Genomic DNA, 72089 nt, shown 5'->3' with positions numbered 1-72089 from the left:
TCCAAAACTACTCCTCTTTCCTCCACTACTGAAGCAGGTAAAGAAAACTCTAATGATCTTTTTATTAATGAAATACTCATAATACTCTATTTATTAATGAAATATTCATAATAATAATAACAAAAAAATCAATTTAACATTTCTTTCTTGTTACAGATAATGATCCACCCCTCTTGCGGTAGCCTTGATGACATCATGAGTACACGACCAGGTCATCAATGGGAGCTACAGAGGCCATAGGAACTGAAGGGGAAGAAGCAACTGATGAAGTCATTTCTAAATTATTTTCAAAAATTAAGAAAAAGAAAAGAAATTATTGTACTATTTATATCATTAGAAGTATCACGTACCATATTATGAAAACATATATTTGATGATAAAATTTATTGAGATGAAATATTTTGTGTCTATGATTGATGAATGAATGAATTTTATATATTAATGAATGATTGCTATATGTTTCTTTATGTAAAAAACCACATATATTTCTTTATGAATTTCTTGCTTTTCTAGTGTATATGCATGCAACCTAATGAGTTGATTTCAACTATTTTCTAGCAGATATATTGGGTACTAGGGAATGGAGAGTGATGTGGGCGGGGGGGGGGGCTGGGGTGGGGGAGGGGGAGGAGCTAAGAGCTTCCATATTCACGTGGTTGGCCTTGTTCAGTAGAGAATAATTTAGGATTTGGATATTCTTTGAGCAAACCTCCCTCGTTCCAATTGATGAACAACTAAGTCAATGTTGACTTTGTTGTTGCTCCATCAAATCAAGGAGTGCTTGCTCCAAGTTACTCCAATAAATTAGCCTTGAAACTAAGAGGATTTATTTTAGGTATTCATTCGCCACAAACTTTATAATTTTTATTTAGTCCTAAAAAAGTTTCTTAATTTATTTTATTATTTTTCTTATTCTTTATTATCTTTAAGACAAATTATGTGCATTGCATGCATTCTTATTCTAGAAAGTTTCCATCCACAAATGTAACATGGCTTGAAAGCAAGTGGAAATCCATTCCTTTCCAGGTGTGCACCTTACCTTTTCCATTTCATAAAATATATCCAAATCCTATCCTATGTAGTTAGCATGACCATAATAATGAATAAGGAAATTGTATGTTATAATAGTGGGTTCATACACATACCTTGGCATCTCATTCAAAAGCATATTGATGACCTCAACTTTCCTGGCATGTACTAGTATATCTATTATAGTTGTGTAGGAGTTCCCATCATGCATAAATCCTTCTTGTCATTTGGTCCATTTGAATAAGCTCAATGCTAAGCCTTTTGATAAATCCAATACATTATGATCTAAGTATACCTGTAAAGCTTTTTCTCAACATATCTTGTTCATACTTTCCACTATCATGTTTAGTTTTTGAAGCTCACATGTATATGAATCCTACCTAAATGTCCCAACTGTATCTGAAATTTTAGCCAATTGTAAACTAATTTAGTTAAGGAAATAGGATTGCAATTTAATCCTAGTTAATGGATTAGGGTTTTGGATGTTGCAAAATACTTAAATATTGTATTGTGAACAGTGAAGTTAATATAATGATATAGAAAGAGGTGTGGCTCTCAATTAGGTTGGTTTTCCCACGTAAGTGTTTCCAGGGTAAATATAGTGTATAATGTTGTTGACAAGGTTAGTCCTCTCTGCGGACAGAGACAATCCCTCTAGCCCAATGAGTGGGTCTAGAAAATGAAGTGACAATCAACTAGACATATTCCTAGATTACAACTGAAAAGAAGAACGAAGGATATGGCCTACCTCGTTCTGATGTTATTCTAATTTCATTTGTTGAGGACTCTGAACCGCTTGTGTCATGGGATTGTTCTTGCTTCTCTCAGTGTTTATGCACCTGCACAAGTGATCAAGACACAACAAGTCATGCAAAAACAAATAACAAATCCAATAGTAGCCTACTTAACTGATGAAGGAATTTCAAGCTAAATGATACATGAACATATACATTTTGGGAAGATGAACCAGCAGTTGTGTATTATTAGAAAATAAATGGAAGCTTACAACCAAATCCTTGATTTCGATAGGATATCCTTGAGCAGTAATCCAAGTCCAAGCCAAGAACTCTCCAAGCACTCCTTCTCCAAGTCAAATGAATAGCCTCCAGGCACAATCTTGGCATAAGGGTGAAAATAGACACAGCCCAACCATTTGGGAATGGGAGAGGATGAATTTATAGGCTAGGAAAGGGAGTTAGGACCTTTCCAAGTCCTCATCTCAAGGAGGTAGGTCATAGGGATAAGACAGAGAGGCCAAGTTGGGAGAATTCGACCTCATCTATGCCAAACAACCTCCAACTCACCGCTCTAGAAGCTTCTCATCCTCTTTGGGAAAATTACCTCTTTGGGGATCATCACGGGTATACAAGGGAATAGATTGATGCCATCGTGGGTCAAACATGATGCAACAAGTGACCATTGTGGTTTTTAACCTCATAAGGGCGATGAGTCTCAAAATAGGGTTTTAGAGCTATTTTTTTAGGGGAAAACTCAAGGCATTTTCCAATCAATGTTCTAGGGAGGATATCAGCTGCATATCTGAAAAAGTACACTGCATGATGGTCATGTTTTTCACACTTCAGGGTATGTCATGGGGAAGTGCAGGAGGTGTGACAAAATATTGTGTAATAGATGCTCCTTAAAGCATGAAGGCAGAACGGGGAGTGATGACTGAGATGCTTTATGAGCTTTTGCAAGGACAGGGACACACACTATCCGGAGACCTACAAATCAAGGACGCATATACATATACATATCTGAGATCAAGACATGAATCCATGGCATGGGCGCAACCATCCAGATGATGAATACTATATGAAAAGATCCATGGTATGGGCACATCCATCCAGATAACGAGGATAATCATAAATATAAAGTCCCACGGTATGGTCACAGTCATTTGTATGGTAGAAACATGTATACAATCATGAACAACATATAACTCCACCAACCTGAATCATATTAGACAAGACTCAGGGTCTTGCTCTCCATCCTCACCCAATCAAAGTACGAATTCTAACATGCGAACGACTGTGTTGAAGTCGAACATGCTAGAAAACCACCTGATTATTGACCAATGATGTGGACCATTAACAGGTATGAGAGAAACCACCAATAATGACAATGGCTCTGAAGGTACAACAACACAATCCGTGAATGTGATAATCAAGATGAAGTCAAACACTCATGGAATCATCCAATCGAAGGGCAGTGATGAATACCTACCATCAAATGCGAAGAACTTTCCATTGAGGCATGCAAGCTCTAAGGTACTAAAAGGGAGTTTCTAAGTCATCTTCCTAGATAATGAGTTGAAGTCGATAGGAAGTGACCCGTCAAAGGAGGGTCATAATGATTCCCCCATCATCGACATGAAATGAGTAACAAAGTGGAATAAGTTTCAAGACTGTAAAAATGACTCAAACGGTTTATAGGTAAATAAATATAGATTGGACTTCTCTTGAACGCTAGCGACACGACTCCGAATTGTGGAAGCATCTGACTCGACATAAGACTAAAGGTCATGATGAAAAATTGGAAAAGTCAAATGAGAGGAAAAAATGGATCACCCAAACATGGGAGGACAAGTGACTAAGTGAGGATATCCCAAACCTGACATGAGAGCAGAAGAGTGTCATGTTCAAGAGTGACATGTTGCCTATACAAAGAATGTTTCAACTTCATTTTTCCCCGTTATTTCTAGCGAGTACCTATTTATTTTTACACAAGCTTGAAGAGGATACCATATGCTTGTCATATAAATTCACTTTTCGGATGAATCCGTCCTAGTAAGTTTTATGAGTCCTAGGAAGGAGAAACTTGGGCTCATCATGGTGACAAGTCTTTCGTCGTTTAATTTTTAACAACTCTGACAGAAGAGTAACTCAGTGTCTTTTTCATATTTATAGAGTTTGAAAAAGAGACGGAAAAAGAAAACTCCATTAGGGCCCTTTTCGTAATTTGTCTGTCGAACCCGAAAAGGTAGAAAACAATATGTGAGAGAACCTCTTGATCATGTCGACCAAGGTGTACCTTTTTTGTAAATAGTCAATCTCAGCCCGAAAAAGGGGTAAATGTATACTGAGACGACGTCGATTCATTTACTTTAACGAGTTCAAAATGACAAGTACTCAGCAATCTTTTCAAATTTTTGGAGTCTGAAAAGAGCTGAAAGATAACTCCTCCCGGATGAACGAGTGGTAAAAAAGGATAGCAACTGGTTCCCGTAATGATGGAACTGCTCAAAACATGTAATGTTCAAGAGACTGGCTAATAAGACCACTCATCACAGATGTTCCTAAGGCAAGGGTAAAACAACCAAGCAAAAGTGAATGACCGACCAAAGAGATGGTGGTGATGGAATGGAAAAAACCAAGGCTCATCTAGCAAACAGGCTGATAGAAATGACAATCATGAGATGTAAAGCGGGAATGGTTTCATTTTTACACAAGCTTGAAACATCAGAAACTATGCTTGAGTATACTTGAAGATGGTTTCATTTTTCACAATCTTGAAACATGAGAAAAACTATGCTTGGATTTGGTTTCATTTTTACACAATCTTGAAACAAAGATAAACTATGCTTGGGTTTGGTTTCATTTTTACACAAGCTTGAAACAAAGATAAACTATGCTTGGGATAATTTTGCATGCCCCCAGCATAATGACTCAATTCGAGGTACATTCCCCCAAAGTTTCATTTCATTTAGCTAAGTGGATGGAATGATAGTTTGCTTATGAGATCAACTGAAAGACTCGAATGGAATTTTACGAGATATAATCAAAGACTCGAATTGGAAGGGGATTTGTTTCATTTTTTAATGAGATTGACACAAGAAAAGAACCATGCTCATGACACCTTGTTTCATTTTTTACCGAGCTTGACTCAAGTAAAAGAACTCTGGTCATGGAGACCTAATTCATTTTTTAACGAGGTTGACATAGTAAAAGAACTATCCTCATGGGGACCTATTTCATTTTTTAACGAGGTTTATATAGTAAAAGAACTATCCTCATAATCCTTTGTTTCATTTTTTAAGGAGTTTGACACAAGACAAGGAACTCTGCTCCATGATCCTTGTTTCATTTTTGAATGAGCTTGACACAAGACAAGGAACTATGCTCCATCCCTTGTTGCATTTTTTAACGAGCTTGACACAAGACAAGGAACCATTCTCCATCCCTTGTTTAATTTTTTAACAAGCTTGACACAAGACAAGGAACCACACTCTATCCCTTGTTTCATTTTTTAACGAGCTTGACACAAGACAAGGAACTAAGCTCCATGATCCTTGATCCTTGAGCAACAGAGGCCATGGCTTCCAAGAGTTTCTCATCAGACGGGAGAACAAGACTCTGGAAGGGATACATGTTCAGGGATCCAATTGAAAAATCAGCCTCCAATGTCCCCAGTACATGGTGTACTACATCACCTACTAGATCATCAGTAGGTGTGGGCATGGAACAGGTGGCCACGTAATGAACCTGTGGCGGGGGTGATACTACTTGCATATGAGAACCATTTAGGGATGATGGTTAATTGGGAGTTGATTCAGGACCAATGAATGTAAGTTGATCAATGATCACAATGCTTCCTTCATGTGGGAAACACATCACTTGAAAGAGGGAAGAGACAAGAGCTCCCATGACATAAACATAGTCACGACCAAGGAGTAGATTAAAATCTAAATGGCCTTGGACAACCATCATGTCTATATAGACAATCTTTCCTCCCAAAGTAATAGGTAACTTAGGAAGGATCCCTAACGGTTGACTGGTTCCTCTGTTAAAAGCTAACAGATTCTAGGTGACGGGGACAAGATGAGGAGAACCCAAAGCTTGCCAAGCAGTTGAGGACAGGATACTAACAGATGTGCCCTCGTCTATGACTATGCTAGGTATGGCAATATGGTAAGCCTATACTGTAATCTGGAAAGGCACATAAGACGGAAGGCAATATCCTGCCAATCAACTCTGATCAAAAGAAGTGACTAAACAACTCAGAGGGGGTGTCGTAGGAACGTGAGAGCTACCCTCTTGCTTGAAGGGAACGGGAGAAATTCTCTCATGCACCTAGGGAATAGGAGGATTTACCTCATGTTCATTTGAAATTGAAGAAACTAGAAGAACTTGAGTAGTATGAGGTTCACTCTCTACCGGAAAGGTACAGTTAACTGAAGGTGGAGTCAAGTCTACCATTTTCTCAACCAATGGTTGGTTGAGAATGGACTCACGAGACTCATTTTTAGAGAGAGTGGGGTTGACCAAAGATGACTTTTGATCAATCACTGGATCAACTAGTGAAGGATCAGGGGAAAGCTTTCGATACCCAATCGGAAGACAAGGTTGAGAAACTGTAAGTTTTTCCAACTCTTTGGAAGCTTCAACCATAAGAGGACAAAGGTGAATGGGATGGTTACCTTCACACAACTTACTGGGAAATTTGACTTTTCCATTTTTCCTGTGAGCTTTACTAGTTGAAGGATTATCACCAGCATGATCGCTAGAGGCTGATGACAAAGGTCGATGTGAACCTATGGACCACACTTCTAAGACCTTGAGAATATCAAGACAATTCCGAAGAAGGTGGTCACCCTTACATAACATGCATGGGAATTTTACTTTCCGGGGCTCATGGGAAATTTTTCTTCATTAGTTGCATCGGTAACAATAGTTGTTTGGTTGCCTCCTTGCTTATCTGTCTTCTTCTTCTTCGTCCTCTTCTTCTTATTAGCTTCCTGATTACTATAATCTAGACTTTCACCAGGAAAAGAGGAAGAACGGGGTGAAGAAATAGGCGAAGAAGACAAGGGATCAACTTTAGGATTAACATGAGGTTGATATTGTTTGGGTGGAGGAGAACTTGGTTGAAAAGCAGTTTGGACACTCAGAACCACCAAGGTCGAAAACAACCAAACTGGCAGACCAATGGTCAATCCAGGAAGGGACAATGTTGCCATATAAGGAGCACCAACATTTCCAAAAGAATGAAAAGGACTAGGATTCCCATCATAGGGGTTTCCTTGACTGGTAAACTCAGGAAATGTTTCCATTGGTATCAAACTAAGATCTACTAAGGAGTATTTCCATAGGAAGGATGTTGTCGAGGGGTCAATTAATTTATTTTAGAATTTGAAAAAAAACTTGGCCTTTTCATGTTTTAAGAGTCGATAAAAGGATGAAAAGGTGACTCTAGTCACTTTCGTTGGTTTAGCAAGCCTGAAATGACAAGTGCTTGATGGTATTTTCAAATTTAAGGAGTCAGAAAGATCGAAATGACTACTCAGGATACTCTAGGCAAAAAGGATTACCAAGTAACCATGAACTGCAATATACACCTCAGCAAATAAATTTACCAAGGACTTGACATACATTCAAGCAATATCCCTGAATGATGTGTTTAGTGTATCACGTTTACAGGGTGGTAGACTAGGTTTCCTGTGGATAAAGGTTTGAAACCTATGAGGGTCTCCCTTTATATGCTCGACAGTACGAGGAGCACAAGTCCATGCTAGCGTTGTCTAATACAAGAGTGAACGACAGTTGCTAAGTTTTAAAGATGCTGGAACACGTCTCTAGCCTAGATCACTAAGTATGAAGTGTTAATGTTTCAAATTCTCCTTAGATTAATTGATAGATTTTAGAGTTTATATTGAAATCATGTTTTGGTTTTGAAGCTTAAAACGATGTCACCTGAACATCTAAGATGCAACTATATGAGAAAAATAAAACTTTCATTTCTTTGAAAGCTAGAATAACCAAGGGAAGAAAATTCAATCAATAATGCATCAAACAAAATGCATCATGCAAAATGCCTTCCACTAACTTTCACTTTGTCTTCCAAACGCAATGCCAAAAGTAAAAAATATTTTCACTTTTCACTATCCTAAATGCAACTTTTCGAAAGCAAAATGATTTTGACTTTACAAATATGCAATTATATTAATTATGCTTTTCTTATCGTTTTGAACAATTTGATGCACCTAAAACAGTTTTTTGCTTTCAATCATCGAAAAATGTGATTTTCAATGATGAATCTCAAAAAATAACTTCTCAATGCAACTAATCTAATGCATTTTCATGAAAAGTAAATTTCAAAATACAAGCTAAAACCGATGCAAAATGATGTTTTCAATGATTTCTATAGAAAACAACACTTAATCAATCAACAAAACAAACATCTCAATGACACCAACAAGCAGAAAACGATGACCAATTGACCAGAAACCCTAGAACTCAGTTAGATTTCACTTCGAAGCCAATGAGACAAATTTTGCAAATTAATTAAGGCAATCAATCAAAAAACTGACAAATCCAAGCATACAGGATGGGAAAAGACCTTAGGGGCCAAGACACACTAGATTCTTAGGAAGAAACCTAAAAAATTCTCACATTCAAGGATCATTGCTCCTTTATATACCCAAACCCGCGATTGTCGCTACTTTGCATAGGTAAACCCGTGATGGCATCACTACTTTGCATAGCAAAAGTAATGATGATTTCAGCGCACCCAAATAATGAAGAAAAAAAATTTCATCGCGACTGTAACAGTAAAACCGTGATGCTATCACGACTATTAAGGCTAAACCCATGATGGGCGAGGAATATGGGAAAAAAAATAAAAATATTCCAAGAAAAAATCCAGACTTAGCACTCTAAGGCAGTAATCAGTGATGGTATAAACCCAGACTGATGCAGACAAGCCGAAAAATTGACGGTTGGTCAAACTAGTCAAAAGATCAGGGTGAAGTATTGGATAGAAAGGATCATAGGCTCCCTAGGGGAGTTTCCATTTTGTTGACAAGGTTAATCCTCTCTGTGGACAGATACGATCCCTCTAGCCCAATGAGTGGGTCTAGCAACTAAAGTAACAATCAACTAGACATCTTCCTAGGTTACAATTGAAAAGAAGAACGAAGGAGATGGCCTACCTCGTTCTGATGCTATTCTGATTTCCTTTGTTGAGGACTCTAAACTGCTTGTGTCATGGCCTTGTTCTTGCTTCTCTCATTGTTTATGCACCTACACAAGTAATCAAGACACAACAAGGCATGCCAAAATAAATAACAAATCCAATAGCAACCTACTTAACTAATCAAGAAATGTCATGTTAAATGATACATGAACATATACATTTTGGGAAGATGAACCAGCAGTTGTGTATTATTATAAAATAAAGGGAAGCTTACAACCAAAGCCTTGATGTTGATAGGCTCTCCTTGAGTGGTAATCCAAGTCCAAGCCAAGAACTCTCCAAGCACTCCTTCTCCAAGTCAAATGAATAGCCTCTAGGGACAATCTTGGCATAAGGGTGCAAATAGACATAGACCAACCATTTGGGAATGGGAGAGGATGAATTTTTAGGTTGGGAAATGGAGTTAGGACCTCTCTAGGTCTTCGTCTCAAGGAGGTAGGTCATAGGGATAAGATCAAGAGGCCAAGTTGGGAGAATTCGACCTCATCTATGCCAAACAACCTCCAGCTCGCCGCTCTGGAAGCTTCTAGATCACGAAGCTTCTCATCCTCTTTGGGAAAATTTCCTCTTTGGGGATCATCACGGGTATACAAGGGAACAGAGTGATGTCATCGTCGGTTGAGCATGATACAACAAGAGACCATCACGGTTTTTAACCTCATAAGAGCAATGAGGCTCAAAATCAAGGTTTTAGAGATTTCTTCAGCGAAAAGCTCAAGGCATTTTCCAATCAATGTTCTAAGGAGGATATGAGATGCATATATGATAAGTACACTACATGATGGTCATGTTTCAGGCACTTCAGGGTATGTCACAGGGAAGTGCAAGAAGTGTGATAAAATATTGTGTAACAAATGTGTGATAGTGATATTGTTATTTTTATGTTTTAGATTTTGTTAATATTTCTTTTCTTGCACAAGTTTATAAAACTCTTTAAAGATTCAAGCACTAGATCTTGCATCATTTGTTTTGTGTGCTAATGATTTTTAGGAACTAGATCTTGGAACATGTGATTGTACTACTAAAAATTAGTTAGATTAATCACCATCCACATATCACCATAACACCATTCTAATTGTTGTGATAGGAGGTGCTCTCACTCTCCATCTAGGTACTAACCTTCTTATTATCATTTCCACACTTATTGGTATGATGGCAAGTCTTCTTCAGATAAGTCTTCATCAAACATTGCATATACATTAGAAAACATTGCATGTGCACACACACAGATATCCATGTACATCAATTTAAATTGAAACATCTAAACACTAAATATGCAATGTTTTCTCATGTATATGTAATTTTTGTTGATGACTTATCTAAAGAAGATTTTCTATCATACCAATAAGTGTGGAAATAAGAATGTTAATATCTAGATGGAGAGCGAGAGTGTGTGTGTGTGTGTGTACATATTTTTATGTATTTTTTAGTAGTTTAGTTCTTCAGACTGTTTTAATTATCTGTGTTCCTGTCTAGTTTGAGGTTTTAGCCTTTCCAATTTTGGCTTGAATAACTTTGATATTCGATTATATTCTGTGTTATCTTGTGTACCAGATTTATGTATTTGGTTTTTTCACAATAATATTCTTACACTATACTTCAACCACGTTATCCAGTTAATCAAATGCATTTATAGTTATTCAAATGTTTTTAAAATATTAGTATTTTTGGGAGAACTTGTGCATCGTTTATTAACCATGGTCCCTCTGCTCGAAAATGATCAACGAATCACAAATTGCATCTGACGGTTCTCATCATTTTAGGTGAAAACTATCCCATAGTTTAGATGGAACCTTCACGCCTGAAACGATAAGATGATTATCATACCTTTGATCCAATGACCCTTAAATTTTTCAGGTGCAAACTTATGACAATGATAGCAAAGCCTCCGCACTCGAAATTCAATCCAACAGTGATTGGAAGGATGATTGTTTCGAGGTTGATCTCGCACGTGTGATCATATATTGTCTTAATTAAATTACCAAACAATGTATTATCACTGCCACTCCATCCAATCACGTGTTTACCTAATGGTTCCACATTGAAAGCTAATTAAATGGCATACTCTACAGATTAAATATTATCTCATGTGTAGCTTAAAGCCTTATGATAACTAAATTGTCCTACATTTTCCCTTGGAAGCATTATGAACCTTGGTCTCAACTCGTGATCGAAGCCTCTTGTCCAAGTAGCTGAGTGATTAAGCTTTCAAGTAACTACCTACGTTTTAGCTATAGGAGTCTATCATAGCCGGAGTTAGTAAACTAGAACATTTGACATCAAATGGTTGAAAATTCAATTGAATATAGTTTCATCGACCCATGGGCTCATGTCATAGATACACTGGTGATTACCATTTGATATTTATACGCTAAGAAGGGAATTAGAGAAAGAAAGTGGACAAGAATATACCAATGTTTGATCCGAACTAGAGTCTTGCAAGTTGCCTTACCTGCAATGCATTATGACCATAAATATATCATGTTACTCATAAGAAATTTACAACCAAATACTTGAAGAATTATATACCCTAAGAGTTGTCAAGTCTTTCTTGAGGTATCCCAAAATTCTTTAGCTAGAATGCTCAATCTACCTGCTATATCAAAATTTGTTTCTAACATACCTAAATAATCAATTTGAAAGTTGGAATGACAAGGGAAATCTTAGTTTCTTACAGAGTTTAGTAAAAACCCCTCACAAATATACAACCTTATATTTTCCTATTCCAACCCATTTATCAAAACCCCTCTATCAGACCTTGGCCTCACTCTTAGCTGTCATTCAAGGGTGTGTTGACAACCTCAAGTTAGATGAGTCAATGTTTATTTGGCTAGAAATTTTTTTTTAGACCTAAATGGAACATCTTAGTTCTTCCTCTTTAGGCACTGCACTTACTTGGTAAACTTGGTTTTGTTCAATTATCTGAATTTTTTTCTCTTTCACCAAATTGGTTAAGGATTATAAGGATAGTTCATGAAAAGAGAAGCGGGTAGACTCTTGGTATATAGTCTTATACATAAGAAAGGTCCCTAAAGGTTATGCAAAGTTTATAGATCATTACGCTTTCTATTTGCAAATTAAACTACTACAGAGGGATATCTAGAGAATCTAGAAGGAATATTTATCTAACCCAAGAAACTAGTGTTGGGAAGTAGTTTTTAATTCCTAATTTTACCATCATTCGTGCTTATGGCTTCGAGGGTGAACCTTATAGGCTACCCAAATTCATCCTTGATCAAATTTTTTCACTGGAATTGGATAGACAAAGAATACAGCTAAATGATTTTTGTTTTGTGCCTAAGAATAAAAAGTCATTAATTGTAACAGTATTTGCTATCAGTCACATGATAATTAAACACAAAAATGCATTCGGTGTCATTCAAAAGGAGTTGTTAGCATTGAAATTGGAAAAATATATACTGTGGAATTTTGATCCTTTTCATATTATTTTAGATGCCATAAAATTGGCTTTCTTACCTACATATGGTCATATTTCAAAGCTTGATATTGAAAAGATAGTTAATGTTGAATGTGTTGTTGTAAATGATGAAAATATAGTTGTCATGCAAGTACTAGAAGTAATCTTGGTTCAACCCAACTCTACTGATGAAGGGAAAAGTAAGCAAGACATACCTCCATCATCTCAGACAAGCACAAATAATGCAGTTGTTAGCCTTTAAGATAATCCTCTTAAGAGGAAAGTCACAGAAATTAGTGCAAAAGAAGTGCCTCTAACTCTGAAAGCTATAAAAAGTAGTGAGGAAAATGACAAGGAGGGGATTTTGTTTCAAAAAGAAAACGATGAGATGTTGAAGCATATTAAATAGAATCTAGAGGAGGCTAAGGAAAATTACTATGCAGCAAATGTTATATCGGTATACAATTCTGTTACAACAAAAAAACAGATAGAAGTTAAAGGGCGGGAGTTAATGCTAGTGACTAGAAAATATGTTCATCAATTGGGCCCCATATTTTTTTTCAATAATTGACTTTGAAAATAATATGCTTAACCTGACAGTGTTGCAACTAAGGTCAGATGGGAGCGCACAACTACTTGGGTCCAAATATGACACAATAGGAGAAGGAAGGAGGCATTAGAGCCTATCCCCCCTTAGTGACAACTTCCTGAAATCCAACCATAAATCGAAGTTTAGTAAACTTCACCTCTATGAGATCCTTTGTTAATATGGTTGTAACTTGATCATCGGTTGAACAATATTGCATTTCAATAACATGGTCATTAATGAGCTTTCCAATGACGTGCATGTGTAGTTCAATGTGTTTGTTGCGCTGATGTTGGACTGGATATTTGCATAGTTGAATGGAACTTTTATTATCACACCAAAGTGTAGTTGGATGCTACAGTTGAAAGGAAAACTCTGATAGGATCTGACGATGCCACAGGGCTTCCTTACTAGCTTCTACAGTGCCACGATACTCTGCTTCTGCTGAAGAAAGAGAAATGACACTTTTTTTCTTACAAGCCCATGTAATAGGTCTAGAACCAAGAGTGAACACATAACCTGCAATAGACTTTCGATCATCAGGGTCACCAACCCAATCGGAATCAGTAAAACCAACCAATAGAGGAGATGCTTCTGCACTATAATTAATCCCAAACTAAATTGTACCTTGAACATAACGAAGTATTCTTTTAGCAGCTTTCCAATGACTTTCATGTGGGTTTTTCATAAACCGAGCAATAATTATAACAGCAAAGGAAAGTTCAGGGCGGGTATGGATCAGATACAAAATTTTTCCCACAAGTTGACGGTATAAGGTAGCATCAGCTTCAGAGGAAGTACAAGTGACTGAAAGTTTGACTCTAGACTAAAAGGGAGAAGGGGCTGGCTTACAGTCTTCCATGTGAAAGTGGCGTAGAAGATCACAGGCTTACTTGGACTAGGAAAGGGAAATACCTTCCTTGGATTGCAAGACTTGAAGACCAAGAAAATAATGCAAGTGTCCTAAGTCTGTCATTTCAAACTTATTTTTAAGGTTGGACTTCATATGGTTTATAAGGTTGCGATCACTACTAGTAAGGATAAGATCATCAACATAAAGAACAAGAATGATAAGAGACTTACCCACTTTCTTGGTGTAGACAGTATTATTAGAATGACACCTAGAAAAGTCAGTATCTAAAAGAAAGCTATCCGTTTTGGCATACCAAGCCCGAGGGGCTTTCTTGAGACCATAAAGGGATTTCTTAAGCTGACATATAAGGCTGGAGTCTGTTTGTATAAATCCAGGAGGTTGTTCCATATAGATTTCTTCATGCAAGTCCCCATGCAAGAAGGTAGATTTAACATCCATCTGATGGACTTCCCATTTGAAAGAAGAAGCAAGGGAAAGAACAAGGCAAATAGAGTTCATTTTTGCAACAGGGGAGAAGGTTTCAGTAGAGTCAATACCTTCAACTTTTGAAAAACCCTTAGCAACAAGACAAGCTTTATGATTATCAACTTTTCCATCTAGTCCAAACTTGGTTCTGTAAACCCATTTGCATCTAACAAGTTTTCATCCCTTTGGAAGAGGAACAAGATCCCATGTATCATTTGCCAATAATGAACGATATTCTTCATTCATAGTTGTGTCCCAATCTGGATGGCCTAAAGCTTCTTCAAAGGTGTTAGGATCATAATGCACTAAAGCTTGAGCCAGTAAAGAGGAGGCTCTATCGAACTGAGAATGTGTACGTCGCTAATCTGTAGGATCACCTGCAAGAGCACTTGCTGCATCCCGAGTAGCACGGACCCATTTTGGAAGCTGAGGAGCTGAAGGAGGATCCTGAGAAGGTGGGGGAGGATTTTAATCCTCACTGTCATCACCTGAAGAAGAAATATTTTCAGAAGTATAAGGGATAGAGAGAGGTGTCACATCCATCGAACTAGGTTGGTAGGCTGATATATTTTCAGCAAACTTTACATCTTTTCTAATGATAACATTTTTGGACTTAAGTGGAATAAGTCTATATCCTTTGACATCTTCAGAATATCCAACAAAAATACATTTTTCACTCTTAGGTTCTAAAGCTTTATGTTTCTCATCAAGAATATGGGCCCATGCTTCACTTCCAAAAACACGAAAGTGACTTACATCTGGTTTAATTGAGCTCCACGCTTCTTCTAGAGTGATATTCTTTAAAACCTTAGTAGGAGTGTGATTTACTATTTAATTTGCACAGTTAATTGCTTCTGCCCAAAAATTAAGACTAAGTCCTTTAGATTGAAGCATACAATTAGCCATTTCCTTTAAGGTGTGATTCTTCCTTTCAGCTACACCATTTTGTTGTGGAGTATATGGAACAGTATGTTGCATTTGAATTCCATGAAAAGTGAAAAATTTGATGAATTTGTTTTTAACATATTCTTCGCCATTATCAGATCTTAGCTTAAGAATTTGATGTCCATATTGTTTCTCAACAAAGGCCTTAAAGGCAGAGAACATGTTAAATACTTCACTCTTGATTTTTAAGAAGTATACTCAACTGCCTCTGGAGAAATCATCAATGAAAGTTAAGGAAAACTTGTAGCCAGAGAATGAAACAGCTGGAAGTGGACCACATAAATCACCATGCACAAGTTGTAAAGGGTTTGAGGCATGCGAAGAGGCATGTTTTTCAAAACTATCCCGATGATGTTTTCCGAGTACACATCAGGAACAAACACCATCTCTGCAAGATACCATAGGAAGACCTGTCACCATAATTTTTTACATAGGTTTTGAAGGGAGCGATAGTTAAAGTGACCAAATCACTCATGCCAAAGTTTGCTCACTTCATCATTATGAGCAACAAATACCAAGGGAAGAGTTGATGACCAAATTTTCTAAAACTATACAACCTTGTAGAATCATTAGCAATGCCAGTAGCTAAAATCTGTTTGGGATCTCTTAGGTCCTTAATTACAACACCGTGAGGTGAAAATTCAACAGTTTTACCTTCACCTGAATGAGTTATCTGATATACAGATAGAAAGTTGCAGGATAAGGTTGGAACACATAATACATCATTAAATTGACCATTGTCTGGATGAACAGTTCCATTCCCTACAACACTAAGAGATCTATCTTCACCAACATATATATTTTTGGTGTTACAATCATTTAAAGAAGAAATCATGGTTTTGCTTTTGGCCATGTGATAAGAAGCTCTAGAATCAATGAGCCACCCAAGAGAATGAGAGGAAGAGGAAACATTTAGTGCATAACCAAACCGAGATTCTTGACAACCACATGCAGAAAATGTTATTCCTTAAGATGAAATTGAAGTTGAAGAGTGCTCCAAATGGATGTTATGCTTCTTCATTGCTACTTCCAAGGCTTCCATATTCTTAAAGGATTTGGATTCTAAGTGGCCATCTTGATTACAAAAGTTACAATGTCTACTAGTCTTATTCCCTTTGTTTTTATTTGCCTTATCATTTTGTTGAATTGATTTTTCATTTTGAGACTAAAATTGCTTAGGACCCTTGTTTGGTTTAGGACCATTCTTTTTAGGATACTACTTCTTATGATTCTTTGAATTTGGTTGTTTTTGGGTGGCTAAGGATTTCTTAGAAGAGTTTCCAATATTAAGAAGACCAAGATGTAAGAGATTTTTCTTGTTCTCTTATTAAAGAATCACAAAAGGAATCAAAAGAGGGAGACTTGTAGTCTTGTCCTTGAGAAATAAAGGCTTCTCTAGTAGAATGGAAGGTGGAAACAAACACAGAGTAGGTTTGTCCCAACTTAGTAAGAATGGAATAGATAAGGGTACCATCTTCTTTCTTAACCTTAACACCTTCTAAGAGAAGTCTAAGGGTCTTGAACTTGGAAAGAAAATCTTCAATGGAAGAAAAATTATTGTGGTCCAATGTAAGCAACTCATGTTCGAGTTGATGGGCTCTAATTTCATTTTTAATTCCAAAAACTTTAGTGAGTTGTTTCATTGCTTCATTAGGGGTATCAAGTTCTACGATATGAAATCTAAGGTCTGGAGAAATAGACATCTCTATCAGCCCACATGCTTAATCTTGCCTATTTTCCCATTTGGCTGCCTTATCTTCATCCTTAGTTTTAGTTTCTTGGCCTAAGGCTATTCTGTAAAGACCTTTACTTCAAAGTAAATCCACAACATAGGACCACCATTGGAAGTAGTTGGTGCTGTCAAGAATAACTTGGCATGAACTTTCCATTTTAACCAAAACTGAAGTTGTAGATGCTGAAACTAAGTGTTCCAATGGAAATATCTCAAAAAATTAGGTCGATTCAACAAAAAAAAAAATGACTCTGAAAACGGCTTCTGGATGAAGAAGTTATAGCTTTTTGAAGATAAGTTGTTGAAGATGCCGACGAAGTGCATAAATGTGTAGAAGTGAATGATAATGTTATATTTTAAAAAAAAATTCCCCCCTCCAAACTTAATCTAATTAGATCGCTTTAAAAAAATAAAAAATAAAAATAAAAAAATTATGTGACCCACTTTTATAAATAAGTGAAAGTCACTTTTACAATGGTACTTTATGATCTACCCACTAAATTGTAACTTAAATAAAAGATCAAGAGACTTTAGAATTATAAGTGACTCACTTTTTATAATGGGTGAGAACACTTTTACATAAAGTAACTTTAAAACATAAGTTACATGTGCTTTTGAAAAAGTAACTCAACAAAAAGAAAGACTTGAACTCAAGACCTCTATTCTCATAAAGTAACTTTGGACCAAGTAAGTTAATTTAAAAGGTTAGTAATTTTTGGAAAAGAGGAATGGTTTTTTTTTTTAAGTCATTGAAGCTTTGGGATGTGTTTTTACTTGAAAAAGTTATTTTTCCCTGCAAAACAAAAACCACACAACCCAACACGGACATACAAAAAAAACCAAACCTTCTGGTTTGAAGTTAGCTCTCGCCGGAAAGTAAATATTTTCCTCAAAGTTTCTGATTTTCCGAGATCACACTAAGGCGCAGTGGAAAAGAGCATACGCATGAGAAAAATCATTTATTTTTGTTTCTGATTTGCCCAGATAGCACAAGTCATGGGGCAAAGAGAATACGCAAAAATGAAAGGTATAGATCTGGTAATTAAAAAACAGAGAGATAAATAAACCGAAATATATAGAGAGATAAATAACTACAACTGCAAATAAATATTGTATATGTCCAAATCTTAAAAACGATGTAGCTAGGGCTACCGGAAACCTTTTCGCGTGAAACGAAAGGGGTTCCTCACTGGAACATATGCTCCTAACGCAATAGAGCAGTCCTCTCTGCTCTAAAGTGGTCAGAAAAAATAGATCTAGGAAACGACAGTCGGATGCAGTTGTATTGGCTTCCGATTTGGATCACCAACAGATGTAGCCCTCAAATAGCTCTGATACCATGTAGAAATTTAAGGGTAATTTCCTTAGAAAGAACACAAAAGGACAGCACTCACAAACAGATCACAGATCAATACAATGGTATTCTTGACGTGGTTAAAACCCTCAAAGAGGGAAATAATGCATGGCCTGAGCCAACGCGGCCACTTCAGGTAATTTATTAATAAAAGAAAGAAAATTTACATAAGCTTCTTTCATGAATGGTCACCCTACAAATGACCCTCCATGCTATTTAAATAGAGATCATGGACCAATCAAGTGTTAAGCCACAGATCAAGTGTCGGTAATACCGAGGAGAGAATGAATCATCGGATCACTTAATGTCTAAAACATATCATGATTGTTGGATTGTAAGTTACAAAAGTACATAGTAAAGAAACACATTTTACCTAACTCTACACTAGACCAATTTATACTTAACTATTTCCTATGTGTCGAAATATCCTAACACAGAGTTTGCCATGTGACATCTCTGTGGGCACCAATTTTTTGTGTACAGGTTAGGTTAGCCTCCATGGGATTTGAACCATGCACCTCACTCCAAATAAAATACGCACTTACCATTACACCACGGGGGGTCCTTGTTATATGGACCGCCTAAATTTATATTTCATTGCTAAGTGGGTAGAGTATGGGGCTAATGATTTTTGTTTTGTGTTATATTCTTTCCACGACTACTCCACGCGCAGAGGGCTCACAGGGAGGGTGGTTTCCCCCCCCTATCGTGGGGTATACAAGGGGTTGGTAGCCCCCTGCATGGTGTCCAGGGCAGCGCCCCAGGAATAATTTTTTTGGACCCTATATTAGGTGTGCAGACCTACCTATGGTTTTGTGCATGGATTTTGCACATGGTTTTTTGCATGATGGTTTTCTATCCATGGTATTTTGTAGATCGAGTCAAGGGAACTACGGTTATGTTCTAATCCAGGGTTAATGGATTGAGATTTATCAATGCTTCGGCATGTATATATATATATATATATATGTAACATTGAAATAAACATAATGAAAAATCAATCTGGTAGCCCCGATTTTGGGATCCAAGGGAAAATCTCTATGTATATCTGTTTTATGTTTTATGCTCCTACCATTGTTTATTTTTTGTTTTTGAGAATTCGTATGCAAGTAATTTCTGTACAAGGTTAAACCTATAATTTCCGAGGGTTAGCCCCAATTCTGGACACCGCACCCAAAAGGACCAAGGGTGTGACCAAGGGCCAGGGCTTAGTCCTACCCACCACCTCCCCCCTCCCTTGACCTTAAAACAAATGCCATGCGATTGTTGGGAATCACGATTGTCGTTAGACCAAAACCCACAAGTTTTAGTCAACGATCACATCGCCAGAGATAAGGATCCACGAGAGACGGTTAGTCCATGTCATGAAACACACAGGGATCATTGCTTTATCCAATGTCCAACAATCTCCCCCCCAATGCAAGACGAGTGCATATCAAACCTGTGACCTACGCTCTAATACCACTTGTTGGGAATCACGATTGTCGTTAGACCAAAACCCGTAGGTGTTAGTCAATGATTGCATCACCAGAGATAAGGATCCATGAGAGGCAATTAGTCCATGTCAAAAAACACATGGGGAGCTATGGTTTATCCAATGTCCAGCAGCAACCTTGAGCCCACGACCAAGGGTCGACTCGGAGGGAGCTAAACCATGGGGGTCAGCCCTAAGTCACGTGGAGTGGCCATGTGACCAGGAGGGCGCACACCAGAGTTAATGGAGAATTTAATCATCCCACAAATTGCACCAAAATTGCACCAAGTTATTTCTCTGTTAGCAAAAAATGGGGTGAAATTGTAGGACAGTTGGTCGAACTTGGCGAATTTGTGGGTGGACTAGTAGCAAAACTTTGGAAGCTCATATATTTTGGAGTTTTTATCGAAATTGAGCTCAGAAAGAGGCTGATTAGGGGTTTTTGGATGTTATGAATCCACTGGAAACCTCTATTTTCTAATTAGTGCACATCTATAGAGTATTTTTTCATTTTTGAGACTAAAGGTGTATGGATCAATCAGAGTTTGGAAGAAGTTATAGAGGCTTTTTGGACGTGGAGAAGACCTTGTAGGGGTATTCTCAATTATAGAAGGCTACTACAAAAGTTGTAACTAGAAGGGTTCAGCTAAGGTTCAACTTCTTTTATTATGAAGTTTTGTGTATGTATTTCAATGTGGAATTGAGGTATTCATATGCTTGTTTATGCTCATTTCAGCTGGAGTTTTGTCATATTTGTAGGAGATGCTTTGAGTTGTTGCTATTGTGAGAGTTATTTGTAGGAGAGAATTAACCTGTATGGGTAATAACCATATATGTATTTGCAGCAAGTTTTTATGTAATCCATTGATACTGAATATATGAGTGGTCTAGTCATGTTGACAGGCCCGAAGATGTAGGTGAACTCCGACAAAAAATCCTTTGTTTTGCTCTTCTTAGTGCCTGCATGGTTTATGTGTATTTATATTCATTATGTTAAGTTACATATCAAGACTGATCCATGATCTGAAGAGACACTTGAAAAACATGTTGTTTCAAGACCCATTTTTCATGCTTGCAAAGTGTTGACATGGTCCTAAGTCTTGTTTTATTTGGTTGTGGAAAGAGAAGAAGAAGTCACATATTCCACTTTCAGAGCAATTTGGTATCGGAGAACAGAGTTGACTAGATTGCAAGCATGGGCATGAGTTCAAAGCATGATAATCTCAAATATTCGGAGGACATTATTGCATTTCTCCAACAAGAGAACATGGAGCTCAAAAGACAACTTGAAGCTGCTGAGGAAGAGAAGCAAAAGATGTGCCTCATGTTGCAGAATGTTGTGGAGGAACAGACTAATGAATGTTCTACTACCAGAGTAGAAAAGAGTCCCTCCAATACTAAGAAATCTTTTGGACATGGCAAGAACACAGCCTATGGATTTTGTCAAATAGAGGATGCCTCCTATGTACCAGGGCCACAAGGAGGTTTCCTTGAAGAATCCTCCACCACTTCATCTAGGGCAAAAAAGAAGGAGGAATTGTTGGATGAGTACCCACAAGAGGCTAGTGCAGAAATCCCCTCAGAGAAGAAAGATGGCCAAGTCTGCTCCTTTTTTTTGCATGATGATGAGGATGAGGTTCTATTAGCACCAAAGTCGAAGGAGCTGAAAGAAGAAATACCAAGATTCTGAGAAGACACCTCAAAAATTAGGAAAGAGTTTGAGGGTATCTTTGTCCCTCAGTCGAAAGATGAAGAAAATGGTAAGCATTTACATGCTTGTTTCTTTACATGAAAATATTGATTTAAGCTCTTTTGCAGCCTTTGAGAAGCATAGAAAAGGCATAGGAACAAATCTCTTGTCCAAGATCGGTTACAAGGGAGGAGGCCTTGGAGTGAACAATTAGGAAATTATCCATCCAATTGAGGCAAAGAAGAAACCTTGATATGAAGGTTTGGGCTATGTTGAAAAGGGAGAATGGTCTTCCAGCGATATCTCTTGGGAATCATGTTCTTTTTTCCATAAGAGAGGACATGACGAGGAAAATTGTTGGAACTTGCATCTAGAATTTGTACCAACTTGGTTTCTAAAGTAAAAGGAGGACATGAAATGCAAGACCTCTCAAAAGAGAGATGAGCAAGTTGAAGAAGAGACTAAGAGAAGTTCTTCTCGCCATTCAAGTTCCTCGCATAAGAAGCATGGTTCAAAGGATAAAAAGGGAAACTATAAGCCTCACTCAAATAGTTTCTTTGATTTTGAGCCACATGATAAATTGAATAAAATTTTATGGAATATGGTTCCATGCACTTTCTGTCATTCAACTAATATAGTGCGAAGAAGTGCCAGCCTAGGAAAGAGTTGCTTGAATTTGGGAATGAAACAGGGAAGAAAGACTCTCTTCTAAGTTCGAAGGCAATGCCATCAAGCAGCAAGCACAAAAAATTCTGCACCCATTGTAATATCAGTGGGCATTGGGTCGATAAGTGTTGGAAATTGCATCCGCAACTTCATCCTAAGAAGGGCTCATCCATGAAGCATCTCAAGAAGAAGAACAAGTTCAAGTAGAGATTTCATTCACCTGTTTGGGTAAGAAATGGGTACTTGTCCAGTTGAATATTGTAAATATATTTGTAAAGCACATGTCATTTTTTTCCACAGTTGGCCATTTTGTAAAGTGATGCATGTATAAATCACTATTTTGCGACACAGTGTTTCTTTTGACTGTAGAAAATTCAAATAAAGTTTGGGGAATTTCTTTAATGAATCTGAATTATGTCTATAAGACTTTTGGAGACCAAAAGTCCTTTTTGTGGGGAGGCGTGATCCAGATGGATCCTAAAAGGCTCAAAATTTTACTGTCTCAAAATTCATTGTTGATAGCACCATTGTGTAGTTCTCATTGCCACGATTCCAATGGCATAAACGGCACGTCAAACGGATGGCGTATGAAAATTTTATTGTGTTCTGATCATTTTGGGAAACAAGCAAAATTTTGTGTAGGTCTGCCTAGTCAGCAGTTCATACTACTAACTTGACATGCTAACTGGGCCTACTAATTTGACACATGTCTGGGGTTCAAAAGGACCAACTAAAACTCGCCACTTGTCAAGTTTTTATTGGCGCTAAAGTGGAAAATTTTTGTTGGGTTGTTGAATGGTTGATGGTTGGTGACGTGGACCAATTGAAGTCCACCACATGGCCCAGCTAGAGGTTTCCACGTGGCACCTCCATGGGCACAAAAAATTTATGTGTAGGTCAGATTAGCCTCCATGGGATTCAAACCATGCACCTCACTCCAAATAACATCTGCACTTACCATTACACCACTAGTAGGAATCCTTGTTATATGGACCGCCAAAATTTATATTTAAATGCTAAGTGGGTGGAGTATGGGGCTAATGACCAAAGGCTAGCCCTAACCACAGGTCACATGGAGTGGCCATGTGACTAGGAGGCCATGCACAGGAGTTAATGGAGAATTTAATCATTCCACAAATTGTGTTGAAATTGCACCAATTTGTTGCTCCGTTAGCGAAAAATTGGGTGAAATTGTAGGACAATTGGCCGGACTTGGCGAATTTGTGGGTCGACTAGTAGCAAAACTTGGGAAGCTCATATCTTTTGGAGTTTTTATCCAAATTTAACTCAGAAAGAGGATACTTATGGGTTTTTGGATATTTTGATTCCATTGGTAATCTTTTTTTTCTGATTAGAGTACATCTATAAAGTCTTTTTGCAAGTCTGAGACTAAAGGTGTATGGATCAAATAGAGTTTGGAAGCAGTTCTAGAGGCTATTTGAACATGGAGAAGACCTTGTAGGGGTATTCTCAATTTCATAAGGCTACTATAGTAGTTGTAACTAGTAGGGTTCAACTCATGTTCAGCTTCTTTTATTATGAAGTTTTATGTATGTACTTCAATGTGGAATTGAGGTGTTCATATGCTTGTTTATGCTCATTTCAGTTGGAGTTTTGTCATCTTTGTAGGAGATGCTTTGAGTTGCTACTATTGTGAGAGTTCTTTGTAGGAGATAATCACCTTTTAGGGGTAATAACCACATATGTATTAGCATCAAATTTTTATGTAGTCCATTGATACTTAATATATGAGTGGTATAGTCATGTTGACAGGCCCAGAGATGTAGCCTGGGAGGAGTGAACTCCGTCAACAAATCCTTTTTTTTTTCTCTTCTTAATGCCTGCATGGTTTATATGTTTTTATATTCACTATGTTAAGTTACATATGAATACTTATCCATGATCTGAAGAGACATTTAAGAAACCTGTTGTTTCAAGACCCAATTTTCATGCTCGCAAAGTGTTGACATGGTCTGAAGTATTGTTTTATTTGGTTGTGGAAAGAGAGGCAAAAATCACCTATTCCACTTTCAGATCAATTTGGCATCGGAGCACAAATTTGACCAGATTACAAGCATGGCCATGAGTTCAAAGCATGGTATTCTCCAAGATTCAGAGGACGCTATTGTATTTCTCTAACAAGAGAACATGGAGCTCAAAATACTACATGAAGTTGTTGAGGAAGAGAAGAAAAAAATGTGCCTCATGTTGCAGAATGTTGTGGAGGAATAGACTAATGAATGTTCTACTACTAGAGTAGCAAAGAGTCCCTATAATACTAAGAAAGCTTGTGGAAATGGAAAGAATGAAACCTATGGCTCTTGTCAAATGGAGTACGCCTCCTCCGTACCAGGGACACAAGGAGGTTTCCTTGAAGCATCCTCCACCACTTCATTTAGGGCAGAGAAGAAGAAGGAATTGTTGGATGAGTACCCACAAGAGGTTAGTGCAGAAATCCCCTCAGAGAAAGAAGATGGCCAAGTCTGCACCTTTTGTCTGCATGATGATGAGGATGAGGTTCTATCAGTGCCAAAGTCCAAGGGGCTAAAAGAAGAAAGATCAAGAGTCCAAGAAGACAACTCAAGAATTAGGAAAGATTTTAAGAGCATCTTTGTCCCTCGGTCGAAATATGAAGAAAATGGTAAGCGTTTACGTGCAGTTTCTTTACATGAAAATGTCGATTTAAGCTCTTTTGCAGCCTTTGAGAAGCATAGAAAAAGCATAGGAACAAATCTCTTGTCCAAGACGGGTTACAAGAGAGCCTTGGAGTGAAGAATCAGGGCATTATCCATCTAATTGGGGCAAAGGAGAGACCTCGATATGAATGTTTGGGCTATGTTGAAAAGGGAGAATGGTCTTCCAACGATAGTTCTTGGATATCATGTTATTTTTGTCATAAGAGACGAAATGACGAGGAAAATTGTTGGGATTACATCTGGAATTGGTACCAGCTTGGTTTCTAAAGAAAAATGAGGACATTAAATGCAATACCTCTCAAAAGAGAGATGAGAAAGTTGAAGAAGAGACTAAGAGAAGTTCTTCTCACCATTCAAGTTCCTTGCGTAAGAAGCATGGTTCAAAGGATAACAAGGGAAGGTATAATCCTTACTCAAATAGTTTCTTTGATTTTGAGCCACATGATCGATTAAATAAAATTTTATGGAATATGGTTCTATGCACTTTCTTTCATTCACCTAACCATAGTGTGAAGAAGTGTCAACAAAGGAAATATTTGCTTGAATGTGGGAATGAAACAGGGCAAAAAGACTCTCTTCTAAGTTCGAAGACAATGTCATCAAGAAGAAAGTACAAAAAAAAATTCACCCATTGTAATATCAGTGGGAATTGGGTTGAGAATTACTGGAAATTGCATCTGCAAATTCATCCTAAGAAGGGCAAGCAAGACATGCAAGCACCTGAAGAGGAAACAACAAACGAAAAAGTGGCGCAAGTTGTGACCATCCATGAAGTGACTCAAGAAGAAGAACAAGTTCAAGTAGAGGGTTCATTCACCTGGTTGGGTAAGAAATGGGCGAACTACTTGTCCAGTTGAATATTGTAAATATCTTTGTAAAGCACATGTCATTTTTCCCCACAGTTGGGCATTTTGTAAAGTGATGCATGTATAAATCACTATTTTGTGACATAGTGTTTCTTTTGACTATAGATAAGTCAAATAAAGTTTGGGGAATTTTTGTAATGAGTCTGAATTCTATCTATAAGACTTTTGGAGACCAAAAGTCCTTTTTGTGGGGAGGCATGATCCAGATGGATCCTAAAAGGCTCAAAATTTTACTATCTCAAAATTCATTTTTGATAGCACCATTTCATAGTGCTCGTTGTCACAATTCCAACGGTGCAAACGGCGCGTAAAACATACGTCATATGAAAAATTATTGTGTTCTGATCATTTTGGGAAACACACAAAATTTTGTGCCGGTCTGCCTAGTTAGCAGTCCATACTGCTGACATGGAATGTTGACTAAGCCTGCTGATTTGGCACATGATTGGGTTTCAAAAGGACCAATGGTAGCTTACCACTTGTCATCTTTTTATTGGTGTTGTAGTGGCAAATTTTTATTGGGTGGTTGATTAGTTGATGGCTGATGATGTCGACTAATCGGAGGCCGCCACATGGCCCAGCCAGAGGCTACCACGTGGCACCTCCGTGGGCACCAAAAATTTGTGTGCAGGTCGGATTAGCCTCCATGGGATTCAAACCATGAACCTCACTCCAAATAACATCGGTACTTACCATTACACCACAAGTAGTCCTTGTTATATGGACAGCTGAAATTTATATTTAAATGCCAAGTGGGCGGAGTATGGGGCTAATGGATAACGACTAGCCCCATCCCTGGTCACCACGCCCAAAAGGACCAGGGGTGTGACTAGGGGCTAGGGCTTAGCCCTTTCCCCCCGACCTTAAAACAAATACCATGCGACATTAAGCCAAAGACCAAGGGTCGATTCAGAGGAAGCTGAACCGCGGGGGCCAGCCTCATGTCACATGGAGTAGCCATGTGACCAGGAGGGCGCACTCAGTAGTTAATGGTGAATTTAATCATCTTATAAATTGTGCCAAGTTGTTGCTCCATTAGCAAAAAATGGGGAGAAATTGTAGGACAGTTGGCCGAACTTGGTGAATTTGTGGGTCGACTAGCAGCAAAACTTGGGAAGCTCATAGCTTTTGGAGTTTTTATCCAAATTGAGCTCAGAAAGAGGATGCCTAGGGTTTTTTGGATGTTTTGAATCCATTGGTAACCTTTTTTCTTATTAGAGCACATCTATAGAGTATTTTTGTAGGTTTGAGACTAAAGGTGTATGGATCAATCAGAGTTTGGAAGCAGTTCTGGAGGCAATTTGGACATGGAGAAGACCTTGTAAGGGTATTCTCAATTTGAGAAAGCTACTACAGCATTTGTAACCAGCAGATTTCAACTCATGTTCAACTTCTTTTATTATGAATTTTTGTGTATGTACTTCAACGTGGAATTGAGGTGTTCATATGCTTGTTTACGCTCATTTTAGTTGAAGTTTTGTCATCTTTGTAGGAGATTCTTTGAGTTGCTACTATTGTGAGAGTTATTTGTAGGAGATAATTACCTTGTAGGGGTAATATCCACATATGTATTTTCAGCAAGTTTTTATGTAGTTCATTGATACTGAATATATGAGTGGTCTAGTCATGTTGACAGGCCCGAAGATGTAGCCCAGGAGGGGTGAACTCCGTCAACAAATCCTTTGTTTTTCTCCTCTTAGTGCCTGCATGGTTTATGTGTTTTTATATTCATTATGTTAAGTTACATATGAAGACTAATCCATGATTTGAAGATACATTTTAGAAACCTATTGTTTCAAGGCCCACTTTTCATGCTTGCAAAGTGTTGACATGGTCCTAAGTCTTGTTTTATTTGGTTGTGGAAAGAGAGGTAGAAATCACCTATTCCACTTTTAGATCATTAAGGATGGTGGTATTCATCATGATCATTCAGAGCATCTCTTCTTCTTTGCTTTTTTGTATCCTACCTCTTGAGATCATCCTTGATTCTTCTTGAGTGAGCTTCCCAACAAACTCATCAAATGATGGGAAGTTATTGTTGTTTCTTATGGTGGTAATGAAGGTTTCCCAAATAGGAAGGAGACCTATAAGAGTTACCAACACCAACTCCCTGTCAGACACAGTTTTCCCAACTCTCTGCATTTGATCTCTAAGACGAGATATCCTCATAATGTAGGATTGCACATATTCTCCTTTATTCATATTCATATCCTTGAGTTGATCTTTCAAGGAGATGATTTCATTTAAATTGTTGACTTCATACATGTCTAATAGCTTACCATACATCTCCTTATACTTCTTCAAATTTCCAACATAGGCAAGTAAATGATCTTGCAAACCATCAACAATAATTTTCTTTGCTTTTAACTCACTTTTCTTGTACTTGTTCTTGGTAGTAGCGGGAGTATTTTCCAGAGGCTCTGGAACTTTTCCTTGAATGTACTCCAAGACATCATTGTCATCTAATATGATTTCCAACCTAATATTCCAAGCAAAAAAGTTAGATGAGTCTCTCATCTTCTCATTTTCCTTGAAGTAAGAGGTAGCCATCTTGATTTGATTAGATAGGCTCCTTCAACTTTTGCAAAGATGATTGCTCCAGCTTTTGTCTCCTTTGGGTTTGTCCTTCACCTTAGCTCTGATTCCATGTTAATTTTTCCCCTGGTCTATGTTATTTCAATTACATTATCCCAATTCACTTCTTTAATAAGAAATTTAATAGAAATTAATTCTTCTAATAAATAATTTAGTAACTGAAGATATAACAGTAAATTCAATGACAATAGGAGACAATCAACACATCAACAATAAACATTGATTTGGTTAAAGACCAATGAAAAACCCTTTGAAATTCTTCTTTTATTAGATTGCCTTCAAATGTTTCGCAGAGAGTACAATGAACCCAATACCATAAATAGGAATGTAAGTCAAATATTGACTTATCAAAAAATAAAACCAACCAAATTCCAAAATATTGGCATATAATCAAATCTATTCAAAGTCAACACTAGCCAAAGTCAACAGTAGCAACAACAACAAAAAATGGTCAATGGTCAACGGTCAACATCCCTTCAAATTAACTTGGTCAAAAGTCGAAAAATGTGGCTTGATCTGCTGGTTAAGGTGCCACAAAACAGCCCCAAAATTCTCCTACAATATCGGTCAAATCAAAGTCAAAGGCAATTGAAACCCTAGTTGTAGATTTGAAATCAACCACAGTCAATGTACCCAAAAAGTCTCAATTTTTGTGCCCAAGAATTCGGTCCTCCAAAAAAATCCAAGAGCCTAAGTAAAAATGAGTCAAAACATGCCCAAACTCCAAAAGTCAACCCAAGTCAAAGTGTTGGTCAAAACAGAATTTGGCCTCCTACAATTTCTTCTTCTTCCTCTTGCTCGCACGTGTGAAGAGACTCCTGCAATTTTAGATGTGTCAAACTAAATGAAGAAGAGAGATGTGAGTGATGATTGACGTCCAAATGAGCTTGAGATGACCTTAATTTATAGGCATTGGAGGAGGGCTTAATTAGCCTCTAGGCCAACTTGATTATTTGTGAAATTATGGGCTACACTTTAAAAATAAACTTTCCCTCATACGAATCTCATACTTCAAAGGTCAAATTTGGTCCTCTCAGAAAGAGGAATCTAGTCCAATAATTGGAATTTGTCACAAAGCTTCCAAATTAACATAAATTAGTGTTGATATACATCAGGGAAGAGTTGAAAACAATTCCTTGGTTGTCAAACTTCAAATGGGAAAAAATTGTAAATTTGAAGAAGGGCCTAGGAAGATCAAATATCTTGGCTTTAGTCATGCAAGCTACTATGTTAGTACCATCTTTACAATCAACAAGTGAACAAGTTGAAATATCAGATGTAGACACCCCAAATGTTTTCCCTATTTCCAAAAGAAAGAATGTGCTTATCCTAGAGATTCAAATTCTGGTCATCGCTCCAAAAAAAGCTCTAAAGAATGTGAAAAATCTTGGGAAGAAGAAAAAAAATATCCAGTAATATTTTTAATTTTATTTGTTTTGATTAAGTTGCATATTATTAAAACATATTTAAACAATACAGTTATGTTAATTTCATATATAAGGACTTCATTTCTCATTTTGGGGGGCTTGGCTATAGAAGGATAGAAACTTTTCAGTTATGGCGATCTAAATGAACTTGCTACACATATCAATCGTTTTACTTTAGTGGCTTTCGTATGCAATTTTAAATTTAATGTTCTGTCACCTTTGATGTTTTGTGCCTGCATACATAATTAGGATATGATCTTATTTTAAACTTGATTTATGATAGAGATTGTGTCTCCTATACTTGATTATGTTTATTTTATGATCATATATTATCAAAAGTAAGGTAGTAGAGACATTTTCATCGAAGATTATAGATTGAAATCTCAATAGCCTCACTCTGGAGTTTTATTGTATTTTTTATGAGAATAATATATATTTGTTGAATTTTTGTTATCTGTTATGTTATTGTGTTAGTCTGATGTATTTATGTTTGGATATTTGTATGCAATATTATGGTTTGCTTGAACAAGATTAACTTGTTACAGTACCTTTGGAAGTTCTCATTTATCCATATTCATATTATCGATATATGATAGTATTGAAAGTGACAGTACTTGATATTATACTTTCCATACCTTACATGGTGAAAGGTTTTTTATTTATAAGATCTGAATACATTTTTCACATGTGATTAAAATATGTGATTTAAAATGTTGCAAAGGATTGACATGATGGATTGAAAACCTATAAAAACCCCTATGATCAAAAATTTATAAGAGGCTAAGAAGTTTTGATTCAAGCCCTGTGGATCTGACAAGGTATAGACAATTGGTTGGATCTCTGATGTATTTCGTGAATACTCAACCAGACATTTGTTTTGCAATGAATATTCTCAGTCACTTCCAGGTAGATCCCAAGCATGACCATTGGATAGCAGCCAAATATATATTGAGATATCTATGAGGAACAACCCACTATTTCCTGAAGTATGATAGAAAGAATGATGTCCACTTGATTGGATTTACGAATTCTAATTAGGGAGTAAGTGAGATGGATGGGAGAAGCACTACTAGAGGATGTTTTAGTTTGGGATCCTCTATGATATCATGGATGAGTAGAAAGCGAGAGTTAATTGTTTTGAGTAGTGATGAGGCTGAATACATTGTAGCCTGTGAAGTAAGAAAATAAGTTTTCTGGTTGAGGAATTTGATGTCTGAATTGTTTGAAGGATAGATGGACCCTACAGTTATACATTGTGATAACACCAGTTGTATAAGCTTGTTTGAAAACCTAGTGTTCCATGGAAATACAAAGCACATAAATAAAAAGTATCATTACATACTAAAGTTGGTGCAAGATGGAGTGTTTCAGCTACAGTATATCTCCACTGATGAGCACGTAGTTGACATTTTGACAAAATATCTTCCTAATAATAAGCTTGTATATTTGAGAGACAAGCTTGGATTGGTTGATATATCCTCCTTAGTTGAGAGGGAGAGACAAACACATCATTCTTTTCTTCACTCCATGAAGAGAGAAAGGAGGATTGGGTAAGAATTTTATTTTGGATACTCTTTGAGGATGACATAGGGCATCCAATAGGTAACAGTAGTCAAAGAGTAAATTCCTTGAGGATATGTTATTCCAAGATAGGAATTTTCCTAGAAGGACATACCATTTGAACAACCGAGTGGGGTATGTGCCTTGAGAGACAATGATGATGGTGTCTATCAGTCATTGGTCTCACCAACATTGTGATCTGATCTTGTGGAGAGATAGAGTTGTTATTCAAGGCCTTTCTATGTGACAATGTTGGTTAGTATGATGCAAATAGATAAGTTGAAATGATAGCTTATGAGATCTATTTAGTTTGAGAATGTCCATGTACCATTATGAATACCTCCCTAGTTAAGAGGGAGTGTTGAAATATGTAACTAGGTTCGGTCTTCGTGGATATGAAAAGTAATCTTGATTCTTGTATATTGTAAAATGAAAGAAAATTATTATTGTTATTTTTGTAGCATGGCTTTCATGCTCAAGGTCATTTTATTTAGAGGTCAAACACCCATTGAGTGCTTCTAGGCTTTTTCCTAGTGTCAAGAAGTCAATAGAGTCATTTTCATATGAATAAAGCCCCATTGGGCACATTGTAACATGTCAAAAGAATTATTTTTGTATTTAAAAGTGTCAAAATACCCTCCAAGGCCAAGTCGGCCTAACAGCTAAGAAGTTGGCCTCAATAGGGAATGTCGTCCTCCTTGGAAGCCTATATATAGGAGGGAACTTGACCTCCTATGGACACTCACTCAATTCTCATCATTCAAGCGAAGGAGAAGTAGAAGAAAGTAAAGTGAAGAAAGATAGAAGGATGAAGGATGAAATTCTTAGGTTATTTCTCTCTCGCTCTCACGTGCGAAAGGAATGATAGGGTTTTGCAGCTACAAGGTCGAAGAAGGGACTCTTAGGTCACCTATAAGCCCTAGAAGGAGAAGAAACCCAAGAAAAGGTCAAAGGAAGCCTTAGAAGCCCTAAAAATACTAACACATGTGGAAGTAGCTACTGTTGTAGTGGTTGAAAAGTTTAGACTTGCAGTGGAGGCCAAAATTCTGTAGTTGGAGGTTGAAATTGTGCAACTAGAAGAGATTTGATTGGGTTTGACTTGGATAGAAGAAGAATGTCATCAAGAAGCTCTGGCTTGGTCTTGGTCTAGAGATATTGGAATTCATCATTTAAATAAAATATAAGAAGAGAATTTGTGGATTTTCCTCTCAAGAGGAGAGGTTTTGGACCTGGATTGCAACCAACATCCTATGTTCTTGTGTATTGTTTATCTTCTTGTTTTGGTAGTTGTTTGATGATAACAATAACATAATAATAAGATAAAAAGCTAATGATCACGAAAAAGTAAAAATACATCACAAGCAGTTATCAAGTTTAAGAGAAATCATATGAATTGCAACCCTATAGATTTCTTAACATGGTTTCAAAGCTAAGGTTGACTAAGGGCATGATTAAGATCACTACATCTTTAAAGAAGTCATTGAAGTAGTTTTCTATGGTGGCAAGTCATCTCAAGCAAGGCATCAAAGCATTTTGGAATCTCCTATTATCTATCAAGAATCGTATGACCAATACTTCTAAAAAGGACAAAGAGTTATTCTCAGCACTTACAGGTACATATGAAGATGAAAATATATGGGTAATTGACAGTGGATCATCCATACATATGACAGGTGAGAACAAACAATTAGAGACCTTATCAAGAGGAAAATCTTCCTAATCTATTGAAATTAGTGATAAGAAGAGTCATCTTGTAAGAGGAATTGGATCAACCTCGTTGGAGCTAGAGAATGGAGGAAACATTCATCTCAACAACATTCTAATCGTACTAGGTTTGAAAAAAAAAACTTTCTATTTCATGTTTAGAAGATAAGGGATATAGAGTCGCTTTTATAGATGGAAAGGTTATGGTATGGGATAAAGGCTCTAACATCAACAATTCAAAAATCATTGGGATTCGTGAAGGAAGACTCCACAGGTTGTTGACACCTCTCTCTCAAGTTTAGGTTCAAATTGAAATAAGTCCATGTGAACTTTGGCATAGAAGGTTGGTGTAGATTTTTACTTATAGATTCAACATCTTATGTGATATGCTAAAACACAAGACAATAATATACTCTACTCTTCAACGGAAACCAAAATTGATCAATGAAAATAATATGCAGAAAAGGAAGAATATCAATCACACATAACACAATATTTCTCTGGGGAAAGCAACTACTCAAAACCCCGACTATCTATATTACATTGAACCAGAATATCTAAGAAGAAAATGCAATGCTTGTTCACACTAGAACAATCCCTACACAAGTATGATCTGACTCTGTGCCTCACAAGCCAGCTCAAGCCAACACTTAGCTAATTTTGTTGTCTACCAAGCCCCTACTTCCTTGTGCTCTTTATCAAAGAATTTGGATAAATACAATATGCTCTGCTCAACCTTGAGATCTACTTGCACAAGTATTTTCTATCCTCTACCTGACTGACTTCCTTTGGCCAATACTTCGCCAATATTGCAAGCCTCCAAGCTCTTGATTCCTTGCCCAATTCATGAGAGAATTAGCCTCTATTTAATGTGAAAAATCCCTCTCCATAACTGTGCAATCCAAACATAGGCCCTCAACTGATTGCATGCACCATCTATACAATGCGGAAAATTAGACAATTGATATTACACTATCCCTGAACTCTAATCTCAACTAGGTCTTCCTCTGAAATGACATGCATGAGTTATTTATGAGTGAATCTCCAGTTAACTGGTGTGGTACTAGTGATGAACTGGTGCACTACTCCACTGCTAGACCTCTATTATTCCCTCCAATAGTTAGAACTAGTTTAGCTGACTATAACTCAGTTAGACTGAGTTATCTCATTACAAATAAAAGAAACTCAACCTGGGCCCCTAAAATTTAAGGATCACTCTACATGACTCTAGATAGACTTCCAACTCGAATTTCTTAAGTCAATTAAGTCAATTTAACTTAGCTAACTATTACAAGTTGCTATGAAAATAGAATTTCAATTTAATTCAAGAACAAATCAAATTGGAATTTCTAGATGTTATTTTTAACATTTCTTGTTGCTATTTTCAACAATCTCTTTCAACAAGAAAGGAATTCAACTTTATCCCAATCCAGTACTTTTGGAATGTTCTACACGCAACACTTCTCTCTAGTGTTGTTTCTACTGCAACATCTGCTACCAAAAAGCATCCAAACTGAATCAACATGATGCATCTATCACCAGAGTCTCTAACTGCTACTAGCTCTGCCTCTGTCAACTGAAAACTCTGCGCTTCGGCTGACTTTGCCTCTGTGCCATATGCACTGCTATCAACTCTGCTTTGAGCTCTCTAGTATCTAACTACTGCTAGACTCTGCCTCTGTCACTCTCATATATGACTGCATCAACCACCATTGATCCATCCTGCTACTGTGTATTGTGGGCTCTAGTAGCAACGTAATTAATCCATGAGAAAAAACCTCTCAATGGACCCTGCCCAAATTTCTGCACTCTTAGGACTAATATTTCACATCGCCCCACCTCTCACCTATGTGAAAATTCATATTCCAAGGAACCCCTACTGCAGCAAACATGAATCTACTTCACCTACTTGATTTTTTTAAATTACATTCATCAAGTTATTCTATTGAATACTGAAGAAAATTACTTCTCCAACCTACACTAATTAAATATTTGATCTCATGAAACATAAAACGGAGCAAAGAAAAAGATACATAGGACACACTTATTTTTGGACACAATAGTACCTAGAAAAAACCAATGCGGGACAACGAGTGCAGCAACTCTGAGGGTTTTATTATTATGCAGGATAAATATCTGAATACAAATCTAGGATGCTCATCTAGCAATCCTTTACAGAGAAAATACTGGTAGAAAATATGAGTGAGTTTTACCTCACTTCACCCAACAGAATTTCGGCTAATCCGACACAAGACTAGCTAACCCCGACTATTTCTGTGTCACCTCTTCTGCCCTCTGTGTCAGCTTTCCTGGTTGTTCCAACAGTTCCAATTGTTCCTGACAGTTCCAACTTTTTCCCTCTGCGTCATCCTTCTCGGTTGTTTCGGCAATTCTAGCTTCTGCCCTTTGTGTCAGCTTTCCCAGTTGTTCCAGTAGTTCTCGATAGTTCCAGCTTCTGCCCTCTACATCATATTTCCCCATTGTTCTAGCAGTTCCAGTTCTTCCTGGCAGTTCCTGCTTCTACGTGATAGGCAACTTTTCTGCTCTACTGGCTCTCTCTGCCTCTCTATTTGTATTCTCCAGAAAGTCCTTCTCCTGGATTCTCACTTCCCCTCTGCTGCAAAATGATCACTTAGTTGTAATTTATTAGCTTCCTAGCCCCAAAAATTGAACTCTAGACCAATTCTCTTTCTCTCTGTGTTTTCAAATGAACCCCAAGCCTCCATTTTATACTTTTCATGTTGGGTCTTCAACGGCCGAGATTAAGTCTCTAATCAATGGCTAAGATTAAAAAATGACTTGATCCACCTTCTAGATCATTCTCACCCATATTTTGATTAATACCCATTAATATTTTAATTTCCCTAAGTTTAGACTTAGTTACCCCATTAAAAATATTAATTATTTTAATAAAATACAATCTGGGTGGAATTTAACCAAATGGTTTCTAGGTTCTTTATAACTCATGTGCCTTAGCCTCTCCACCAATTTTCAAGGCCAAAGCACTTTCTATGCTACAAGAAACTGACACTCCCTCTTAGCGAGGAAAGTGCTCTAGCAACAGTGTCCACCTGCATGTTGCTCTGTTTTTGAAGTACCTCCTTTCTACACTGTTGCTAACACCAACACTGTGTTCTTGCTGCTATTATACTGTTTCCCATGAAACTGTCACTGCCACTGCTACATTTGTACTACAGCTCCCTCTCAACCACCGCATCTACTATGTTACTAGCACTGCCACTACTAACACTACATACGTACTGCAGCTCAGTTGCTGAGAGAAGCAACTGAAAAACATGCAAAATTATTTCAACTTAACTGTGTTCAACATAATACAATGAATGTTGGAATCTGACTTCTTTTGATTTTGACCCTTTGAATATTCTACTTTGCTTCTGACTCCTACACTGTGCCAAGTGCACTACTGTCAACCTTGCTCTGCATTGATCAGTATCTGGTCCCCAGCTACTGCATCTATCCTCCAAACACTCCACTTCATTATCTAACACTAAGTCCATCTTGCTACTGCGAACCTTTGGCTCTTGTAGCAAGGAATTGATCCAAGAGGTGGACTCCTCAAGGATCCTACCCACATGTAGTCCTCCCAACTACAGCTCAATATCACCCCATCTCCTGCCTGGAGATGCGTGGGCACTCATGGCAAACTCATCCTCATCAATATTTGTTGAAGCAGCCTTAGAATCATGTTTCTCATCCTTGTCCTTTTTCTTCAAAGGACATTGGGATGCATAGTGACCCATCTCACCACAACTGAAACATTTCACCTTTGAAATGTCCTTTTTTCGCTTCGGCTTATGTTGTCCCTTCAATGCTAGAGCTGCATTTTCCTCCTCCTCATTTTTCTTTGAGTCACTGCCACTGCTTCCATTGAGGTTGATGTTCACTAGGTCCCTCCTTAACTCCTCCTGTTGAAGAGCCACCCAAATCTCCTCCAATGAAGGTATTTTTTCTCTGCCCAGTATGATTTGGACAAAAACTAGCCATTCATCTAAGACTCCATTCAAGGTTATCCTCACCATCACGATTAGTTGAGGAGTGGACCCTGTTGTAGCATCCACTGTCCTTTTAATTTTATTCTCAGTTTTATTACAAAAATGAAAAAAATCAAATATTATGTTGTAGTGAAATAAGGGGAAAAGTGGAAATTTGAAAGAAATAAATTATTTTATTTTATTGACGGCTTTTGAATGTCAGAAACCCACGAGAATATCTTAGCCATTCGCTTGCAAGGCAACAGATCCAACGGAAATCACGTGGGTAACTAGAATGAAGTTTATTTCGGAAATCGGACGCGATGGTGTATGAAATGCAGTTTAATCCGTTGAAGTCCAGATCAATCATAGCCATCCATTAAAAGGGACGAGATCCAACGAATATTGCGTCGAAAAGTAATCGGGTTTTATTTTTAAAATCAGACACGATAAATCTTTAACTGGTAGTTTTATTTCTTATATGGTCCGTGTGGGAGTCAATGGGTTGTTGAAAAAACAGACGCGATAAGGTTTTGTTCAACAGGTTTAAATTTTCGTTGAATTCTAAAGGATCGGACCATCCAGTGACTGGCTAATTAGACAGTGATCGCGCACAGCTCAAGCGGACGTGATAAGTTTATGAACCAAAGTCTAAATCCTTTTTAGTTCCGTGATTTGCCATATTCCGCGTAAATCAACCAATTTCGCTATTTTAGAAAAATAACCAAAGTTAGAGACGAACGACTAAAATTCCAAAGGCAATAGTAATTGGTCAGTTTTATGTGTGTTTCCACCAATCGGAGCAATCCCAATACATACATGGGCCCAAGTCCACGCACGGAGTTTTTTTAAAATGTAGTTTGATGTGTTAAAGCAGTTTAACCATTCTTAAAACATCAACAAAGAAACTTCATCAGCAGCTAAGCCACAAATCTAAATAGCAAACAACCATCATCAGTTTTCTAAATTCTGTTAATTCCTATTATTTTATTTTCTTAAGAATGAGGTGTTTTTACCCTCCATTGTAATATTCTGCAATAGCTTTTACTTTAAGCAGTTAGGAGATAGTTAAGTAGTTCGATAGTTTTGGTGATTACCAATTGTCTCATAATGTATAAGAGGAGGAAAATTTACAGAGAAAGGGTTCAAACTTTGGAGAACCTGGGGACTAGGCCACTGTACTCTTGATAAAACCATTGATTAATGAAAGAATCAGAAGTTTTCCACACATTGTTGGGTATGATTTTGTGACTTCTTCGTTATGTGTCATCATATGTTTTCTTCCTTTAAGTATGGTAATGAAGATGCAAGTCTTTATTTGCTTATGTAAATGAAGTTAAAATACCTTAAAAGAGCATTCCTATACTTTAAGTTCCTACCTCTGCAATTCTTCTAAGTTACAGATAGTAGTTTCTGTGTAAGATAACATATTATCTTTAACTTCTCCAAGTGTCACAGACTATAGATTTTGTGTAAAACGGCATATTGTCTCTGACTTCTTCAAGCTTTCTTCATTCATCATTTATATTCAGCAATCAAATGGCATTTTGAGATTTTCATGTCACCTAAGTATTAAGGGTTAAAAACCAAGTCTTTTAGGTCCTTCATTTGAGAATACAACATACAATTAAGTGACAAACAAGTGACAATAATTATAAACATTAATGTCTTAAGAAAAATTTCTACACAGCCAGGAAATTGGTTTCTTAAGGGACAATATTAGTTGGCTCCATTGTCGGGGAGAGAAGACAATAACACTTTTCCCTGGGTTTTCAATATTTTCTTCTGGTAGTTCAGTGAGGAGGAAATATTTGCTTGTTTTGAATAAAAGCAATAACTCTAGCTCCAAAGAGGCCTCATACAAGGTCATATACCTCAAAACAGAAAGTTCAAGCCCTTTCAGTTCCTGAGAGGCTAGTTTCCAAGAGGGTTGGAAGACCTAAAACTCCACTTAGACTAAGTCCTACACTGTCTGCACCAGGCAGCAGTTCATCACATCTTTCACATTCATATTTTATTGACCAAGAGTCACCTTTTACATCCAATTCATTTCAAGAACCCAACTGTCAAGAACAACCTTTAGAGTTTGTTTCTTTTTTAGTATCTGCTATAGTTATTCAGCCTGAACCTATAATTACATTACCACCTCTGCACACTCCATTTACTCCTCAGTCAGGTTCCACATTTGCTGGTAATCAAGGTTCAGTAAATTCAGGAGCAAATATGGCAGCACCTGCATTTTTTATGAATAGGTATGCACCTATTCAATTGCCACAACAGTTGAATCAAATGCCACAAGAATACTTGAAGATTCTTCCTTGTTTCACAGGGGAGTATGAACAAACAACAGAGATTCATATATCAGTATTTTTTAATTTCGTAGAAAACCTAAATGTTGAACACCTGGATGTTGTTCTAAGACTTTTTGTCCAATCCTTGGATGGATAAGCAAGAAAATGGTTTAAAGGGCTTCCTAATAACTCTATTACATCATGGGAAGAGATGGAGTGCATGTTCACCCAGAGATAGGGAGAGAAAATAGACCATGGTTATTCACTCACAGAGTTTAATGCTATCAAGAAGAAGTCTGATGAAAGTGTTGTTGAATTCATCAGAAGGTTTAATAAATTGTACAATAGTCTTCCAATGAAGATTAAACCCCCTCCTGCTGGTGCAAAAATAAATTTTGCGTGGGCTTTTGAGTCAAATTTTGGATTTACATTGAGAGAGAGAAGATATGCAACCCTTGATCAGATCCAAACTGAAGCATTAGAGATAGAAGCAAATCTGGTGGCTGCAGGTAAAACACCAAAGTCACAGCCTATCCAAGATAAGGGAAAGGCTAAAGTAGAATCCTCTCAAAGTCAAACATTGGAGGATATGAGTAATGTAATTAAAACTTTGTCAAATAAATTAATTAAATTAGAATTGGAAAGTAATAATTCTCAGAGGCAAGCACAACAGAACAGAAATTTTAATCCTCAATATAGAAGACAACCTCTACAAATTTTGTAGAAGGAGAGAAAACATCAAGATCAGATTCAAGCACCACTATATATAGAAGCAAATCCTGATGAAATACCAGAGCATTCCAGGGACCATGATGATCAGATTTCCACCTTGTATGCAGTAGATGAAGATGAACTAGGTGTTGAGGGAGAAAAATATGAATATGCTGAAACAGATGCCATTTATGATGAGAATGAAATTGATGAGTATTGGAAGCAGTTTTCTGATTTTATGTAGGTGGAACTACATAAGAAATATGACTTGAGATCAAGGAAAAGGTCTAGAAGTCAATAAAATGAAGGTGAGCAGTGAGTTACAACTCCCTTACAGAAGGCGACCACACAAGAACAACAGCCTGCAAAACAATTGAATAAAGGAAAGCAGCAGCAAAATACAAGTAGCAAGACTCAAATGCTTCAAGGTGAGTCTTCTCAAGACAAAAGTGAAAAAAATGCTTTAGAAAAACTTGTTTCCATTCCACAAGAGATTTCAGTCATGAAGAGAGGTGAAGATGAAAATGAAAGGAATACTAAACAGGGTCATGTGTTTAGTCTAACTAAAGAATTAGAGAAAATCAAAATCCAAGTGCCCCTCACATAGTTAGTCAAAACCCGAGTTTATCAAAGAGAGATTGTTGATTTTATCAATCTAAAAGAGAATGTAAATATAAATGACACTGTGAACTTGCAAGAAGATAAACCAGTAGTGGTTTTTGGTCCACATGTGGAGGAGATATATTCTTCAACCCCTCCTTTCTACATTTCTCTATTGATTCATGATTTCCTCTTGCACAATTGTATGTTTGATTCAGGAGCCTCACATAACCTTATGCCATTATCAGTGATGAAACAATTAAACCTACAAGTTACTAAACCTTACAGTGACTTGTATTCTTTTGATTCAAATAAAGTCAAGTGTCTGGGGGTCATTAAAGATATGGTGGTGTCACTAGCCCATGTCCCAGCTAGAAGCTTGGTGATGGATGTAGTGGTAGCATATATCCCTGCTAGGTTTGGAATGTTTCTATCTAGGTCATGGGGAGCCAAATTGGGTGGTGTTTTGAAGCTAGATTTTACATATGTTGTTATACCAATTTTTGGTGGAGAAGAAAGGAGGTTGTATAGAGAAACTAGATTTGTAAAAACAATTACAAAAAATGGAGCAAGTAATTCACTTGTATATAGCCAGGAGAAAGATGACTTTGCTTGCTTCATGATGCATGATAATGTAGAGCTGGTTGAAGATAACCAAAGGCAGCTTACTTCAGCCAGTGTAAATACAGAGCTGCAAATAGAAGGGGTGTGGAAGTGGTTCTTTGATGGAGCCTATTCTAAGGAAGGAACAGGTAATGGTTTTCTTCTGATTGCACTTGGAGGTAATAAGTTCCCTTTTTCTTTTAAATTGGAGTTCGAAGCAACAAACAATGTGGTAGAATTTGAGTCCTTTATCATTGCTCTACAATCAACAAAACAAATGGTAGTCAAGTCAATTTCTGTCTTTGGAGATTTAGAGCTAATTATAAAGCAAATAAAGAACCATTGTCAAACAAAACACCCTAGGCTTAGGGCATACAGAAACGAAGTGTGGGATTTGGTTGAGAACTTATTTGAAGCTTTCATCATTCAGTTCATTCCAAGAGATGGAAACAGATTAGCAGATTCTTTGGTTGTTACTGCTAGTACTTTTAGTCCTCCTATTAATCCAAAGCTAAGATATGAGGTTGAAATGAGGCATAGGCCTTTTGTTCCTGATAATATTAAACACTGGCAGATTTTTGAAGATGATCAGCAGATTAAAGAATTTTTTACTATGATTGAAGATTTTTAGGGCACAGAGATTGATCAGGATGAAGATGAAGCAACAGAAGGTGCATAAGTAAGTCGTTTGAAAATTCTATAGTTAATCAAAAAATTATTCAATTAAAAGATAATACTCTGCCAAGGAGACTTGTCCTTCTTGAAAGAATTTTTAACTCCAATGATGTAGCTGTTAGTTCACAGAAAATTCCACAGGATGAGCATATTCAAGATCACAATATTGGAACCCAAGAGGAACCCAGGTTAGTCAAATTATTCAATGGAGTTCCACCTAATTATAAGGAGAGATATATTAAACTTTTCAAGGACTATGTTGATGTTTTTGCTTGGTCCTATGAGGATCTTAAAACATATGATGTAAGTATTATTCAGCACAAGATTCCCTTGAAAGAGGGGATTAAACCATTCAAGCAGAAGCTCAAGCAGATAAACCCTCTGCTTTTACCATTGATCGAGAAAGAAGTCAAAAAGTTGCTTGATGCCAAGATTATAGTTCCACTCAGGTACTCTGACTAGGTGGCCAATTTAGTGCCTGTAAGGAAGAAGAATGGAGAGATAAGGCTATGTGTAGACTTTAGAAATATCAACAGGGCTTCCTCGAAAGATAACTATCCGTTACCTAAAATGGATCATGTGCTGCAGAAGGTAACAGGATCATTCAAGATGTCAATGTTGGATGGGTTTTCTGGGTATAACCAGGTGGCTGTGGATAAATAAGATCAAAATAAGACTACATTCACAACTCCTTGGGGAACCTTTATGTATGCGAGAATGCCTTTTGGGTTGATGAATGCAGGTGCTACATTTCAGAGGGCTATGGACATTGCTTTTGTGAGAGATAAGTTTGTTGTGATATACTTGGATGACATCATTGTTTTCTCTAAGTCTAATGAGGAGCATCTGGACCATCTAAAAAATACTTTTGAGAAATGTAGAAGATTTGGGCTTTCCTTGAATCCTAAGAAGTCCATTTTTGCTCTGGAGGATGGCAAACTATTGGGGCACATTGTTTCTAGAGATGGAGTGAAGACATATCCAGCAAGAGTGCAAGCTGTGCAGAAAATACCCCTGCCCGGGAGTAAGAAGGATATTCAAAAGTTTCTAGGAAATATAAACTTTTTAAAGAGGTTTGTGTCCAATTATGAAAAAATTGTAAAAGAAATTACTAATATGTTGAAGAAAGAAAATGAAGTGCATTGGACCAAGGAAGCCAGAGAGTAATTCTCCAGGATTAAGGAAGCATTGCAAGCGTCTCTAGTCCTAATTAGCCCTGATTATCAAAATCCTTTCCAAGTTTTCTTATTCGCATCACCTAATTCAATAACTGTTGTCTTGTTGCAGAAAAATGATGAAGAAAAGGAGCAGCCAGTTGCTTTCTTTAGCAAGATTCTCAGAGATGTTGAACTAAAGTATAATATTCTTGAAAAACAGGTGTATGCCTTGGTAAAAGCCCTAAAGGCCTTCAGGACTTATGTGCTGCAGTCACAAATCATTTCTTATGTACCAAATGCTGCAGTAAAGGATGTCTTAGTCCAGAGTGATGTGGAAGGAAAAAGAGGAAAATGGATAGCCAAGATCCAAGAGTATGACTTGGACATAAAGCCCACAAAGCTAGTGAAAGGGCAAGGATTGGAAAAGATGCTGATAGAGTCAAACTTTCAAGCATTGGGAATCAACTTGCTGACACCTGTGAATGAAGAAGTAATTGAAGAAGGTGAAGAAAATCCAGACCCAAGTATGAAGATCAGGTATAAGTTTTTATGTTTAGAATGGTACAAGCACATAGTCCATTATTTGTGTTTTCTCTCTTGTCCTCAATCTTTGGATAGAACAAAGTATAGAGAATTAAAGATCAAAAGCACAACCATATGTGATTGTTAAGGGCAGATTATATTGGAAGGATCCTATAGGAATTTTTTTGTTTTTTTTTTCTCCACTGGAAAAATCGTAATCTTTAATTTACTTGAAAAATTACGTGTTGTAGATGTGGTATGCATATGCTGATTCAGTCTAGCCCCCGAGGGCTCAGTCAATAAATTAGAAGTTCTGCATAAAATACTGGATATTGTCCAGAACATCACGCAGGATGTTCATATAGAAAGAGTTGTTGTTTTTTGTCTGTACATTTGCCACGTAGGGCCATACATATATCCTGTGTAATATATACAAAAATTTACATTTTCAAAAATTTCAAAAGTTTCAAAAAGATAAACCAGATCATGGGTTTTCGGCCCTGTGATAATGTAGATCTATATAAGGGCGATGATGGTAATGGTAAACATGTGGCCCCCACTGTTCCTGGATTAACCACTCTCCTCTGGGTAGTATCGAGGCCGCCTTGGATAATTCGTTAGCATGGCTGTTATGTTCCCTGTAAATATGATTGCGTGAGATATAATTAAATTGAGCCTTGAAAATGTTTATTTCATCCAAAATATTACTGAGTGTGTGTGTGTGACAAGCAGTAATATTATTGAACCAATTTATAATGATCTTCGGATCTCCAAATATATTAATGCTCATGCAGTTATGCCCCAAAGAGAAATGCAAGAGGTGATGAAGGGTGATGAGTTCAACAAAATTGTTGTTCTTGCCCCTAATCCCATCTTGACGTTGAAGTAATGTTGTTCACTAATGTGAAGGATAAATCCACCACCACATCCCTGTTGTTGGGCTGCGCCATCAAAATACACCCAAGGGGTACTTTTATCAATATATGGAGGAGCATGTGGCCTGCGGGCTCGGGGTTGTGCAGGCTCAAGCATCTCATTATATGCTGAAATTATACTAGCTATAGTGTGTGGCCAACACACAGGTTTATTGTCAAAAATGAAGCGATTCCGGGCCAGCCAAAGATGCCAGCTGATAATCAAAGGGAGACTTTGGAGCTTAGACCCTTTATGATGATGATACTAGCTTTCCCATGCTTTGTTTATGTCTTCCCCTTCCCAGAAACCCAAGAATTGAATAGTAGAGGATATATTTTTCCAAAGATCAATCAAAGCAGGACAGTTCAGAAACAGATGTGTAGTCGATTCCGATGATCCTTTGCACAATGTACACCATGTTGGCCCATAGAAGGATTGATGCATAAGATAATCACCACTGGGAACTTTATTTTTAAGAATACACCAGAAAAAAAGTCTGGTCTGAGGAGGCACAGTAAGCTTCCATATAGACTTCCACCAGAAAGCGATCAAATCCGGAATCTTGTGTGAGATCAGGGCTGAATAACCAGATTTTGGTGAGTAAATACCACTATCCGAATGATGCCAAATGAGTTCATTCGGGCCCTCTTTTATCCTGATATGAGATTCAGTAAGGGCAGAGGTATAATCATGTCATTTTTGATGCCAACATTGTGGTAACTCGAGCTGTAAAGCGGATTTCCATCTCTGAGCAAAAAAGGATGAGTTATGAGGATTCGCAATATTTGCAAGTACCTTGAGCTCGTGTGAATGGAGATGTTGAATAAGATCTCTAGACAGCTGGTATCTCCCTCCACTTCCAATCCATGGATCTAGACTAATGCGAGCCTTGCTTCCATCGTTTATTCTCCAGACCAGATTATCCCTGATGAGCGGCAGAGAGTGTAGGAGAGCCTTCCAGACAAATGAGATGCCAGATTTGGGCCAACTAGGTGTAGAGTACTGAAGAAGGTATGTTTTTATTGTTTATTTTGTCATCTTTTCTTTAAAACTCATAACCTCTTTGCATCATGAACTAGGTAGATAATAAGAAATTATGACAAAATATATGGGATTTATATGCAACGCAAAACAACTAATAATTGCCATTTTCTTATGCAGAAAAAGGAGAAAACGAAATATTGTCGTCCCAAAGGAAAAGACAGGACAAAGTTAACTGCTATCCCTTTGGCAGGAAACCACATGCAAACAAGACAATCCAAATTGGAGCGTATCAGCCCGGAAAGGGAAAAGGAGATATCAAATCGGCACAAGAGAACAAATGGATAACTGGGAATTAACAGTCTAGCGAATCCCTCAGGATCCTTTGATCCTGAGGGATCGCTATCTTAACTATTTTTGCATCATTGATATCTCCGCTTGGCTGTTATAAGAAGGGGCAGCACTGCTAGCCCAGGGGGATGACCTGTTGTTATTTTTATGTAATTCTCCTTTGTATTTGAAACTTTGATCATTGACTCTTGTTGAGAAGTGATCCACTGTAACTCTGCTTTGATGTTTTAATATAAATCTGGTTGCCGTTCCATCTTTGATTTTGGAATAATCTCAAGCGGTGTGTCCCTGGTATCTAAGGGCCCCGACCCTGGTGGAACACTTGCTCTTGTACCATTATCTCCAATTCGTGTGTGGTTTTCATTATTAGCTCTGTTCGGTAATCTGATGTGTTTTTCTATTTTTACATCACGGTTCTGTTATATTTCATTTATGCTCAACTGATTAATGTTGTTCTCTATGACAGGAATGCTATGTTGTTCATTCTAACTTGTAACGCATTACTATTCCTTTAACCATTGATATAACATTGCTATTCCTTATAGAATGCTATTTCTATTCAATTACAGAGTAACTGTGCTGTAACATTCATAAGTTGGTATTACTATATTCATCTATGGTTTACACTTAATCGTGATTGTTGTTCAACTGATGTTGTTGTTCCATTACGAATTACAATCGTTGCTCTTTATAACTGAGATTGATACCTGTTGTATCGAAGTCAGATTATTGTTTCTCTTAATATTAAGCGTGTCGCGTGTGTTTATTTATCTTGGTTCATTATACATTGATATTTTACTCTAGTTGATGTTCTATACTTCATGTCTGATTAGTTGTTGTTCTATTTCCATTTGTTGTCTGATTTATCTTTAAAGTGAAGATTGTTATCTGATTCCTATAGGATACAATTGCTGCATTTATTTCCGTAGACTAAGGTTTTATTGTTCAATCTTGTGTAGCAGACTAGTTGATGTTCCATTCCTTAGTTGTTGTTCCACTTCCTGTTATTTGTATTATCATTGTTTTGGTGTGCAGAACGATCTGAGACTGTAGTGAGTATTGACATCTGTTGTCTAGCTCCCAGATTGATGATCTTTTCCTTGGTTATCTTTAATTACATCAATTTACAGAGGGATGAGTTGCTGTTACTGTACCCTTGACTGATAAAATGCTATAGTTTTCTGAATGCATGATTTGAGTCTTAAGGAGCTTTTCTGTAAGTAGATATTGTTTTAATCATCCGTTTACTCTTGTATTTAGAGCACTATACTACTAGCATTACTCTGACAAATTACCGCCTCAAACTGAGTACACTCTTTGAGATAAAAAATTGTTCCTGGATTGATAAGTTAATGTAGGGTAAATAGAGGTGAAAAAGACCCTTTTTACTACTCGACATTTTGGCACCGTTGTCGGGGAAGGAGTGTAGCCATTTGTTTCTTTTCCAGAGTAGTGTAAGAACCTGCTAGGAGAGAATTGGGTTTTAAAAACGAAAGGTAAGAACCTACGTACAGAGCATGTAATAGCCCTGCTCCCTGCCCGCTTTCCTACAGATTTGTTGTTGTTTTCTTTGGGTAGAAATTAGTAGTTGATTTGTTTGCATGACTAAGCAGAAAAAGCCTGAAAAGAATCCTAAACCTCTACCCAAGCCTGACAAAGCTAAGGGGCTGGTGACCCTTGGCCGATCGACCTTTATAGAAGAAATCCTTAAGGAAGCAGAATCTCAGCCTTCAGTAGGACCTAGAAAAGTTACTTCTAGACAGCCTACTAGTTCACTTCAAGCCATAGGATCACCATCTGTAGCCTTTGCTAAGGTGCATAGTCAAACCGAAGAGCAAGATTTTCAAGAAATTGAAAATTCTAGCCCAAAATCATTGCAAGAAGGGAACCTTAGCAACCTCTGTGAAGGAAGAAGAGAAACCGAGGAAACTGAAGAACCAAGATCTCCTCTTGGGATAATTCAGCCATTAAATAGCCCAGATAAGGGAAGCGCTACAAAAATCATTTATAACGAAGTTGAAGAAACTCAAGAACCAGAATCCCCCTAGAAATTAGGCACTCTCATCATCCCAGATAAAGGAAGTGTTGTTAAGGCCATTCCTATTAGAGCCATTCCCCCTCGACAACCTAGGAATACCCTCCTAGATATCCCAGAAGGCTATTGGCATATATTTGGCCAAATGGCCCAGAACCAGCCAAACACCCAAACCTCTACACTGCAATACCCCATTGTGGATACTGTAGATAATGCACCTATGAAATCAATTCCTCTCTAGCATATCCGTACATTCCATGGCCTTACATCAGAAGATCCGGATGCATTCTTATTTGAATTTGATTTGTTGTGTAGAGGATATGACTATACCATTGATCCCCAGAAATTGAAATTATTTCCCTCTACATTAAAAGGGGTTGCTTTAAGATGGTTTATGGGGCTGGGTGGTGGTGTTATAAATAACCGGGATCAAATGAAAGAGTCTTTTCTAAAAAAATATCAGGATTATTGCAGGTCTAGAGAGTTAAAAGATGAAATATTTTAGATGGTAGCTAGAGCAAATGAAACATTAGAAGAATATATTGAGCGTTTTCAGTATAATCTTCAAAGATCTCCTTATGCATCATTACCCTTACCTGATAATGTATTAAAAACAACATTAATTAAGGGAATGAAGGAACAATGGATTGAAACACTAAATATTATGGGAAAAGGAGATATTTATCAAGAAAATTTCGCTGACATTATTAATTTATGTATCAGGAGCTTGAGAGGGAGCACAAGACTGAAACCAGCAGAACATGACAGGTTTATAAGGGACAACAAGATCTCTGCAGAGGGAGTAACTAGCGTGGAAATTGGAAATTTATTAGAAAATTTTAAAACTGACATATTGGGGACACTGACAACACAACTTGATATTATCCAGGCTAAACAAAAGCAAGCAGAGGCAGAACAGAATTTGGTAATCTTTTGTCCCAGATGCAGAAAGAGACAATGCCACAAGGAGTGTCCATTAGATTCAGTTCAAGTCTACGCCATTTGTACAAAAGACCACTCTACAGAGAGTTGTCCCTCACTTCCTGGATTGAAAGCAGTATACAAGGAAGCAAAAGAAGAGCCAGAACCGGTGTACCTACTCAATCAACGCCATCAATGGCAGCCGCGACAATCAGGTATGTTCCCAGATCCAGCTTCTTCTTTTCAGCCTCCACAATATCATGCTCAACAATATAATACAATGTGGCAAAATCAACCTCCCTTCTCGAATTGGTCACAGCAACCATTTCCTTCATCATCACCATGGCCAAACCAAACAAGTCAACCCAGTTGGCCAAATTTTCCCTATACTCCACCATATTGGCAAAAAAATGTATATCCAGCACAATGGTCCCCTCCTACTTCACAGAGTCAAGCCTGGCAGACAAACTGGCAAAGACCGATGAATCAGCCAGTAGGAACCATTCCGCTCCCTCAACCTACACTGCCAGCATTACAACAAAACCCCTAGTCTAACTTAAGACCGCAACTCCCAACCCAACCCAACCCTAATCCAAACAACAGACCGGTCCAATCTATTCAAATAATTGAAACACCAGAGATAGGAACCGATCTAAGGGAGTGTAATGACCTTCAATTAAGATCGGGGCGCATCATTGAAACAGAGGGAGATAAAACCGCTCAAGTTGAAAATCAGTTACCTATAGAACAACCGCCACAAGAATACGATGTGAGCAGACAACAAATTCATGATCAAGCAACCACATCTTCTCCCCCATTCCCAGAACGATTAATTATACCTCGACCTATACAACATCCTAATTTTGACATTCTGGGAGAACTAAAAAATCTGTACATAAAAATCCCACTCCTCCAAGCCATCCAAGACATCCCAATATATGCAAAGACCATCAAAGAGCTATGTATAAAAAAACCAAGGAGGAAAATAACAAATAACCCAAAAGTCCAAGTAGTTGGTACCTTATCCGACCTATTATCAGGAAGAGAAACACTCGTTAAATATGAAGACCCAAGAAATCCAATAGTAACCATACAAATCAATGGACAAACCTTCTCAAATGCCTTAGTTGATCTAGGAGCTGCAATTAATATCTTAACAACCACCACTTGTCAAAAACTGGGCATTACATCAGTAGAACCGACCTCGACTTTATTAGAACTAGTTGACCAATCCATGGTTAGGCCAAAGGGCACACTGCATGATGTCATGGTATCCATTGATTCTTGGGAGTATCCTGCCGATTTTTTGATAATAAACCCCAAAAACCGACTTGATGGACATCCATTGATTTTAGGCAGACCTTGGCTTACAACTGCTAATGCTTATATTAGCTGCCGACAAGGCAGTATGACCATAACTAGGGGAGCTAATATCAATAATCTAGCTTTATATCCTCCAGCCCAGCCAAGTGTCACAATAATAAAAACTAACAAACATCCTGTATCATACCCTACCGAAAATATTAGATCTCCATTAACCATAGAAGAGGCCCTCGATTTCAAAGACCAAATAGAAGATGATGCCATTAAAAATTTTATTAGCCAAGCTAAATCCAGATCCCACATATAATGTCACATGATAGACGCAGCATTTGATAATGAATTAGAAGAAGATCCTCTTAAAGATACTCACGATCAAACAATACCTACTACCTCTGTCTCAAATAGCAAAATTGTAGAAATTGAGCTAGGAAAGACTTTAAACATTAATGCCAACCTGACTTCCGAACAAGAAGAGAAGCTCATCCAACTACTAAGGAAATACAAAGAAGCATTTGCATGGGACTATCCTGACATGAAAGGAATTGATCCCCAGTTATGTACACACCACATTTACATAGAGAAAGATGCGAGACCTGTTCGCCAACCACAAAGGAGACTTAACCCTCATCTAAAAGACATTGTAAAAGTTGAACTTCAAAAACTTTTAGATGTGAACTTCATCTATCCTATCTCCGATAGTAAATGGGTCTCTCCACTTGTTGTGGTGCCAAAGAAGAATGGAAAGTGGAGGATTTGTGTATATTATAGAGAGCTAAATAAAGCAACACAAAAAGACCACTTTCCCCTTCCATTCATTGACCAAGTATTAGACACTTTGGCAGGAAATAAATTCTTTTATTTCTTAGATGGCTTCAGTGGATACAATTAGATTCAGATTTCCCCTGAAGACCAAGACAAAACTACTTTTACTTGTCCTTGGGGAAAATTTGCCTACAGAGTTTTACCTTTTGGCCTATGCAATGCCCTTGCCACATTTAAAATGGCTATTCTCAGCATCTTTTTAGAATTAATAAATGAAGGGCGCGAAGTATACATGGATGATTTTACACCATACGGAGATGATTTTGACCTAGAATTGGACACACTAGAAAAAGTGCTCCAGCGCTACATTGCCACCAAGCTCTGTTTCAGCCATGAAAAATGCTATATGATGATGAAAAAAGGACTTATTTTAGGCCATTATATCTCAGCAGCTGGCATACAGGTAGACCCGGCCAAAATTCAAATAATTTTGCTAATTCCCACTCCTACCACTCAGACAGAGGTACGCAGTTTTCTTGGATTTTTTGGTTATTATAGAAGATTTATAGAACATTTTTCTCATATTGATGCACCTCTATATGCACTGACAGGCAATGTTGACTTTCTTTGGATAGAAAAATGCGACCGTGCTTTCCAGGATCTGAAAAAGCTTGTGTCAACAGCCCCAGTCCTTAGAGGTCCAAATTGGGACCTGCCATTTCAAATTTCATCAGATGCTTTAGATACAGCTATTGGAGCAGTCCTTGGGCAGGAAGAAGATAAAAAGCCATATGCAATTTATTATATTAGTAAGAATTTATCTCCTGCTGAATTGAATTATACCGTTACTAAAAAGGAATTTTTAGTTGTAATAAATGTTGTCAATAAATTCAGGCATTATATTACTAGATATCCTGTTATCTTGTATACAAATCACTCTGCCATAAAATACTTAGCAAATAAACCAATCACAAATGGTATAATAACCAGATGGTTGATTTTATTGCAGGAATTCGATATCACAATCAAGGACCGACCTGGAAAAGAAAATCCTGTAGCTGACTTTCTCTCGCGAATGCCAAAACCAATGGATGCAGCAACAGTTGAAGATCAATTTCCAGATGAGCATTTGTTTGTTGTCACTGTTAAAACACCCTGGTATGCTGATGTTGCAAATTATTTAGCAGTAGGCAAATTACCAAAACATCTAACCCCCAATGAATGAAAACAGATTGTCCAGCGAAGTACTCGATTTTCTTGGATTGGGGGCTACCTGTTTCATACAGGGGCAGATATGCACATCAGGAGATGCGTCCATGAAGATGAAATTTTTGACATTTTGAAAGCTTGTCACGATGGACCATGTGGCGGACATTTCGCTGATCGAAGAACTGGTCACAAGGTGCTGCAAACAGGGTATTATTGGCCCATGATCTTCAAAGATGCAAAGAAGTTCGTTCAAGCTTGTGACAACTGCCAAAGAGCAAGATGCCCTGGACAGTCCGACGAAATGCCCCTGAATCCACATCTAGTTATTGAACCATTCGAGCGATGGTCCCTCGATTTTGTTGGTCCGATTAACTCATCCTCGAACCAGAAAACATATATTTTGGTAGCAACAAAATATGTCACAAAACGGGTTGAAGCAGAGGCATTGGCGAGAGCTACAAAGGATTATGTCATACAGTTCCTGCTCCATATATTTGTGCGATATGGGATTCCAAGAGATATAATCACAGATGGTGGACCACAGTTTGTTGGTAACATGATTGCTGCAACACTAAAAAACTATCATATCCAGCATAAAATTACTACTCCATACCACCCACAGGCAAATGGTCAAGTAGAAAGAAGCAATAAAATAATAGAAGCAATCTTAACAAAAACCATTGCATCACATAGACGCGATTGGGCTGCAAGATTACCAGAAGCCTTGTGGGCTTACAAAACAACATGGAGAAGCACTACCAGCTATTCGCCATACCAACTGGTATTTGGAAAGGAACCCATCTTCCCGATAGAATTCGAGATACAAACACTGCGAACAGCACAAGAAGTCGGTCTAGATCTAAACGAAGCACAGATTAACAGATTACAACAGATCAATGAGCTAGATGAAATCAAGCTCTCTGCCCTTCAACACACCACATTGATCCAACAGCAGCGAGCTAAATGGCATGACGTTGTCATTAAAAAGAAGGTCTTCCACGAAGGAGATTGGGCGCTCCTATACGATTCCAGGTTTCAGGATTTTCCTGGGAAGCTTCAAACTCGTTGGCTGGGGCCATACGAAATCCAAAAGGTACATGATAATGGCACCCTTACTCTCATCACCATTGACGGATATTGTTATGCTCTTAACCTGCAAAATTATACCCAAATACAGAATATGCGAAGAAAAGATACCTAGAACACATAATAGCAATGATTTTATTATTCAGAGAGTAATGTTCACTTGCCTCTTCGAGGGGGAAACCTCCAATAGAGCAGAGCTCGACTACAAAATAAGACACGATGCTCCTCACAGGGAGTCTCTATCCTTTATATGTGACTCATACATGCAATACCACGGGCCAATACCATGGGTTTTATTAATACCATCTATCTAATACTACGGCCCATTTGCAACTAACTGTGGTTCTGTCATTAATTGCGGATTAACCACTTACAATTATTAATATGGGCTTTATTGACTCTTGACTATGACCTGATCCCATTACATAAATAAGGGGGTTAGGGTGGGACCGTAACATGCCCTCCCCCTTAAGACTAGCCTTGTCCTCAAGGCTGAAGCTGTGGAAACTGCTGAAGAATAGTGGTTGGTTCCCAAATTGCATCTTCCGGAGAGGTGTCTTTCCATTTGACGAGGACTTCCTTAATCATGTGGCCGCACAGTTGCTTGTCTCGTGTGTCTAGGACCTATTCGGGTTGAAGCCAGATGGACCCTTCTTCGTCCAATTCAGGTAGACTGGTCTAAATTCTGCAATTGTTCCCAATCACTTTCTTAAGGCATGAGACATGGAAAACTGGATGGACTTTTGCAGTAGGTGGCAAGGCCAACTTGTAGGCCACTTCTCCAATGCGCTGAAGTACTTGATATGGTCCGTAGAATTTGGGAGAGAGTTTCTGACACCCCTTGTCTTTGAGTGATGTTTTCTTATATGGTTGGAGTCGTAAAAAGACCTGATCCCCTTCTTGAAATTGGCGCTCTGAGCGATGCCGGTCTACCTGTTGCTTCATGCGGTTCTGAGCTTGATGAAGATTCTCTCAAAGATGGGCGAGTATGGTTGCGCGGTGTTGTAGGAGTTGATCCACTGCTTGTACTTTTGAGCATCCCTTGAGATACGAAGTAGGTGAAGGCGGGAGTTGACCATATACTGCTTCATAGGGAGTCATTTTGGTGGTGGCATGATATTTGGTGTTATACCACCATTCAGCCAGAGGTAGCCACTGTACCCAAAGGTGTTGCTTTTCTGAAGTGAAACACCTAAGGTAGGTTTCTAGACATTTGTTGACGGCTTCAGTTTAACCATCTGTTTGCGGATGATAGGAAGCACTGAGTTTTAGTTGAGTGCCTTGTATTCTGAAGAGTTCCTGCCGAAAATTACTGGTGAATATCGGGTCGCGGTCGGACACAATAGAAGTGGGCATGCCATGCAATTTGAAGATCTGATCCATGAAAGATTGAGCAACCAAAGTTGGTGTAAATGGGTGGGGTAGGGCGCAGAAATGAGCATACTTCGACAGTCGGTCCACAACCACCATGATAACTGACTTGTTCCCTGACTTTGGAAGACCTGTAATGAAATCCATAGAAACCTCCATCCAAATTGATGTCGGAATGGGCAATGGTTGTAATGTGCCTGGTGTGTTGACGGTTTCCCCTTTGTGGCGTTGACAGACATCGCATTCTGCTACGAAAGTAAGGATGTCCTTTTTCATGCCTGTCCAAAAAAATGATCTTCTGGTGCGAGCATCCGTCTTCTGAAAGCCCAAATGTCTTGCAATGGGAGATGAGTGCAATTCTGCCAAAATGCGACTTTTGAGGGTGGATGTTGGTGATCATGGAAAATTTTAGGGGCTAATGTTCGCCCAGTGGGCTAATTTTCCATGATTTTTCCACAAAAAAGATTCGCCAATTTCCAATTTTATAAAAGACGATTCGCCCAGATTTTAGAATATAAAATTATTTTACCTTAAAAATCGCCAACATTATAGAGAGACTATATATAAAATAATTATAAATTTGACTAATTTTACAAATATATCAATAAGCATTTATAATTTGCATATTAGGGATTAGTGAGATTCGCCAATGTTTTAAACTTCAAGAAAATTTTCCATCCTTAAAATTTTCCTTGTTGGTGATATTACGACTCTTTCCTTGTAGCGAAGAATATCATCCTGCCACGAGTAGCCCTTGGTGGAATTTGGATCTATCTGCAATTAAGAAATGAGTTGGGAGAGCCCGGGGTGTGAAAACCATTCCCTGCGAGCCTCTTCAATCCATTCTGGAATGGGGAGGGAAATTGCTACCAGAGTACTTTCCTCCTCAAATTGGCGAGATAATGCATCTGCTACACTATTGTCTTTCCCTTTCTTGTAAATGATCTCATAATCATATCCCAGCATTTTGGCTAGCCATTTATTTTGTTGTGGGGAGGATAGGCGTTGCTCCAAAAAATATTTAAGACTGTGATGATCTGTGCGGATTTGGAAACGTCGCCCCAATAAGTAAGGTTCCCAGGTCTCGACTACATGTAAGATGGCCATCATTTCCTTCTCGTAGGTAGATTGGCCCAGATTCCTCCCACTGAGTTGTTGGCTTGTGAAGGCCAACGGTCACCCTTCTTGCATTAAGACCACCCCAATACCTGTACCTGAAGCATCACATTCAATGACAAAAGATTTGGTGAAGTCAGGTAGTGCTAAGACTGGAGTGGAACACATGGCATTTTTTAGAGCTTTAAAGGCCTTTTGTGATTCCTCATTCCAGAAGAATGAATTTTTCTTTAGGAGTTGGGTGAGGGGCTTTGCTATGCGGCCATAGTTGCGGACAAATTTACGATAATAGCCTGTGAGACCCAAAAATCCTCTCAAGCTCTTCAAGGTCTTAGGTTGAGGCCATTCCTACATTGCCTGGATCTTTTTGGGGTCCACCTTGACACCTTCACGCCCCACAATGTGGCCCAAATACTCTACTTCTTCCATGCCAAACGAACACTTGGACATCTTGACAAATAATTTATGCTTGCGGAGCAGTTGCAAGAGTAGATCTACATGCTGAAGATGTGCGGCCCAAGTGCAACTATAGATGAGGATGTCATCGAAGAAGACAAGGAAAAATTTCCTGAGATATGGTTTGAGAATGTGGTTCATAAGGCTCTGAAAAGTAGAGGGGGCATTACAAAGACCAAATGGCATGACCAGGAATTCATAATGGCCTTCATGAGTTTGGAAAGCAGTCTTGGGGATGTCGACTTCCTTCATGCGAATTTGGTGGTAGCCTGAGCGAAGATCCAGCTTAGTGAAGAATTGAGCCCCATTGAGTTCATCCAGCAAATCATCAACCACCGGGATGGGAAATTTATCTTTGACTGTCAACTTATTGAGGGCCCTGAAGTTGAGACACATCCGCCACTCCCCATCTTTCTTGAGCAACATGACCACTGGGGATGAATAAGGACTAATGCTGGGACGAATGACACCTGCTTCCAAAAGTTCCTTAATGATTTTTTCTATTTCATTCTTTTGGGTTATCTGTATGGGCGCACATTTGGGGGTTGGGCCCCTGGAACCAAGGTGATGCTATGATCATGTTCCCCTCGCGAGGGTGGAAGCTCGTGAGGCTTGTCAAAGACCGGAAGATGGTTATTTAAAATCTGTTGCATCTCAGGATGAATTGGTAGAGGCTTGGTTTCGACTGCCTGGATGGAATTAAATTGAGCTACAACTCCATGATTGCCCTTTTTTAACAATTTTTCCATCCTATGCGAGCTGATGATAGAGGGGGCTTCCGCCTGGAGTCCATGGAGGGTATGTGTGTAGTTTTTCTGCTTAAAACTCATATATAACTCCTGGAAATCCATTGTGATTGGCCCAAGTGTGCAGAGCCATTCAGCGCCGAGGACAATGTCACAACCCCCCATGTGTATGGCAAACATGTGAGTTTTCAACTGATAATACCCCATTTGAAGTTTGACATTTTCACAGAGGCCTTCACATTTCATTGTGCCTCCATCCGCAATTTGAACCTGGAAGTTAGAAACTGCTCGTACAAAACAATGCACTGCTTCTGCGACTTTTTGATGGATGAAATTATGTGTACTTCCACTATCAATCAAGACTACTACTGGGCGATGTTTAATAAAACCTCTGATTTTGAGAGTTTGAGGGGAAGAAATCCCTGCCAAAGCATGCAACGAAATAACTGGTTCATTAGAGACATTGTCCTTTTGGTTGTCTTCTTCTAGCAGCTCATGTTCCTCCAGGGGTGGATCTTCCTCTGTTGAGCTGTAGTCAGTGGCATCAATTTGAAAAAATTTGGGCTCCTTGCATTTATGACCTGGGGAGTATTTTTCATCACAGTAGTAACATAGGCCTTGCTTTCTTCTTTCGGCCATTTCCGCAGGTGACACCTTTTGGACCTTAAGTGTTTGAGTCGTGTTGTGAGCCTGTGGGGGGCAACCTTTAGCGGAGAAATTTGGGCGACTGTATTGGGCTGCTAATGCACGTTCCACGTTACGAGCGACCTTGCAAGCCTCCATCCATGTGGGAGGGTGGTGCAGTAGGACTTGGGCTTTGATAGCTTCTTTAAGACCACTGATAAAACATTCCGTGTAGAACACATCTGAGAGACCCCAAGTGCGGAAGGCTAAGGCTTCAAAAGCTGTAATATATTCATCCACTGTACCAGTCTGTCGGAGCTTAGTAAGACGACCCAAAAAAGATGATTCCTGGTCAAAGCGGTCTTGAAGAGCTTTGGTGAATTTGGTCCAAGTCTTAAAAGGTCCAGTGCAACATTGATGCCATTCCCACCATTGCCACCTTTCATTGTCCAAGTACATGCTCCCCAACATAAGCTGAGTCTCATCATCGAAGATGCGATTCATTTTTAAATACTGCTCCATTTGTGCTATCCATGCCGACGGGTGAGAGCTGTCAAATTTATGCATATCCAACTTGGGAGGTCGCTGACTGGGTGGTGGGTGGGTGTGCCAGAAGTGAGGAGAGTGGCTAGACTCACCCTCATTGTGTTCAGTGCCATTATACTCCTCCTCGTGGGCTTGCTCCTTGCCCTTCGGGACTATTTTCTCGACCATGTTACATAGTCTGGTAAGCTGAAGGTGGAGGTTGTGCATTGATTCTTCAAATTTGTCCATCCTTTCATTGGCCATCGCTTGAGCTCTAGTTTCTACCATACACCAACCGGGTTTTTTGAAAATTGGGACCGCCTAAAAAAAATTTCACTAAGAAGTGAATGGTACCACCGTGCTTAGCTCGTCGTCCTGATTCTGATGGGCTAGATCACCAATAAGCACCCCGAAAGATCCCAGACTTTTTTTTTTTTTCTAAAAACTCCTAACGGAGTTTTACTCCTTCCTTATCAATACTGCAGTGGCCAAATCCTCAAAATGTCAATGCGGCCAAAAGTCCTGCGAAAATTATACCCCGGTATAGGAACCCTTCACAACAACTCCGACCTGTGGGATCTGAGAGATCTGAATGGCGGCTCTGATGGCGGAACAGACTGATCTTCGAACTTGAGACTGCGGGACTGATGTCTGTTGCTGCTACACCCCTTTGCACAGGCGGATCTGGAAGAGATGTTGTGTGATCCCCCGATAGAAAAGGGAACTAAGGTCTTGAGGAGTGTCAGGTGCTACAGATCGCAATATACATAAGGGTCTGGCAGTAGTACTCGGCCCAATGTTTCAGGGCTCTAACTAAGGAGGATCGACCGTACCCTTAGCCGTACAACCCGACTACCCTATCGTACGGGCGAGTAATCTCCCCGAGTGCTGTTCTCGATGTACTTTAGCCGCAAGATAGCCGACGGTTTATCTATGGCGAGGTTTCAAGGGAGCCTAGGGGGCTTCCGATATACCCAGAGGGTAGTCATGGAAGACAATCCGTGCGCGGTTCTGTCTAATGCGCTACTACTCGAAGGGGTACCCATAGGGGTTATAAGGGAGTCCAACAGACATGACCACCTCTTGTATTACCTGCGTGCACACCTCCCCAAATCTGTAGGTTTATGCGCTCAATGACAGATCCCGTGGTTTAAAGACGCCGGAACACGTCTCTAGCCAAAAAAAAAATTTGCTAAGAAATGGAGATTCCACCGGCCCTGGAAAGTGCTGTGATACCACTTGTTATGCTCTTAACCTGCAAAATGATACCCAAATACAGAATATGCGAAGAAAAGATACCCAGAACACAGAATAGCAATGATTTTATTATTCAGAGAGTAATGTTCACTTGCCTCTTCGAGGGGGCAACCTCCAATAGAGCAGAGCTCGACTACAAAACAAGACACGATGCTCCTCGCAGGGAGTCTCTATCCTTTATATATGACTCATACATGCAATACCACAGGGCAATACCGTGGGTTTTATTAATACCATCTATCTAATACTACGGCCCATTTGCAACTAACTGTGGTTCCGTCATTAATTGCGAATTAACCACTTACAATTATTAATATGGGCTTTATTGACTCTTGACTATGACGTGATCCCATTACATAAATAAGGGGGTTAGGGTGGGACCCTAACAGATATGGACATACCTTCAAGGCAAACGGCCACCGAGTTCGACTATATCGCAAACCACTTACTCGGGAATCCTTCTACCAAGCAACTCCGCGAAGACTCCGACATGCAAATTTTGGAGGAGGAAGAGAAATCTTCCTCACCTCTGGTTCATTAAGTGATTCAACTGTTCTTACATTCTGTACATAATTCCTTTGTTTTGTTAGCATAAATTATTCTTTGTAGATATTTTTTTTGCATTTGCACTTTGTTGTTCCTTTTAGGAAGAAACAACATTCTCACCGCCTTGTTGTTCCTTTTTCAAGGAACAGAACCTCTGCATTTTGTTGTTCCTTTTTGTAGGCTCAGTAGTTCCATCGTTTTTGTTGTTCCTTTTCCCAAAGGAACAGCACTTGCATTTTTTTTGTTCCTTTTTTCCGAATGAATAGCACTGTCGTTTTTGTTGTTCCTTTTCTGAAGGAACAACACTTTCGTTTTGTTGTTCCTTCTCCGAAGGAACAGCACTTTTGTTTTTTTGTTGTTCCTTTTCTGAAGGAACAACACTTTCATTTTGTTGTTCCTTTTCCGAAGGAACAGCACTTTTGTTTTTCTGTTGTTCCTTTTTCCAAAGGAACAACACTTTTGTTTTGGTTGTTCCTTTTCCACTTTCATTTTGTTGTTCCTTTTCCGAAGGAATATCACTTTTGTTTTTTTTACTATTCTTTTTTCCAAAGGAACAGCACTCTCGCTTTTTGCTGTTCTTTTTCCAAAGGAACAGCACTCTCCCTTTTTGTTTTTCTTTTTCCAAAGGAACAACACTTTTGGTTTCTACTGTTCCTTTTTCCCGAAGGAACAGCACTTGTATTTTCTGTTGTTCCTTTTCCAAAGGAACAACACTTGCAGTTTTCTGATGTTCCTTTTTTTCTGAAGAAACAATACTTGTATTTTCTGTTGTTCTTTTTCTAAAGGAACAACACTTGTTTTTTTGTTGTTCCTCTTTGAAACGACAACATTTTTGTATTCCTTTTACTTATGCTTGTTCTTCTTGCTGTTCCAATCAAAAGCAGCTGCTATTCCTCTCAATATACAATAAGTTTCAAGTTTTTTTTCTTGTGATTTGGAGCACAGCTATACACTTATGCAATGGATACAAAACTAGAGCACACTAAAATCAATGATTTGCATAAAATCACTATTTTTATAGGAAATTGCTTTCCATTGATAGGAGGAAAGAGGAAAGGACACAATTATTCATCACTTTGTTGTCATTATTCTACTAATACTGGTATGATTGGTTATCTTTATCATGGTGGTTCTTTTTAAATTCCCATAATCTTCTTTGATCATTATTAAGGAATAAGAACAAAGGGTATATTTTTCTATTGAGATATTAAGACTTCTTCGACTATTCCTACTCTTAGGGAGTGTTGAACCGCCCTTTGTGTATAAATAGGAAAGTACTTTATAAAAGAGAAAAAAAGAGAAAATGTTTATATGATTTGATAATATGGGTTGTCAAATGAAGGATAGGGGGTCTCATCAAGAGCCAGCCTACCATTATCATAAGGAAGAAAGTGAAGTGGCATTCCCACTATGGCCACCACACCAGGGATATGATCCAAGAGGCACATCAGAAAAAAGTAAAGAGTCCTTGGAATAGGAGGTCTCATCACGAGCCGGCCTGCCCACCTTTCACTCATTCCTGGTGAATGGCATTATGGTTTAACTGGTTACCAAGCCAACATAATGACCTCCATTTTGACATTTCACAACACTTCCTAACCATACACAAAGGATCATGGTTCCATGGGTGAAACAAACAACTCTGTCAAGGTTATGGACACTTGTGGGCAACAGAGTTCTGTTAATGGTATTGAAGTCACATTCCTTATACACCAATAGCAATCATCAAGACCTTTCTTTGTCTTATACCTTTGTAATAGGTCAAATGAGATTATGTATATCACTTCCCCAAACCTTTCAACACATGAAAATATATTATAACCAATCATGACGGAAAAGTTGATAATGACCGCATCAGACTTTTTGTGCACGTCAGCTGTCCTATCCTCCCAGCCTCGCATCATATCACGGCATTCTCTTATTTATTAAGTGGTCATATTATACACCTCGATTTCGGCAACCTGCTCCTTTTGTAAACATAGCATTTCGGTATACGTTGTGACTCTATATCATGGCAGTTTGGCACGCCGCTCCCTCATTCGACGGTCGAGGACGGCCTATCACATTGCAGGGGGGAAGCAGGTGACCTCGTAATTTGCTGGTATACGTGTCAGACCATTATTTGGAGAATTTTCACTTGGGAATAGCAAGGCTTAACGGTATATCGTTTTTCAATTTGCATGGCTTACTGTTCCTAAGCTATTTCTGTATTATGCTCTGCAGCAATAAGTAAGTGACTCAAGATTTGAACGAGCCTTGTTGTTTCGTTATTTTCTCTGTATTTCCAACAGTTTGAACAGCCTACTATTCCATTGTCGTCTCTGCGTTTTTACAGTGTGCTAAAACATGGGAGGAAGATCAATTCGGAGAGAACCACAGGTATTGACAGTTTCTGATGCTACACGGGAAATCCTGACAAGGGCGGGATGGCTCGTTTATCTCAATCGTTTACAGGAATCCAACGAGACCATAGCAATAGAATTCTTGCAGAACTTGCAACAATATCACTCCATGGTGAGAGGGAGACACATAGCAGTCACCGATGACATAATTGCAGAGGTCTCAAGACTACCAGCCACTAGACCTGTGTGGACTCTAAAGAATGAGAGACTAAGAAAAATCATGAAAATATTCCAAGATGAAGACCAGAACCTGACAGTAAGAGGAAAGGGAGTTCTATTAGCAGCATTAGGAGAGCCGTGGGTAGAATTGGCGAAGATCATTCAGAGCTACATCACCTGTGAAGGCTGGAAAGACGTAGTAATACCACGACACCTTAAACTTTTAGCCGTATTAAAATGGAAATGCTCTGTGAATTTGCTTGCATTTTTAAATTCTTTACTACATGATGTTGCCCGAAGCATTAAAAAATCACGACACGTAGAATCGGTAGTAAGTCACCATGGGCTGATACGACTTATAGTTAGTCACAGTCTTGCTCAGCAACAGAGCAGTTGGGAAGAACTAATTGCCACGATAGATGGGGGATTGACTCTACCAGCCCCAAAATGAAAACATGCTACCAGTACATCGAATAAACCATTGAAACAGAGGAAATCAGTCAGATTGGCATGGATTAGAGGGAGGCTGGAAAATTCTGAAGGGAATACTATTCAGGGCCGATGAGCAACCCCCGCAATTGGAAGGAAAGGAGAATGAGAAAGAGATGGAGGAAAATGAGGAATGAGAAACAAAGGAAGAGACAAAGCAATGCAAAGAGAGAACATTGCAAAATCCATTGCAAGAGGACGAATTGGCCCAAATTATGGCCAATATGGGCGAATATTCTTAGCCTCTCAGCCCGCTAGACCTCCATATCGAAGAAGAACCAAAGGAGCATTATGCTCAGGAAAAAAATGCATTTGAAGAATTGTGTGACGAGGAAGAAGAAGAAGAGAATCATTATGTTCATGATGAAAGTATATCTGGAGAGAAAAGTGATGAAGATATAGAGGAGGAACAATCTGTTCCCAGCCAGACTACACCGAAGAATTTCATGGAGAAGAAGGGGTGGAAAAAGAAGTCACCCAAGAAATAACAGAACCAGTCAAGGTTTTTACTCCTGAGCAACCCGATCAGAACAAAGAAGGAGCACCCCAAGGAGAGAACCAGGGAATTGGCCAAGACAACAGTCTAGGCCTGAGTAAATAGACAACTATTCTTTCTAAGAAAATAGAAGAAATTAAGAGATTACAAAAGAACAGCAAAGACTGTTGAATGTGATAGCACGACTTCAACAACAAATCAGGGTTTTGAAAATAGGAAAGAGGGAAAAAAGGACCTCAGGGGTAAGATATGCAACCATTCCGGCAAAACCCCCCAAGAAAAAGATTCGGAGGACTCAAGTCCAGCCTGCCATTCAAAAACTTGTTGAAGTGCAGTCTGCCATTCAAAACCCTGTTGAAGTGCAGTCTGTCGTTCAAAACCAAAAGGAACAACATTCAGTTGTTGCCCATGTTGAAGTGCAAACAGATGATATATCGGCCTGTGACAAAGAAGTTCAAACAGAGGTACAGCCCTATGAAGGAATGCAAACCATAAACACGAGACGATGCAATAAGAAGATTCAAGTAGACCTTTCGCTTACCGCTACCATGTGGGATAGTGATCTGACGACAGTAACCCTACGAGAGGGTTTGATGAAAGCTCAACTACTAGTAGAAAAACTTACAGAACAAACGGTTTCTCGAGAAAAGTATGAAAAATTACAACAGCAGCTAAGGGATGTCAATTTATCCGAAAGTCAAGCCTTCGAAGGATGGCGAAAGGAAGAAGAAAGAGTTGCAAAGGTAACTCATAGGTTAGATGTAGTTATCAGACAGATGGATACCTTATGCTCTTTGTACACTGACGTCCTAGCATGTAGAGCCCCTGCTAAGAATTATGCCTTGTTTTTAATGGAACGATACTTGCAATTGAAAATTAAGGCTGTCAAAGCAGGAGCCCCTATACAAATTAATACTATTGATGATTTCATAAATTGTTGTAAGCACTATGGAGTAAAGGTTCAAAGATTATTGTGTGAATTCTATCTGCATAACCTTGTGTTAGATCAAGGACAGAGTAGAACCCAAGCCCTTTCGTTGGGCATATCCAACTGCAGGCATTTATTTCATTTGGAGTTAATAAAATCAAATGGCTTAAAGCCTATAATGCCTTCCAAAGACAAGAAAACAGATTAGACTTATGGGTAAGAGCTGAGCCTAGAGATCCATTACAGTTGTGGAATAAACATAGGAACCTCATGAGGACTTCGGGCGTGATTGAAGCATTAGGACCCATTCATACATCAATCAATCAGCAAGGGATAGAATAATTTTTTACCATTAAGGACCTTGCCATTGCAGCTGCTAAGTTTCGATACCAGACCTCTAATCTGAATATCCAACTCAGGGAACCATTTAATTATGAGAACTTTAAGTTAATCGCTGATCGCTTGAGCCTCTATGGTGAACTTATTTTGAGGGAAGGGCCATCTTGGTTAGGCTGTAGGTTCCGCAGTCCAGTTATTTGGCACCCTGCACCTAGATACCAAGCCTTGTATGAGATGCTTGAGGGTCAAACAGGACATATTTTTGAACACCTAGCTAGGCATCATGGTTGTAGACCACCACATGAGATCCTGTCTCCAGCCTACTCTCTTACTGCCTTACATGTCAACTACAATGTTTTCATGAGGGCATGAAAAAGGGTAAGCAGGGTGTGTGTGGAATACTGAAGAAGGTATGTTTTTATTGTTTATTTTGTCATATTTTCTTTAAAACTCATAACCTCTTTGCATCATGAACTAGGTAGATAATAAGAAATTATGACAAAATCTATGGGATTTATATGCAATGCAAAACAACTAATAATTGCCATTTTCTTATGCAGAAAAAGGAGAAAACCAAAGATTGTTGTCCCAAAGGAAAAGACAGGACAAAGTTAATTGTTGTCCCTTTGGTAGGAAACCGCATGCAAACAAGACGATCCAAATTGGAGTGTATCAGCCCGGAAAGGGAAAAGGAGATATCAAATTGGCGCAAGAGAACAAATGGATAACTGGGAATTAACAGTCTAGTGAATCCCTCAGGATCATTTGATCCTGAGGGATCGCTATCTTAAATATTTTTGCATCATTGATATCTCTGCTCAGCTGTTATAAGAAGGGGAAGCATTGCTAGCCCAGGGGGACAACCTGTTGTTATTCTTATGTAATTCTCCTTTGTATTTGAAACTTTGATCATCGGCTCTCATTAAGAAGTGATCCACTGTAACTCTGCTTTGATGTTTTAATATAAATCTGGTTGCCATTCCATCTTTGATTCTGGAAAAATCTCAAGCGGTGTGTCCCTGGAGGCTAAGGGCCCAGCCCTGGTGGAACACTTGCTCTTGTACCATTATCTCCAATTCGTGTGTGGTTTTCATTATTAGCTTTGTTCGGTAATCTGATGTGTTTTGCTATTTTACATCATGGTTCTGTTATATTTCGTTTATGCTCAACTGAGTAATGTTGTTCTCTGTGATAGGAATGTTGTGTTGTTCATTCTGACTTGTAACGCATCGTTGTTCCTTTAACCATTGATATAACATTGTTGTTCCTTACAGAATGCTATTGTTTTTCAATTACAGAGTAACCGTGCTGTAACATTCATAAGTTGCTATTACTGTATTCATCTATGGTTTACACTTAATCTCAATTTTTGTTCAACTAACGTTGTTGTTCCATTATGAATTACAATCGTTGCTCTTTATAACTTAGATTGATACCTATTGTATCGAAGTTAGATTACTTTTTCTCTTAATATTAAGCGTGTCGCGTGTGTTATTTATCTTGGTTCATTGTACATTGATATTTGACTCTAGTTTCTGTTCTATACTTCATGTCTGATTAGTTGTCGTTCTATTTCCGTTTGCTGTCCGATTTATCTTTAGAGTGAAGATTGTTATCTGATTCCTATAGGATACAATTGTTGCATTTATTTCCGTAGACTAAGGTTTTGTTATTCAATCTTGTTTAGAAGACTAGTTGTTGTTCCATTTCCTGTTATTTGTATTATCATTGCTTTGGTGTGCAGAACGATCTGAGACTATAGTGAGTATTGACATATATTGTCTAGCTCCCAGATTGATGATCTTTTCCTTGGTTATCTTTAATTACATCAGTTTACAGAGGGATGAGTTACTGTTACTGTACCCTTCACTGATAAATTGCTATATTTTTTTGAATGCATGATTTGAGTCTTAAGGAGCTTTTCTGTAAGTAGATCTTGTTTTAAGCATCCATTTACTCTTATATTTAGAGCACTATACTACTAGCATTACTCTGAAAAATGACCGCCTCAAACTGAGTACACTCTTTGAGATAACAAATTGTTCCTGGATTGATAAGTTAATGTAGGGTAAATAGAGGTGAAAAGGACCCTTTTTACTGCTCAACACTAGGCAAACGAATCTAATCCATAATTTGTTGTGGCCAAATGTATTTGTGATATGAGATGGCAGTCCAAAGATTCTGTCTGGTTAATAAGGTCCATCCCATTTTGGCAGAAAGAGCTTGTGCGAATATAGGCAGATCTTTTATGCCCTAACCTCCCCATTTTTTGGGTAGTGCTATCTTGCTCCAGCCGAACCATGCGAATATCCTTTTATCCTGGTTCCCAATCCAAAGATATCTGTTGCGGATTTGTTGCAGACGGGCCAAAATACTCCTGGGAATCCACGCAAGTGCCATCCAAAAAACAGGAGTGGCCTCAAGAATAGATTTTACCAGAACAAGTCTACCAGCTCTGGATAAATATATGTGGCTCCACATGGTAAGCCTTTTCTCCAGTCTTGTGACAAGCCAAACCCAATCCACTATTTTTTGGCTGATGGGATTAATCCAGAACCCCGGGTATTTGAGACCCCGGTCTAATGGATTGATGCAACAAGGAAACAGCTGATGAGCAAAATGAGTCTCATGGATGGAGGTTCGGGCAAAAGTAATGGTGGATTTTGAGTGATTTTCTAGCATCCCAGTAGCTGATGAAAAAAGAGAGAGAATCTTGGAGAAGGAGTGGGAATCCCGAATACTACCATAAAGGAAAATAAGTACATCATCCACAAAAAGTAGATGGGTGAGGAAGCAGTCATCAGATATCTTAAGTCCACAAAGATCACCTTCTCTCTTAGCTGATGAAATTAATCGACTGAGACCATCCATGACAATCAAAAAAAGGAGGGGTGAGAGGGGGCATCCTTGCCTAAGCCCCCTTTCAGAGTGAAAGAAATGAGATGCAAACCCATTGATGAGAACACTGAAAGTGGGAGAGGTAATGCAAGCCATGATCCAAGTGATGAAATTGAGGGGGAATCTCAAATGTATAAGAAGCATCTTAATGTAAAGCCAACTAACACGGTCAAAGCCTTTTTCCATATCTATCTTAAGAGTTATGGCTTTGTGGTGTCTGGTCCAGATAGTATGAATGGCTTCTTGGGCCGAGCCAATAGCTTCATGAATCTGTCGATGTTCAAGAAAGGAAAATTGTTGGGGAGCAATATGACGAGAGAGGATAGGGCGGAGACAATTTGCAATGATCTTAGAGATGATTTTGTAAAGACAATTGCATAAAGATATGGGACGGTAGTCATTAAAGGAGGATGGGGTGTCAGACTTTGGAATGAGGGTGATGAATGTCGAGTTGATAGCATTGTACAAAGATCCAGACATCCTGCATTCCTCCACTACCTTCAGCAAATCTTGTCCCAGGAGGTCGAAAAAAGCTAGGTAGAATTCAATGGTCCAACCATCTGGTCCCGGACTCTTTTTCCTTTTTGAACCATTTTAGAGTGCCTTCAAGCTCACCAGATGTCATGGGAGCGAATAGTGCCTCTGCCTCTTCCTCATTTACAAATCTGGGAAAGTACCCAGCAACATTAATGATATTAGCAAGGTTCGAACCAGGCGGGCTTTTGTATAGGTTCTTGAAATGAGTAGAGCCAAGGTGGGAGAGCTTATTGAATGAATCAGCCACACCTCCTTCAGGTAGAGGTAGGTTCCAAATGGTATTTGTAATCTTTCTACCTTTTGCATAGTTCTGAAAAAACTGAGTATTGTCATCCCCTGCTTTCAACCATATGGCTCTACTCCGAATACGATGGATTCCTCTCTTTCCTTTAGGATTCAAGCCTTCTGGTTCTCAAGTTCCACCAATTTGGATTTGTCTTCTGCAGTGATAAATCCCAAACTTCGCTCATCAAGCAGAGAGCAGAGCTCAAATTCTATATGAAGTAGAGTCGAATTCTCCCTCTGATGTTTCTCTCTAGCCCAGTTGATAGAGAGATGCTTGAGCTTCGATAGGTTTAGACAGAATCCTTTTTCCATGGAGTCTGATCTATCGATCGGGTTTGCCACCCAGAAGTCTGAAACCATACGAACATAAGTAGGGTCCTAAAGCCAGACATGATTAAACTTAAATGGGGCTTTTGGTTGTGGTGAGGCCCCAATATCTCCAGATAAATGGGGGAGTGATCAGAGATCCCCCCAGTTCCTACCCATTGTTTATAATGATGCAAGTGTTGCATTAGTGGCCCCTTCATGATGAATCTGTCTAATCTTCAAGCTAAGGTGGCCTCACCCACCCTCCTATTCCTCCAAGTGGGAAGAGGCTTGTTCATAGGGACATCCATCAAATTATATTGCTCCAGGAGGTCCATCATAAACCTCGAGATAGAGTCCACTTGTGCCAGAGATCCCCATGACTCACCATAACCTAGGGATAAATTAAGGTTGCCCCCTATAATGATGTGATCAGATGAAAAAATAGATAGACCAAGTAGATGCTACCAGAATTGCACCCTCTGCTGGCAAGGTCCATAGACATTGACAAACCGTAGGTTGGTGCCAAGTTCTACTGAAAACAGATCTATCCCAGAAATCCCTAACCTCCCCAAGATGCATCAACCCTGATGGTTTTGGGATTATATCCAATGGAAAGTCCAGCAAACCTCCCCATAGCATGTAAAGCCATATAGTGCCATCCCAGGGAAATAGAGTTTAAAGAACTATTGATGAGATCAGCCGAGCCTAGGGTTTCTTACAACATAATGATGTCAACAGGTTCAATCTCAAGTAGTCTACGCAGGGCTAGTTTCTTGGAGGCATTAACCATGCCTCGGAAATTAAAGGAAAGGAATTTCATGGGGGAATGCTACCAGGGGTATTCAATGCTCTAAGAACCCCATCAAGAGTAGATTGTCAGCCAGAGGCGACTTCAGCTTCAGCGCATCTGATAGCTTTGGAAAGATCAAATTTTCTCCCCCGAGATGATAGAGAGACTGGACCAGGTAAAGAGAGACCCAATCTGGCAAGATGTATTGAAGAGCCACAGGGTAGCATACAAGGACGGAGATTATAATGATGAGATTTTGAAACCCTAAACGAAGATGGTGAAGAGGAGGATGTGGATAATGAATGCAAAGAGGGTGCGGAAGGTGCAATAACAGGAGAGGATGACATGGTGCAATGAGCCACAGAGATGGAAGGTGCAACAAAAGAGGAACAAATAGCAGGACAAGAGTTAAGAGGATTGAGAGGAGTACCCGAAGCTATGGTGGCTTCAGCAGCTGCCTGAGACCTGGTGAAAGGTGGTGAGAGTGTTCTGTGATCCTCGTCCACTGCCTTAGGAGGAGGATTTTTAACCGAGGGAATAGGGACCAGAGCTAGTGAGCACTGGATGCCCGGCAAATTGATCCCGGTTGGTGCAAGAGACGACTTAGTGATATCCTCTAGTTTCTTATTTAGGGGACAATCCTTGAATAAGTGACACACCTTGTGGCACCGCCGACAGCGAAATGGAACCCCTTCGTAGTCCAAAATCTGGATCCTAGTATATTTCCCCCATTGAAGCGTAATCTTCTCCTCCAAACCCTCGCGAGTATCTAAATGAACCAGGATACATGCAAGAGTCCTATTTCTAGATTCCACGAAGGTGCGGTCATGATCAAAATATGTACCAAGGGCATTCTCGATTCGAACAAAAACCTCCTCGCACCAATACTATAGCAGGAGCCTTGGCAAGCGCACTCATAAGGGTCCGCCCCAATTTGTTCACGCTCAGGATCAAAAAGAGGGCTCCATCTCTTAAGGAGGACCAGAGCCATCTTGATGTGCTAGTATATGGCAAGAACCAAATCTGTATAAGTCTCCTTCGCAAAGTGAAGGGCAAACCAACCCCTTGGTAGAACCTGAACCTCAGGTAGGTCTTTGAGAATGCCGCCCCAGATTTCCTTAATCCATAATGTGAGTCTCGTAGCCGAGTAGGCCCTTATGTGAACATGTCTAACAAGAATAGTATTGGCCATAGATGCCACTTCTCCAATTGCAGAGGTCTCACCGAACCAGATCGTAATGTCCTTGTAGGTCAGCTTCACACACTTAGATTTTCTCTTTGTCGTGTGAGGTGGAGATGGGTGTTTCTTCAAAGGGTCAGGGGAACCTTCCAATGGAATGGGTTTTGCAGGATTGACTTTGACAGCCAGAGTCTGGAAACAGCCCGACAGAGAATTTTGAAAAGAAGGGTTTGTGGCCACCGATGCGGGGATACCCGCAGATGTAGCAGTGAAGAAAGATGAATGAGGGTCGAAAGAAGGCGATGGAGATGAAACCACGGATAGAATGTGTAAAGTCCTAGGGGATAAAGGGGGAATATCCAGAGCAGAGGATTCCAGAGAGAAAGACCCGGAGATAGGTGGAGCAGAACAATGTCCCGGCAAGGTAACCACCGGCGACAAGATCGGCAGCTCAGAACCAGACGGGAGACTAGTGCCAGCTGCCGCGGATGAGAAATAAGGGACCCCGAAAATGACATGATCCAGCTGAGGGTCCTCGGAATAATCGATCTCCTCTGTCTCCATTGAATCCTCCAATATACAAGCTGGGACTGACATTTTGAAAGCTATGAAAGGGAAACAATGGGGACAGCGGGCGGTTACTGTTGGCGATGGGTACTCAACTCAGTAAATGAGAAAATCTGCAATAAGATCTAGGGTTTTACCCAAAACCCTTACGGAATCCTGCAGTAATCGACATCTGTGCTCCCTGTTTTTTCCAGATCTTCCACATACTTAAGGTGGGAGTCCTATTCTAGACCAGTCTATGCTAGATCAATCTATCTCCCTTATGTGCATGTTATTGGGCTCATAGGAATTTTTTTGTTATGTTTAATAGAGGATGAATTTACAGAGACCATTAAGGATTATCATGAGAATTTATGTGGAGGACATTATAGTTGGAAAGCTATTGCACATAAAATCCTCCAGGCAAGGTTTTATTGGCCTGCTCTATTTGGTGATACATATAAGTTTGTCAGAAGCTGTCAGAAGTGTCAGCTTTTTTCTGAGAAGAAGAGGTTAGCTCCCTTACCTTTGATCCCAGTATTCATAGAAGAACCATTCAGACAATGGGGACTGGACTTTGTTGGAGAGATTAACCCACCTTCAAGTGGACAACACAAGTGGGTTCTCACAGCTACTGATTATTTCACCAAGTGGGTAGAAGCTATACCTACTAAAAGGGAAAATGACCAAGTGGTGATGAAGTTCTTAGAGGAGAATATTTTCAACAGATTTAGATGCCTTATCAAAATCATAACAGATAATGCTCAAGTCTTCAATTCAAGTAAGTTTATTGCTTTTTTTCAAAAGTATAATGTTATTTTATCCCATTCAACAGCTTATCATCCACAAGGAAATGGATTGGCTGAATCCACTAACAAAACTTTGATGAAGATCCTTAAGA

The sequence above is a fragment of the Pinus tabuliformis genome, chromosome 5_2 (assembly GCF_031772625.1).
Source record: "Pinus tabuliformis cultivar Carrire ecotype Pingquan chromosome 5_2, CPIR1, whole genome shotgun sequence".
Classification (NCBI taxonomy): Eukaryota; Viridiplantae; Streptophyta; class Pinopsida; order Pinales; family Pinaceae; genus Pinus; species Pinus tabuliformis.
This window is presented reverse-complemented; position numbering follows the sequence as displayed.